This window comes from Aquarana catesbeiana, linkage group LG04, assembly GCF_042186555.1.
Source record: "Aquarana catesbeiana isolate 2022-GZ linkage group LG04, ASM4218655v1, whole genome shotgun sequence".
NCBI lineage: Eukaryota > Metazoa > Chordata > Amphibia > Anura > Ranidae > Aquarana > Aquarana catesbeiana.
Window position 1 is genome coordinate 401,839,670 of NC_133327.1, and position 72,089 is coordinate 401,911,758.

The following is a 72,089-nucleotide window of genomic DNA, read 5'->3' on the forward strand; positions in this document are numbered from 1 at the left end:
TTCCAAATGTCATTTTGCTGTCAGACTGTTCTAAACACAGGAAACATGCGCCCCTTTACAGGCATACTATAGACACCCCCCAGGTACAAAATTTAAAGGGATATTACACTTTTATTGTTTGACTTTAAGCATTAATAAAATCACTGTTCCTGAAAAAACGTCCGTTTTTAAAACTTTTTTTTGCATTGATCCATGTCCCCTGGGGCAGGACCCGGGTCCCCAAACACTTTTTATGACAATAACTTGCATATAAGCCTTTAAAATTAGCACTTTTGATTTCTCCCATAGACTTTTAAAGGGTGTTCCGCGGCATTCGAATTTGCCGCGAACACCCCAAATTGTTCGCTGTTCGGCGAACTTGCGAACAGCCAATGTTCGAGTAGAACATGAGTTCGACTCGAACTCGAAGCTCATCCCTAGCTGTCAGTTTCCAAATGGACCCTCAAAAGCTTTCTGCTGTCTTGCAATGGCCCCAATCGACCACTTTAACGGCTTCAGCCCTGGAAGATTTTTCCCCCTTCCTGACCAGAGCACTTTTTGCGATTCGGCACTGCGTCGCTTTAACTGATAATTGCCCGGTCATGAGACGTTGCACCCAAACAAAATTGACGTCCTTTTTTCCCACAAATAGAGATTTCTTTTGGTGGTATTTAATCACCTTTGTGGTTTTTATTTTTTGCGCTATAAACAAAAAAATAGTGACAATTTTGAAAAAAAGCAATATTTTTTACTTTTTGCTATAATAAATATCCCCCCAAAATATATAAAAAAAACTAATTTTTTCCTCAGTTTAGGCCAATATGTATTCTTCTACATATTTTTGGTAAAAAAAAATCGCAATAAGCGTATATTGATTGGTATGCGCAAAAGTTATGTGTGTACAAAATAGGGGATAGTTTTATGGCATTTTTTTTATTATTTTTTTTTATTAGTAATGGCAGCGATCTGCGCTTTTTATGGTGACTGCGACATTATGGCGGACACATCGGACACTTTTGACACTTTTTGGGGACCACTGACATTTATACAGTGATCAGTGCTATAAAAATGCACTGATTACTATATAAATGACACTGGCAGGGAAGGGGTTAACCACTAGGGGGCGATGAAGGGTTTAAGTGTGTCCTAGGGAGTGATTCTAACTGTGGGGGGATGGGCTTCAACTCACATGACAGCGATCACTGCTCCCAATGACAGGGAGCAGTGATCTCTGTCATGTCACAAGGCAGAATGGGGAAATTCCCCGTTCTGCGGCTCCGTGACACGATCGTCACGGTCACGCTTGCTAGCCCTGCCAATTAAAGGGAATGTACCGGTACGCCCATTTGCCCACTGCTCCCATTGTGCCGACGTATATCTGCGTGCAGAGGTTGGCAAGTGGTTAAGAGGGCTCCAAAGCTTTCTAGGGTTCGTAAATTACTACAGGGGCTTCATCAAAGGTTTTGCCTCCATTGCTGCCCCCCTTACTGCTATGACTAAGAAAGGTACAAATTGCAAGGTGTGGCCCTCAGAAGCGGAATCAGCTTTCCAGCAATTAAAAGACATGTTCACCAAGGTTCCAGTTCTTCAACATCCAAAACCTGATCTCCAGTAAATTGTTGAGGTTGATGCCTCCGAAGTAGGAGCAAGTGCCGTGCTGTCCCAGAGACAGCCTAAGTCCGGTAGAATCCATCCAGTAGCGTTTTTCTCTAGAAAGTTTTCTCCAATGGAGAAGAATTATGATGTTGGGAATCGAGAACTACTGGCCATCAAATTGGCACTGTCTGAATGGCAATTAGTCATAGCAGTAAGGGGGCAGCAATGGAGGCAAAACCTTTGATGAAGCCCCTGTAGTAATTTGCGAACCCTAGAAAGCTTTGGAGCCCTCTTAACCACTTGCCAACTGCTGCATGCAGATATACATCGGCACAATGGGAGCGGTGGGCAAATGGGCGTACCTGTACCTAAACGCCTTTAATTGGCAGGGCTAGCAAGCGTGACCGTGAATCCATGATCGTGGAATTTCCCCATTCTGCCTTGTGACATGACAGAGATCACTGCTCCCTGTCATTGGGAGCAGTGATCGCTGTCATGTGAGATGAAGCCCATCTTCTGGAAGGGGTTCCCAAGCCTTTTTCTATCCTGACTGACCATAAAAACCTGCTGTTTCTTCAGACTGCTAAACGTTTGAATTCACGTCAAGCTCGATGGGCTCTGTTTTTCTCCCATTTTAATTTTGTTCTTTCTTATGTCCCTGGGTATAAGAATAAGAAAGCCAATGCTCTTCCCAGGCAGTTCGCTACTTCTGAAGAAGATTGACCTACCGAGCAGTATATAATCCCACCTCATAAAATTGTCGCACAGATCTCTACGGCTCTTTCCCAACAGCTACAAGAAACCCAGAATCGTGTTCCTCAAGGCTTGAAGATACCACCAGGTCGCCTGTTCGTAGCCCCCAGCCTCAGAAAACCTCTGAGCACATGATGGTGTGTTATTCTGTCATCCTGGTGTCACCATAACTCTTAAGACCTTGCAGCGTCATGTCTGGTGGCCTCATATGAAAAAAGATGTTACTGACTATGTGGCTGCCTGTCCAACTTGTGCTGCTAATAAAGTATCCCACACATTGCCTACTGGACTGTTACAACCACTTCTTGCACCTCGCCAGCCTTGGACCCATTTGACTATGGACTTCATCACAGAGTTACAGAATTATTGCTTGAGTCGGGCACGTCTCCTATCAGTTAAAATTGCCCTCCACTCTCTGGATACATCCCGTATTCCACGTTTCTCTCCTCAAAAAGGCAATTTTCAATCGCTACTCCAGAACCCCACAGCTAATTCCTTCTGTTCTTGTTGATGGACAACATGAGTTTGACGACTCTAATATTCTGGATTCTAGGAGGCAGGGTCGTGGCCTATGGCATCTGGTTGATTGGAATGGATATCCTGTTACAGACCGTTCCTGGGTTCCAGCCAAAGATTTGCATGCCCCTGCTCTTATTCGAGACTTCCATACCTCCTTTCCCACCTTTCCCACTAAGCCCCACTAGGCCCCCTGGGGAGGGGGCCCTGTCAGGTACCTGAGTATCTTTGAACTGGGATGTTCCTGGTCCCACAGCTGCAGTCTTACCTATGGGCCACAGAGAAGCTCTGGAGTTATTGCAATGTTCTCCCAGCTTGATGCATTGCCTTGGACTCACTAGCCCCACCTGTTGCCAGCTATGGACAATGTACTATCAAGCAGCCCAATAAAAAGCAGCACTTCCTGTTACTCACTGACCGTTTGTTTGGACTTGCTCCCTGGGAGTATTGATAGTTCTGTGATTTTGGCTACAGTGTATTAAACCTCTGCCTGAATTCTTGACCATTATCCAGCCTGCTGATTTGGTACTTCACTGCCAGCTCGTGTATGACCTCCGCCTGCCTGACCATTCTTTGGAGTTCGATTTTGTACTGCTTTGCCTGATCTGTTGCCGACTTGACCTGCCTGACTACGTTTTTTCTGAACCCTCAGCATACAAGCTCCACTTTGCACACTACCTACCACAGGTATCTTACATGACCTCAATATCATTGAGCCAATCTGGGGAGATGTCAAACGTTCAGTTCATGCAAGACAGCCCAAGAATTTACAGGAACCGGAGGCTTTTTGCCAAGAGGAAGGGGCAGCTTTACCATCTGGCCGAAGGGCCTGGTATGGACTGGGGGCAGACCCACGCTGTTTATTTCCTTGATTTTTACCTATATTGCCGGGAGCCAGCAATACATTACAGCCGCGAGCAATTTTAAATTACATTTTTTCCTTTAGAAACGTCATTTTGATGCGGCACTGTAAAACACATCACACAGATGTGCCACTTTACAGGCAGACTAAGGGGACCCCCAGGCATGATATTTAAAGGAATATTTCATTTTTATTGTTTCACTTTAAGCATTATTAACCTCCCTGACGGTATTCCCGAGTGTGGCTCGGGGTGGATTTTCAGCACCAAAAGCGGTAACCCCGAGCCTCACTCGGGATCGCATAGCAGGATCCAGGTACAGCAAACTTACCTTGTCCCCAAGATCCTGCTATGTCCTCCCCGCTCTGTGTGCGAGAGTCCTCCGCCGGATCTATCACAGAGCCGAGCTCCGTTGCCTGCGAGCATTGCGACGCACAGGGACGGAGAACGGCGCCAAATTCAAAAAGTAAAAAATACAATACATATACAGTACACTGTAATCTTACAGATTACATTACTGTATCAATTTATTTTACACCCCTTTTGTCCCTAGTGGTTTGTCCAGTGCCCTGCATGCAGTTTTATAATATAAATACTGTTCTTTCTGCCTGGAAACTGGAGATTGTCCATAGCAACCAAAACCATCTTTACATCAAAAGTGGTTTTAGACCAGCTAGAAAACAGTGATAATAAATTAGAATCACTTGCAGAATTGAGCGATAGTGATTTGTGGGGAGATCTGTCATCAAACACTTAAAGTAGTGACAGTGACAATTCTGCAACTGAGCAAATTTCAGTGTTTTTGATTTGATTACATTATTGAATATTTTTTATTGTTATTGTATTATTATTTGTTATAATTATTTATAGTTATTTATTATATTATAATTTATGATTTCATGTTTCAAACTTTATCATACCCGGGATGTCTACTAGACTCTTGTTTAGACAGATTTAAATGAATTATACTTAAGAATTACAGGCCTACAATAAAAAACGCCAAATTTTCATGCAAAATAATTGTACCGCTTTTAGCAAAAAAATCTGAAATAATCATACTGCCAGGGAGGTTAAAAATCACTGCTCCTGAAAAAACGGTTGCCTTAAAAATGAGCACTTTTGATTTGTCATGTTCATGTCCCATAGACTTTAATAGGGTTCACATGTTCACACAAATTTTTTGCCTGTTTGCATGTTCTGGTGCGAACCGAACCGGGGGTTGTTCGGCCCATCCCTAATTAGGAATAATCCAACCCCTCCCCAGATTGGAATCTCTTATCTAACATTGTCCAAACACAAGGGAGGCATTGGATTTCCAGATAGCAAATACTGGGAGTGCCACCTTATTTGGGTGGTAGATTGGAGTTTACATGTGTCCCTGAAAAATTGGGTACCCTTGGAATGCTTGTTTCCCTTGACTTGACTCCCAAACAGTTCCCAAACACTTTGCCTTATATCTGCTTATTGGAGCCATCATCTCCAATTTCCATATGGCCTCTGCAGCATGTGCATCCTCAAAAGTACTGGGCCCCCTAACTCATTCTAGACAAAATCCAATCTCTCCCCTGGGCATGTCTCCATTCTTTCTCAAGCCCACTGGACTCAACTCGAAATGGTTGCTAGACTTCTTTTTTAGGAAGAGCCTCAACTGAGACAGTCTGGAAAAGAAATTGATCAGTCCCAAGCTGAACCACCCCCCCACTTGGCATTATCTTCTGGCTAGGCATTTTCTGAATCAACCATACCTTAAGCACAAATAAGGGTGAAAACTGACACTATTCAAGAGGCTTTTGCTTCCAGATGCTCAACAGTGGCACCTAGCCTTGCATACATGACTTCCAACTTTTTTGCTAACACAGATGCAGATTGCAAATTCCTAAACACTACAACTATAGAAATGTTCCCTGAATGTCTAAGACACCAGCTACAAACACCAAACAACATGGTACAAAACACCCTCCTCACACAAAATGTACCCAGGGGCGGACTGATAACTCATGGGGCCCCTGGGCAATAGGAGATTATGGGGCCCCCAGGCAATCAGAGATTATGGGGCCACACAGTATACACACACACAGCATACAATCACACAGTATACACATACATGTACACACAGTATACACAGACAGATGTAAAAAAAACGCAGATTTATACATACTATCCCTGGTTTTACTGAGGCTGGCAACCCTGATGGGGCCCCCTAGTGGCCCAGGGCCCTCGGGCAGTGCCCGAGTATCTCAATGGTCAGTCCGCCCCTGAATGTACCCAATGGTTTGAAGGACTGTTGGTGCTGTGCATAAGAGGAAGGGAAATTTCTATATCTGTGGTGTTAAGGGTACAAAAAATGATCGAAGCAGTGATTGCTTGTACTCTTGATTTCTTCCCTTCCTTTCTTCTCCATACATCCCTACCTAAGAAACATTATGTAAAGTGCTTGGCCATGCCTATGGTCAACATGGCTAGAATGTGTCTTCCCACACTTTGGAGAACAGCACAATTACCTACTCTGGGAGACTGGTTAATGGGACTAGAGATAAAAACAGCAACGGAAGAACTTTTTCTCTGCCCCGGATAGCCTTACCAAATATAATAAGACATGGGCATGCTGGACATACTACAAACCCACTTCATAATTCCTGAATGTATTGTGATAGCCCCATGTAACCAAATGCTGGTGGCCACACCTTGAGTGGCCACCTGAACCCTGGGTAAACTAAGGGAACTGTGAGGGGATAGCACCCCCAAAGAAAATGGATAGACACTTTCTATTGACTTTCCTTGGAGCTCCTCTGCCTCACTTTTGTTTATTTTCTGCCAACATTTTCCCCCTCACTCTTTTTTTTCCACCAAACTCATCTAGGTCTCATGCCTCTCTTCCCTCTAAGTCTTCTTGTCCCTATCTCCACAACCTCCTCTCCTTTCCTGATGTGAGTTCCCCTCCCAACTCTAATCTGATAGCCTTTGGTCCAGCTCTGAAACCCCCACTTGATACACACTGTTTGGGATACCACATGCAGGCATCCAACAGGGGTGATCAGATTAGTTGGCTGCACCCTAAGGAATCAGGTCTCAGATGAATAAATGAAAGTACTTTATTTAGACAATAACACACTTCCAATACCAACACCAATAAACATAAGCAAGTAAGTGAAAGTAAACGTAACCTACGGGGTACGGGGGTACATAACATAAACCCTAAACAATAACCTAACTAACAATATACTAATAAAGGGAACACACATGAGCATGACAGGACAGGGACAGGAGACAAGGGGAGCAGGAAGCCAGGTACTGGGAGCAGAAAGCAGGTTACAGGGAACAGGTCTCAGGATCAGGGTACAAACATCAGGAACGGAGACTCAGGCAGGTACACGGCTTGCAGAAAAATACGGATGTCCTGAACCTCAGTGAAGGGTGGGCTTAAATGCCCCTAGCAGTCCACATCAGGTGCCGCCTAATTCGCTGTATTCTGCTGGGAGCACCATAACTATGCCCTTTGGTTCCGAGAACAACAGTGCCACCAGCAGGTGACCCAAGTAATGATACAGGTCCTGACACACACAAGTACACGCCTATCAATTATCACACAGTAATGCCCCGTACACACGGTCGGATTTTCCGATGGAAAATGTCCGATCGGAGCGTGTTGTCGGAGATTCCGACCGTGTGTGGGCTCCATTGGACATTTTCCATCGGATTTTCCGACACACAAAGTTGGAGAGCAGGAGATAAAATTTTCCGACAACAAAATCCGATCGCGTCAATTCCAACCGTGTGTGGCCTGTTCCGACGCACAAAGTGCCACGCATGCTCAGAAGAAATTCCAAGACGGAACAGCTCGTTCTGGTAAACTTAGCGTTCACAATGGATACAGCACTTTCGTCACGCTGCAATGTTAAAAATGGTTTAATACAGCGCCCTCTCTTCTTCTTTATAATGTGACAAGAATTAAGTAGTTTTGCTGCTCATATTCACAAACACTTCTCACAAAGTTTTATTTTTGTTTTTTTATTGGGATTCCCTGAATATATTGTTATTAGTTGTCACATCTGACCCCAACACCATTGATATCTTTTATTATTTAATCTCAAGGAGATTGTTTGGTGTTGGTGTCCCTTGTTAATTTCACATTGTATAGTTGAAATGTACCTGAATCCTCACAAACAAACTGTCATTTTTGAAGTAAAATACATAGGAGAGTATAATTCAAAACAAAAATCCTTTATTAAGGGATCAGAACCAAACAAAGAGGAAGGCAACACTGGATCAACAAGAGAAATTAGCGAAGCCTTGGACCCCCACGGCAGACATCAATTCTTGAACATCAAAATTGGTGGCCTGAGGAGTCCATATGTAAGGGAGGGCAGTCTGGTCCAGAATTCGCAGAGATCCGGATAGCAGCAGATGACATGTGTGTCCCTAGGCTGTGGTACCACAAGAGGCTGCATCTTTTGGCCGACCAGACTGGATCCAGGGTCCTCACTTTCTGGTCTTCCTTTCACGCTTCCTTCCCGGCTGTGGCTGTGCAGTTGGAGATGTGGCAGGAGGAGGAGGAGGACCTGGAGGAGGACTGGGAGGACCTGGAGGAGAGGGAGGACGAGTAGTAGGACCTGCAGGAGGAGGAGGAGGACCATCGCAAAGGTGTGTCTGAGCTGTCATTTGGCCCCTCATACCTTTGTTAAGAGCCTCCAATATGAGCGCCTCACACATGAGTTGTTGTCCCTTCTCCATCCTCTGCATTTTAGAGGCAATGACGGCAGCAATGTCCTCCTCCACGGTGTGTGGTGCTCCCAGGACCTCTGTATCCCTCCAAAAGAGTCCTCTGGTAGCCTCCTCTAGGGCACTCCTCCTCCTGACACTTTCTCTTTCCAGGGGGAGTGGAGGGACCTGCAGATCAGCCAGCCGGCTCGGCCCGGCCACCTCCTGGCTGAGACTTACCTGTGTATGAAAAAGGGACATGGTTTTAGTTTTTGCTTCATCAATCACAATCATAAATTAGTACTCCCAACTAACATCTAGTTAACATCATTGATTGGACAAGCAGAAATATTTAGAGGAATGCTATACCTGGCTCAATCTGGGCTCCTCCACATGTGGCCTGGAAGGCCCAGGTTGGGCGTCAGAAGCCTCAGCCGGGGGGGAAGGAAGCGTGGAAGGAAGACTGGAGAGTGCTGGCCTGGGTTCAGTCTGGCCTGCCAGAAAATGCAGCCTGTCGTAGTACAACATCCTGGGGACATAGATGTCATCTGCTGCTCCGGATCTCTGTGAATCCAGGACTTTCTTGCGCTCCCTCAGATATGTGCTCCTCAGGCCACCAATTAAGATCTTTAAATAGGTGATGTCTGCCGTGGGGATCACCTGCTTCACAATTTCACACAATTGCTCCAGTGCTGCCTTCCTCTTTGCTTGGTTCTTGAAATGGGGGTGTTTAATCTCCCACAGACAGGGCAGCTCCCTTAACATATCTAGGAATACTGACATGAAGTCATTATCTTTCATTAGCATATCCATGTTCACTGCAAGACACAACACAAGACAAAGCCTAATGTCAGACAAAACTCTCCTAATCTTGTTACAATATAGGCTTCAACGTAGAAGCAGTATAGGCACAAGTTTGTCTCTTACCTTCGTTCTTACGATCGGCGCGTCCAATGCTCCTTCCTCCGCTCACAGATCGTACGTAATACGCACGCGTGTTACGCTTTATACACACTGCGCATGCGTGTAACTCCGCCCGCCCCTGACGTTCTTTCTAGTCTATTCCCCGCCCCTTTTCGTTCGGCGCAGTGGGGGAAGAGCACATGGCGGAGTCACAGCAGGTGCGTGCTAATTGCAGGAACGAGGAGGAGGAGGAGGAAAGCCCGGATCCGGACACATCCCGATCCAGAAGGAGACGTTTTAAGGCCACAAATATGTCCTTTGGGGAGATGTTGGAGATGGTCGACATCATGAAGAAGTCCGACTATGACGGAAAGTATGGGCCTTACCCCAACCTCAATATCAGAAAGGCCAAGATCATGGCGAAAGTGATCAAAAGTCTGCAGAAGAATTTCGGGGTACGAAGATCGAAAGATCAGCTCAGGAAGCGGTGGTCGGACCTGAAATTGAGAGAGCCAGAGCAGTACCGAAAGATCCGGAGAGTGCTGCAAAAAAGTAAGTAGTTGTGCTGTGTTCCTATTCTTTCTGTCTTTATTCCGTTCGTGCTGCTCCATATGCTTTTATTAATTGTAACGTTTAAAAGGGCAACTTTAATGTTCATGGGCCCATTATTCGTTCGTATCAAACATTTTTCTTTCGGCCTCTAAAACACCATTGTTTAGGCCATATGCATTTTCCCACATTTTTTGGGGGCCTACTTGGATGCCAAATAGTTGTTTGTGTAGATGGGTTTGTTACTAGAATGAAATGCCAACTATATTCTGTGTAAGGAGAGGACACTGAGCAGCTGTTTTCATATCTGGACACTGGAGCACTAGTGTGGGACACAAGAACACCATTTTTATTAGGGGGCCACACAGGTGCTCCAGTGTATACTATAGGGGGGTCTCCATCTGTGAAGCTTGTACTAAACAGGTAAAGTATTGCAGCTTGACAAAGGCCAATAAAAAAAATACATCTTTGAACTCGGCTAAAATAGACAATTGTACCCCACTTCCAAGCAATGTTTCCTATTTCTAGTTCTGCCATCAAATATCTGTGTGCTAATTATACCATTTTTGTTTTACATAGGGGAGAAAAGACTCAGAGGACACCCCTCATCCGAGGAGACCACAGACCCCCCACCTCTGGAAGAAGGGGAACTAACACCAACACAAGAAGAGCAGGAGGAAGAAGAAGATGTGGTGGAGATTGGCACCACAACAGGTGAGTGTCTGCGACCACAGGCTCAGGTAAAAGAGATGGATGGTGGCAGATTTTTGATACCTGTTTTTGTTTTCTTTCTCTCTTTTTAGGTGATCGTGAGGTTGTGGATCCAGAACGTTTCACATCAGAAAGTGCCCAGATCCTGATCGGGGAGATCATGGGGTGTAATGTAGAACTGCAAAACATACAGCAAAAAATCAATGATGTTATTAAAAAAAATAATAACATCATTGATGTTTTGGGGCGAATTTAAAACCCCACAAAATCACTTTTTGGATTGTGGTACAATCTTTTAAATATTTTTGCAATGTTTTGAAAAGCCAAATTTGGAGGATGCACACAGTGTGTCAACATGTGCTATCTGCCATCACGGGAGATCAATGGACGCGTTTTGGGAGTGCAACCCCTTCCTCAATTATAAAGTAGCATTGAGGAAGGGCTTGCTCCCCCAAAACACGTCCCTTGATCCCCCCTGATGGCAGATAGCACATGTTGACATTCGTAAATTGGTGTGCATCTTCCAAATTTGGCTTTTCCAGGGGTGATTTCCCCCATCTGAACGCTATATCAAACCCAGTTCCTAAATACTGATGTCTGATATAGCCTTCAGGTTTTACCTAATGTGAACTTTGTAAGTTTAAGTTTTTTGGCTTTCTTGTTGGTTTTACCCTGGCCTGTTTTATCTGAAATGGACATTTCGATTTTTGATAATGCTAATGCAAAAATTGTTATACAACAAACATGTTGGTTTGTTTTAAAAACCTTTGGTAAATGCACATGTGATTGTGCAGGTATAAAAAAGTTGCTTACTCAAGAATGTGTGGATTATTGTCTCAACACTACAATACAACACTTTTGGGGTGATGTAATTGCTGTTTTCTGCAAAAATGGGGGTTATTTCCTAAGGGCAAATCCTCTTTGCACTACAAGTGCAGTTTGAGTGCAGTTGCAAGTGCACTTGTAGTGAAATGTGTTTTTGCATTTAGGAAATAACAGACAACAGTGCTTTGTATAAGGTTACACAATCACGACATTTTCTGCACTCAACACATTTCTGTCAGGGTCAGCTAAAACAAACACAAGCAGTAAATGTCCACCAAGAATTTTTTTTTTTTTAATTATAAAAAGGCTTCACAGATTGTCTGGCATATTGATAGCCCCCCTACCCGCAAAGAACTCCAGGTAGCGTAACCGGACATCACGGGCACACAGGGAGGGCAAGCAAGGACGGCAACCTTCAAGCGCCGTCAGTGTGGTTTGATGTAGGATTCCGGCCTCAGGCCCAACTGAGCCAGCATAGTTGGCCGAATGTTTCCTTAAAAAGTTATGGAGAACACAGCACACCAGTATAATATGGTTCAGTTTATACTCCGCCATATGGATGGGTGTCAGAAATAGTCGGAACCGGCTGGCCAGGATTCCAAATGTGTTCTCCACCACTCTTCAGACTCTGGCCAGCCAGTAATTAAAAACCCTCTGTTCCGGGGTGAGGGTCCTCATTGGGAATGGCCGCATCAGGTGGTCCCCCAGCGCAAACGCTTCATCAGCAACAAACACAAATGGGAGTCCTTCCACATTGTCCTCTGGAGCTGGCAAGTCCAAGCTGCCATTCTGGAGACGCCTGTAGAACTCCGTCTGGGCAATGACTCCACCATCGGACATCCGGCCATTCTTCCCCATGTCCACATACAAGAAGTCGTAATTAGCCGACACCACCGCCAACATCACTATACTATTGAACCCCTTGTAATTATAATAGTACGACCCCGAGTTGGGTGGTGGGACGATGTGGACGTGTTTCCCATCAATTGCCCCTCCGCAGTTAGGAAAGTCCCACCGTTCGGCAAAGTGGGAGGCCACAGTCTGCCATTCCTGTGGCGTGGAAGGAAACTGTTGAGGAAAAAACAATAAACATTACTATTTTTAATCAGAAACATGGCAAGCAGATTATACACAAACATTATGGGGCAACCTCCAGATAGCATTTACTAAGGGGAATTTATCAAGGCCAAAGTATAAGGTACACCTATCATATTCCCCCTCCCCCCCTCCCATGGGGCCATTTCTAACATTATAGGGGGTGTGTGGAAATATTGGACAGGTAACCCTCTTCACTTCATTGAGAGATGAATGCCTAAATAATGGGTATTACTTTGAACAGACCCTCCTTAGTTACACTATTGGCAGACCACTGGACAGGTAAGAAGTGTCATAATACAAAGATATAAATACACATTGTACACATTTGAGGACATTTGGACATTCTGCTATTACCTATCAAGATAATAATAGGATACAAAAACTTTAAACAGTACCATTGGAAAGTATACAGGCAGGCCCTTGCACTACATGCTTTGGGGAATTCATCCATAAATCTGACCAGTAAAGAGGTGGGTATAGTGTGTATGGGTTTGGCAAAGTCAGCAGATAGATGATTGAGGATAGAGAATTGGGATCAGCTGACTTAGCAGTTGGGGGAGGGAGGGTTACAAAAATTTTTTGGGGGACACCACAAAAAAAAACTCTGGCACTCTGCCTGAATTTAAATCAAAAATAACATTTCCAAACATTTTAGGGGGTGTTTGGGGTAAAGCACTACTATGGAGCTGATAAAATACATTGTTAAGTGACTACATGGGGTGAATATAGGGCAGGAGACACCATGCTGGGGAGGTTAGTGAAGGGCAAATATGTATGAAGGACATAAAATAATAATTACATAAAAATCCAGCATGCATGAGAACAAAGGGGACATTCACAGAATATTACAAGCATGGTAATTAGGGAATGAGGAAAGAAATATAATATATTAGCAAACATTCAATACAATAAAATGTGATATAAAAGGATAAAAATCTTACCTTCATATACTCCTTCTGCAGGACCTGTATGATGGCAGAACAGGTCTCTGGGATAATGATCCCTAGAGCCTGGGGGGAGATGCCTGTCGAGAACTTCAAGTCCTGCAGGCTTCTCCCTGTGGCCAAATACCGCAGGGTAGCGACCAACCTCTGCTCCGGAGTGATGGCTTGCCTCATGCAGGTATCCTGCCTGTTGATATAGGGGGTCAGCGAAGCCAACAAACGGTGAAACACGGGGTCCGTCATCCTGAGAAAGTTCCTGAAATCATCAGGATTATTCTCATGGATCTCACGGAGCAAAGGCATATGAGAGAACTGGTCACGCTGAAGCAACCAATTCTTGGTCCATGAACTCCTCCCCACCCTGTTCATGGACTGGACTTGTGTCAAGGTCAGGACCCCAACACCAAGCCCCTGCACAGCACGAACTCTACGAGGAGTACGCATACGAAACATGGCTAGAAAACGGTCGGCTGCTCAGAACGAAGTAACAGAAAGCACTGAAGAACAGCAAGGCCTGTGAAGAGCGACCTGAAAAACAGCAACGAGCGGACAAGATCGCACAGAAAACTCCAATACGAACTGACTGCACGCACTGAAGAGCAGATACAAACCCACAAGCACAAATTGAACGGCAGAAAACGATCTGAAAGCCACGAGTCTGAAAAAGCGCGAATCGTCTCTCACCAAACGTTTACTAACACAAGATTAGCAAAAGGAGCCCAAAGGGTGCCGCGCTTGGTTCTGAACTGGCCTTTCTAGTCTCGTCGTACGTGGTGTACGTGACCGCGTGGTTGGCGATCGGAAATTCCGACAACTTTGTGCGACCGTGTGTAGCCAAAATAAGTTTGAGCCAACATCCGTCGGAAAAAATCCTAGGATTTTGTTGTCGGAATGTCCGAACAAAGTCCGACCGTGTGTACGCCACATAACAGTGATGGAAACCACTCCCCCACTCTACCCCCCATCCTTACATTTTTGTGGCCCAGTTAGACTATCTGGGAGTGGACTCAGGAAAGGTGATTGAGACCCCATGGGACCCATTCTATAGCTCAGGAATCCTTGAGGGAATATTCCAGTTGCGTGACTGGGGTTAAAATTAGTGAGCAAGGGGGGATATTTGTGAAGTGGAGCACTGGTGTCAGCTGACGCAATATTAAACCCCCAGCATTCCTAGTGGCAGGACACCCCGAGAACTCCACAATCTTCTGCCCTGAGGTGGCAACAGGACCCTGGATCCTGGGGGTCGGTGTTCTTTTCGAGAAGTGCCCACTATCGAATAGTGCCCGGGAAGAACTGCAAATGCGCTGTACGTAATAGCACAACAGCTAATTTTATGATCAGCTGTTGTGTCTGCGAGACGGCTCCTGCGCACAATAGCCGACTGAAGACATTTTTCAGTCAGATTGTGCCTCGCACTGCCGAGGAGTGTTCATGTAAGTGAGGGGTGGATTTTAACAAGAAGTGCGCAGATGTTTTTTTAATGATGGCCAGTGCTGCAAAGATGGGGGCAGAATTTTTAACGATGCCCAAACAAATCTGCTAAACAAATCTTTATCTGCTATTTTTCCTGGAGGGCCTATTTAGCTAGCTAAACGTTTAAAATTCTGCCCCATCTTTGCAGCAGTGGCCATCAATGGAAACATCCGCCCCTTCATGATAAATTTTGCCCCTCACCTACATGAACGTGCCTCTGACTGAAAAACGTCTTCAGTCGGCTATTGTGCACAGGCGCCATCTCGCTGTCACAACAGTTGATGGTAAAATCAGCCGTTGTGGTGTTACGTACGGCGCATGCGCAGTTCGTCCCGGGAACTAGGTGGGCGAGGTGATGGGTGAATCCCCCCTCCGCTCTGCTCCCCCGTGTGCGCGCTGGGCTGCAGCAGCATGCGGGGGGAGAGGAGACGGAGAGAGAAAGCTCCCAGGTGCTGCCGCTTCCACCCGCCTAGGATCGGCCCTGCCTGCAGGCCATTTGTAACCGATCCACAAGCCATAAATGGCCCGCAGGCCGGTACTTTGAGACCCCTGATTTAGGCCAATATATATTCTTCTACATTTTTTTGGTAAAGAAAATTGCAATAAGCGTATATTGATTGGATTGCGCAAAACTTATAGCGTCTGCAAACTATGGGAAAGATTTAAGGCATTTCTATGGCATTTTTATTATTATTATCTTTGTACTAGTAATGGGGATGATCTGCGATTTTTAGCGGTACTGTGACATTGCAACAGACAGATCGGAGACTTTTGACACTTTTTTGGGACCACTCGCATTTATACAACGATCAGTGCTATAAAAATGCACTGATTACTGTGTAAATGTCACTGGCAGGGAAGGGGTTAACACTAGGGGGCGATTAAGGGTTTCATTGTGTGTTCCCTTAGTGTGTTCTAACTGTATGGGGATAGGATTGACTAGGAGAGTAGACATATTGTTTTTCCTACTTAGTAAGAACAAACGATATGGCTCCTCTCCTCTGACAGCACAGGGATTTGTGTGTTTACACACACAAATCCCCGGGCTGACGCTCGTGCACGTGATTGTGCGTGGCCGGCGGATTGATTCCCCCGCTGCATGGTGCGTGCCCACCCTCTGGTGGCCCAAAAGGGAAGGACGTACCCATACGGGATTTCGGATTTCGCCATTCTGCCGCAGTATATCTACGTAACATGGTTGGGACCCGGTTAAAACATATCTCAATCCAAGAACTTTATAAAGTTTCTTTTATTATTTTTTTCAAGCTTTCTTTCTTTATTTTTACCTATCCTGTAGTTTTCAGCGATAGCTGGGAACAATGTAACTGGTAAGAAGGCAGCATAGACAGATATAACAGGAAGTAGTCAGCTAACAAGATTTCTTGCAGGATTACATTTTTTTAACTTATTGAACAAGTAACAAAACACTTTCAAATAGATATTTAACAGACCAAAAGGGACCAAATAGGGGACGTTCATTGTTTGGGTCTACATACACTTTAATGTTAGTTACGTAAAGCTACGTAACAATCAAATGTGTGGTTAAACATTAAGTGCTATCCAACGCCAACAAATTTTTAGTAAATGCCATCATTTTTGTTAAATGTGTTATGCCCCGTACACATGGTCGGATTTTCCGATGGAAAATGTCCGATCGGAGCGTGTTGTCGGAAATTCTGACCGTGTGTGGGCTCCATCGGACATTTTCCCTCGGATTTTCCGACACACAAAGTTGGAGAGCAGGAGATAAAATTTTACGACAACAAAATCCGTTGTCGGAAATTCCGATCGTGTGTACACAAATCCGATGGACAAAGTGCCACGCATGCTCAGAATAAATAAAGAGATGAAAGCTATTGGCCACTGCCCCGTTTATAGTCCCAATGTACGTGTTTTACGTCACCGCGTTTACAACGATTGGATTTTCCGACAACTTTGTGTGACCGTGTATATGCAAGACAAGTTTGAGCCAACATCCGTCGGAAAAAATCCTAGGATTTTGTTGTCGGAATGTCCGAACAAAGTCCGACCGTGTGTACGCCCTATTAGAGCACGAAAGGGCACAATAAACAGTACATCTGTTTAAAAGGCCAAAGCATAAAAAAAATATTAAGAGAAGCCTGGAATCCCGCACCGGGGCACTTTGAGACTGCGGCGCCAGACTTTGTTATGCACAGCCAATAAAGACGTTCCTGGTTTTCTTGGGTATTACTACAGGAGCTGGTTCTGCAATAACTGAGGCTTAATAGTTGTAATCCTAAACACATACTTTTCTGTACACAAGTTTGCTGTTAAACCACTGGCTGTAAGCTATTTACATTACACGACCAACAGTAATCCTGCTGCATATTTTAGGCTGCATCAATGCTTTTAATTCAGTACAAAACAATACATCTATGTCTATGCACCATTGTTAGGGTTTGCCATCTGAGCATCCATGGGACATAAAAGTAATTATATTTACAGCACATTTGACTTGATTTATTACCTTTAATTCAGCACAGCATACACACCATTATTAAGTATTTTAATGGTCTACAAACAATTGTATTTAATTATGCTAAATGAATGAACAAACAAATTAAATACATGTGTTTGGACAGCAATTTTTCAAGTGTTTAACAATTACAACATTCTGACATGCTTGCTAAAAAAAAGTGCCGTTGATGTTTTGGGCTAAAAAGTATACGTTTGTGAGTAGTGTGTCTATGACCATCGCCATCAGACAGCTATCAAATTCAGTTCAAACATTAAAATTAAATTGCAAACCAAATCTGGAGTTCAATAGTAGTTGTGACATTTATCATAAAATACAGGTTTCTGCCTAACTTTTTGCTCATGTAAGGTTGTCCATACTATGGGGATGATTTACTAAATTGGTAAAGGCAGTTTGTAGGCAGGTTGCCTACTGTAGTTAGCTAGCTAGCTTGAGCAGAGAGAAGGGATTAATGTTTTGACACCTTTTCTGGGCAAGTTTGTGAGCTTTTTGGGACCTGGCCTCCATTCCCATGGATTTAAAAATGGAAATGATTTGGGTCACCTGGAACGGGAACTATTGAAGAAGGCTGCTGCGACCTATGGTCCACCCCGGGAACACCAACTCATCAAGACACCATTATGATGGACACCTCCACTCTGGATCTGCCTATTATGGACTTCACCCATAAGGACTTTACTTGTGCAGGCATGCCGGGGCAGCCACAATTAGTTTTATTTAGGGAAAGGACATTTTACCATGTTGCATATGTTATGTTAAGTTTCCAGTAAAGTTATATTAGCCTGGTCTGAAGTTATTCAAAGAGGTGCATGTTGAGTTTTGGCATGTTTGAAGAACCTGGGTCTGTAAAAGCACTATAGGGTATGAGTAACTTCATTAAACAGGTTAACTCGGCACAGAAGAGGAGGTAGAGGAGTAGAGGAGGTAGCTGCCATAGGTAACTGAATGGAGGAATAGCTACAGCGTGGTACCTGGTTAGGTGACAGCTCCTCCGGTAATGAGGGAGTTGGTGCTCTGACTCCCTCTCTACCTGTCTGTCTCCTCTGGCCACCAGGAGCAGACTAGTGTTATGGAGATTTAGGACTTGATCACTAGGTATGGAAAGGAGGGAGTTAATGACATGCATGGGGCCCACTATGTGCTCAGTGTACAATAGAGGAAAAGCTGTCCCCTTCAGGCTGTATAAGGGGTTTGGCTCTATACCAGTGACGGCCCGTGTATAGGGGGCGCACGGGCACCGCCCCGTCTAATCTACATACAGGGTGCCGGATGCCTGGATTGCAATAGGGTTTTTTTTTTCTTTTTAGAAGAACAAGATTAGAGCCTGAGGTGCTAATTGGCTTCAAAAAAGGGTGTGACATTAGCAAATTAATATTCGCTAATGTCTTCCTGTCTCTCCTCCCTGACAATCAGGAAGTGGCTCCTGAGACCCCATTGACCGGGTGTGCTAAGATGCCATTGGCCAGGAGTCTAAAGACCTCATTGGCCGGGAGGAGAAGATGGAGCAGCGCCACGGAGGCTGGGACATGGAGGAGACAGAGGCGGAAGCCGCCGCGGGTGGGCAACTTCCAACATGTCAGTCCGGGGGCAGAGTGTGGAGTCAGCAAGCCCAGCACAGCACCCGGCTCTGGGGATGAGGAGCTGAACAGGAGAAGGAGGAGAGCCCAGAGCCTGCAGGCAGTGTCATCTGGAGATAGCAGCACAGGGTAAGTGAGTCGACGCAGAAGGGGGTGGGTATGGTGTGTGGGGGTCAGGCTGGAGGAGTGAGGAGCGTCCATGGTCAGGTCTGTCTGCCCCCCCCCGACCGATGGAGCACCAGCCGCCACTGCTCTATACTCTAAGACACTGCAGACACTAAAAGGCTTAATCTAGCTCCATGAAGCCCAGCTTACGAGCAGGGCCTGCCCATTCATGCACTATTTGCTTACATAATGTAAACCAGATTTAATGCCAACTTACCTTGACAGGCAGTATAACATTCAAAAAAACATGTGTAAGAAAAGTGAAAACTTTCAAAAAATAAAGTAATTTAAAGTACCCATACACAAGAAGGACTTAACATGTTTCACTCTAAAAAGAGCTTCTTCAAGGGTGCAGTATGCAATAAAAATATGGAAAACATGTGTTACCACATGGCAAAAGAACAAGGGCCAACTGGGAGTGAGGGGACAGAGGTACGCTGGACTGATGGAGTGGACAAAGGCTCTGCTTGTCCCTCTGAATGCAAACATATATCAGAACACGTATATAGTGACCCCAAACTCACTCATCCATGTCTTTATGAACCTTGCTTTGTGCACTGGTATGCAGTCATGTTGGAAGGGGCCATCCCCAAACTGTTCTCACAAAGTTAGGAGCATGAAATTGTCCAAAATGTCTTGTTATGCTGACACCTTAAGAGTTCCCTTCACTGGAACTAAGGGGCCAAGCCCAACCCCTGAAAAACAACCCCACATTATAATCCCCCCCTCCACCAAATGATTTGGACCTCTGCACATGCTTTGATAAAGGCTTCATAGCTGAAACGCGTTAGCATATATTCTGTACCTGTAGCATGTACCATGTAGTAAATAAATTACTTTTATTTAAGAGCACGCTGAGTTGCCAGCCTTTCCTGATTAACCGCTTCAGCCCCAGAAGATTTTACCCTCTTCCTGACCAGAGCGTTTTTTGCGATTCGACACTGCGTCGCTTTAACTGACAATTGCGCGGCCATGCGACATGGCTCCCAAACAAAATTGACGTCCTTTTTTTCCCACAAATAGAGCTTTCTTTTGGTGGTATTTGATCACCTCTGCGATTTTTATTTTTTGCGCTATAAACAAAATAAGAGCGACAATTTTGAAAAAAACGCATTATTTTTTTACATTTTGCTATAATAAATATCCCCTAAAAATATATAAAAAAATATTTTTTTTCCTCAGTTTAGGCCGATTGTATTCTTCTACATATTTTTTGGTAAAAAAAAATCGCAATAAGCGTTTATTAATTGGTTTGCGCAAACGTTATAACGTTTACTAAATAAGGGATAGTTTTATGGCATTTTTATTAATAATTTTTTTTTATTAGTAATGGCGGCAATCAGCGATTTTTATTGTGACTGTGAGACGACACCGGAGAGAGGGAGAAGAGGCCTGAGAGACCCTCGAAGTCGGTAGAAGACCCCCGAAGTTGGAAGAAGACCCCCTGAGCTGCCTAATAAATTACTTTTAAAACCTGTGTAGTGTGTTTTTTTAATTGACACTTTTTTCCCCAGGTGAATGGGTAGGGGTACGATGTACTCCATACTCATTCACATAGGGTGGGGGGCCGGGATCTGGGGGCCCCCTTATTACCCCCCATATTGACCCCCCATATTGAGGGCATGCGGCCTGGTATGGCTCAGGGGGCGCTCGCTCGTCCCCACCCCCTTTCCTGACCGGCTGAGCTGCATGCTCAGATAAGGGTCTGGTATGGATTTGGGGGGAACCCCCACGCCGTTTTTTTTCGGCATAGGGGGTTCCCCTTAAAATCCATACCAGACCTAAGAGCCTGGTATGCCCCCAGAGGGGAATAACCTCTTGCGCTCGCCGCAATAGGAAAATGTGTTTTTCCTATTGCAACCAGCGCGAGATGTACAGTATCCTGTCGCCGAGAACCAGCGCGATGGGTTCACGCTGGAAACATTCTCGCGGCCGCGTATTGTAGTTTGTGCAAAAGTCCGATGCTTTTGTGTACACACAATCGGACTTTGCTCCATCAGACTTTTGTTGCCGGAAAGTTTGTGCGTTCGCACAGCCAACAAAAGTCCGATGGAAACAGAAAAAGTTTGTCCGATGGAGCGTACACACGGTCGGATGTTGCTCCAAAAACAGCTAATTTGCATGTTTGTTGTCAAAAAGTCTGATCGTGTGTACGGGCCTTTACAATGACTGAGAGAAAACAAACTTTACGCTAGGATTGAGAAATACAGTTTTCATCAAAGCCGTATACCTTTCCTTGGATACATCATAAGTGCTGTCAGTTTCCAAATGGACCCTCAAAAACTTTCTGCTGTCTTGCAATGGCCCCAATCGACCACTTTAACGGCTTCAGCCCTGGAAGATTTTTCCCCCTTCCTGACCAGAGCACTTTTTGCGATTCGGCACTGCATCGCTTTAACTGATAATTGCGCGGTCATGAGACGTTGCACCCAAACAAAATTGACGTCCTTTTTTCCCACAAATAGAGATTTCTTTTGGTGGTATTTGATCACCTTTGTGGTTTTTATTTTTTGCGCTATAAACAAAAAAATTGTGACAATTTTGAAAAAAAGCAATATTTTTTACTTTTTGCTATAATAAATATCCCCTAAAAATATATAAAAAAATATTTTTTTTCCTCAGTTTAGGCCGATTGTATTCTTCTACATATTTTTGGTAAAAAAAAATCGCAATAAGCGTTTATTAATTGGTTTGCGCAAACGTTATAATGTTTACTAAATAAGGGATAGTTTTATGGCATTTTTATTAATAATTTTTTTTTTTTATTAGTAATGGCGGCAATCAGCGATTTTTATTGTGACTGTGACATTATGGCGGACATGTCGGACATTTTTGACACATTTTTGGGACCATTGTCATTTATACAGTGATCAGTGCGATTAAAAATGCACTGATTACTGTGTAAATGACACTGGCAGTGAAGGGGTTAACCACTAGGGGGCGGGGAGGGGTTAAGTATGTCCTAGGGGAGTGATTACTAACTGTAGGGGGAAGGGCTCTGTGTGTGAGGTCACTGATCTCTGCTCCAATGACAGGGAGCAGAGATCGAGTGACACTTGTCACTAGGCAGAACAGGGAGATGCTGTTTACAACGGCATCTCCCCGTTCGTCCTCTCCGTGAGGCGATCGCGGGTATCCCCGAGGCGATCGAGTCCGTGGGACCCGCGACCCGACTCACGGAGCTCCCGGCCAGCGCGCACGCAATGGCATGGCGGGGAATTCAAATGGACGTACAGGTACGCCCATTTGCCCAGCCGTGCCATTCTGCCGACGTACATCGGCGTGCACCGGTTGGGAACCAGTTAAGTGCACAAAGCAAGGTTCATAAAGACATGGAAGAGTGAGTTTGGGGTGGAGGAACTTGACTGGCCTGCACAAAGTCCTGAACTCCACCAGACAGAACACCTTTGGGATGAATTAGAGCGGAGACTGAGAGCCAGGCCTTCTCGTCCAACATCAGTGCCTGACCTCATAAATGCACTTCTGGAAGAATGGTCAAACATTCCCATTGACACACTCCTAAACCTTGTGGAAAGCCTTCCCAGAAGATTTGAAGCTGTTATAGCTGCAAAAGGGTGGGCCAACTCAATATTGAACCCCACAGACTAATGCCCCGTACACACGGTCGGACTTTCCGAAGGAAAATGTGCGATTGGAGCGTGTTGGCGGAAATTCCGACCGTGTGTGGGCTCCATCGGACTTTTTCCATCGGATTTTCGTACACACAAAGTTTGAGAGCAGGCTATAAAATTTTCAGACAACAAAATCCGATCGCGTCAATTCCGACCGTGTGTGGCCAATTCCGACACACAAAGTGCCACACATGCTCAGAAGAAATTCCGAGACGGAACTCCTGGTAAAATTAGCGTTCGGAATGGATATAGTACTTTCGTCAGGCTGCAATGTTTGAAATTGTTTAATGCAGCGCACCCTGTTCTTCTTTATAATGTTAGAAGAATAAGGTATTTTTGCTGCTCATATTCACACAGACTTCTCACAAACTTATTTATTTATTATTTCTGTTGATTTCATCAATATAATATTTGTATTTGTCACATCTGACTCAAATTCTTTTTTTTTTTTTTAGTTAGTATTTTTTTTCAAGCCTGATCTTTTTATTTTTATTTTTTACTCCAGAATAGTTTTGGGTGTGTTTTGTGTGTCAAGTTACCACAACACCATTATTATCTTGTATTATTTAGTCTCAAGGAGATTGTTTGTTGTTGGTGTCCCTTGTTAATTTCACATTGTATTTTTGAAATGTACCTGCCTCCTCACAAACAAACTGTCCTTTTTGAATGAAAACACACATAGGCGAGTATAATTGAAACAAAAAATCCTTTATTAAGGGATCAGAACCAAAAAAAAGGGAGGCAACGCTGGAGAAACAGCAGAAATTGGCGAAGCTTTTGGGCCCCAGGGCAGACATCAATTATTTACAGCCAAAATTGGTAGCCCAAGGAGTCCATATAAAAGGGAGTGCAGTCTGGTCTAGAAGCTCAAGAGATCCTGAACAGCAGCAGATGACATCTGTGTCCCCAGGCTGTGGTCATACAAGAGCCTGCATCTTTTGCCAGACCAGACTGAACCCAGGCCATCACTCTCTGGTATTCCTTCCACGCTTCCTTCCATGCTGTGTCTGTGGTGATGGAGGTGTGGCAGGAGGAGGAGGATGGTCCAACTCACACAGGTGTGTTTTGTGTGTGATTTCGCCCCTCACCCCCTTAGTTAAGGCTTTATAAAGAAGGTCCTCACACATGAGGCGTTGGCCCTCCTGCATGTCCTGCAATTTGGTGGCAGCCATGGAGGCAAAGGCCTCTTCACGAGTGGGGAAGGCTCTGAGGGACGCAGAAGCCTCCTGAATCAGCCTGAGTGCTGAATCTTGCACGTTACTCCTCTTCCTGGGTCTTTTGTTTGGAAGGCGGAGGGAAGGAACCTGCGATTCGGTCAGGCTCCTACTGGGCCCGGCCTTCTCCTGGTTGCCACTTAGCCCCACCTCCTCCTGGCTGCCACTAAAACCCCCGCCTCCTCCTGGCTGCCACATTCCACAGCCTCCTCCTGTGTGCCACATTCCACAGCCTCCTCCTGGCTGAGGTCTTCCTGTGTATAAAAAAGGGACATAGTTTTAGTTTTTTCTTCATCAGTCACACACACCTCATGACTGTTGCAAATTGAATGTTAACAAATATAACAGACTATCATTCTGACCCCAGCATTTTTCATTCTTGTCCCAATTTTTGGTGCCCACTACTGTGTATTGATATGTAAAACACTTTATTAAATCAGCAATTAGTGATCAATAATAACATCTAGTAAACACCATTTATTTATTGACCAGAAATCTGTAGAAGAATGCTGTACCTGGCTTCAGCTGGGCTCCTCCATTTCTTCCTGGCTGGAAGTCCCAGGTTGGACATCGGAAGCCTCAGCTGGGGTGGAAGATAGGATGGAAGGAAGAGTGGAAGAAAGAGTGGAGAGGGATTCCCTGACTTCAGTCTGGTCTGACAGAAATCGCAGTCTCTCACAGTACCAAAGCCTGGGGACATAAACGTCATCTGCTGCAGCTCCTGATCTCTGGGAATCTGTGACCTTCTTGTGCTCCCTTAGATAAGTGCTCCTCAGGCCACCAATTTTGGCTTTTAAATAGGGGATGGTTGCTGTGGGGACCACCGGCTTCACCAACTCCAGCAGTTTCTCCAGCGCTGCCTGCCTCTTTTGTTTATTATTGTATTAGGGGTGTTTGATCTGCCACAGACAGGGCAGCTCCCCGTATTTGTCTATGAACAGGGGGAGGAAGTTGTGATCATTGAAGCCATCTATTTTATCTGCAAGACACAAGACAAGACAAACCCTAATGTCAGGCAAAACTCTCCTAATCTTCTCCCAATATAGGCCTCAATCTAGAAGCAGTATAGGCCCAAGTTTAAATCTTACCTTGGTTATCACGATTGGCGCCTCCAATACTCCTTCCTCCGCTCACAGATCGTACGTAAGACGCACGCGTGTTACGCTTTATATACACTGCGCATGTGTGAAACTCCGCCCGCCCCTGGCGTTCTTTCTAGTCTATTCCCCGCTCCTTCTCGTTTGGCGCAGTGGGGGAAGAGCACATGGCGGAGACACAGCAGGGGCATGCTAATTACAGCAATGAGGAGGGGGAGGAGGAAAGCCCAGAGCAAGAAACGTCCCGATCCCATAGGAGACGATTTAAGGCCTCAAATATGTCCTTTGGGGAGATGTTGGAGATGGTCGACATACTGAAGAGGGCCGACTATGATGGGAAGTATGGACCTTACCCCAACCCCAATGTCAGAAAGGCCAAGATCATGGCGAAAGTTTTCAAGAGTCTGCAGAAGAATTTTGGGGTACGACGATCGAAAGATCAACTCAGGAAGCGGTGGTCGGACCTCAAATTAAGGGAGCATGAGCAGTACAGAAGGATCAGGAGAGTGCTGCAAAAAAGTAAGTAGTTGTCCTGTGTTACTATTCATTATTTTTCTAACGTTCGTGCCGCTCCATGTGCTTTTCTTTACTGTTGTACAGTTTAAAATGGCAACTTTCATGTTCATGGGCACATTATTCGTTCGTATGAAACATTGTTAGTTCGGCATAGAAAACACCATGTTTTGGACATATGCATTTGAATACATTTTTGCTAGCCTACTTCTCTTCAAATAATTTTGGTGTCTAGATGGGTTGTTAACTAGAATGAAATGCAAACTAGATTCTGTGTAAGGAGAGGACACTCATCAGATGTTTACATATCTGGACGCTGGAGCACTAGTGTGGGACACCAGAACACCCTTTTTATTAGGGGGCCCACACAGGTGCTCCAGTGTATACTATAGGGGTGTCTCCATCTGTGAAGCTTGTACAAAACAGGTAAGTATTCAAGCTTGGCAAAGGACAAAAATATTTCTTCATCTTGCAACGCTGCCAAAATAGACAATTGTACCCCACTTCCAACCAATGTTTCATATTCCTATTTCTGTCATAAAATATCTGTGTGCTAAGTATACCTTTTTTTTATTTACATAGGGGAGAAAAGACTCGGAGGATACCACTCATCCGAGGAGAACACAGACCCTCCACCTCATGAAGAAGTGGAAATCCACCAAAGCCAACAGGAGGAGGAGGAAGGAGACATGGTGGAAATAGTCACCACAACAGGTGAGTGTCTGCGACCACAGGCTCAGGTAAGAGATGGATGCCGGCATATTTATAATACATGGTGTATTTTTTTTCTATATTTTTAGGTGATCGTGATGTTGTGGATGAAAGTCATTTCACCAGTGAGAGTGCCCAGATCCTGATCGGGGAGATCATGGGGTGTAATAGGGACTTTGAAAACATCCAGAAAAACATCAACGATGTTAAAAATAAAATGAAGAAAATCATTGATGTTTTAGGGAGAGTTTAAAACCCCTTGAAATCCCTAATGTCGTTGGCTTTTTTTCCTACAAAATTTGTGGCACCTTTTTTTACATAGCGTCGAAAAGCCAAAATTTGAAGATGCACAGTGTGTCAACATATGCTATCTGCCATCACGGGAGATCAATGTAGGCGTTTTGGGGGTGCAACCCCTTCCTCAATAATAAAGTAGCTGAGAGGAAGGGGTTGCACCCCCAAAACACGTCCTTTGATCCCCCATGATGGCAGCTAGCACATGTTGACATTCGGCAATTTGTGTGCATCTTCAAAATTTGGCTTTTCCAGGGGTGACTTCACCCCATCTGAACGAAATATCAAACACAGTTTATAAATACTCATGTCTGATATTGCCTTCAATTTTGAACAAAGTTGAACTTTGTAAGTTCCAGATGTATGTATTTCTTGTTGGTTTGAAACATGCCTGTTTTACCTTAAATGGACATTTCTACTTTTATTAATGTGACCCAAAAAATTGTTGTACAACAAACATGTTGGTTTGTTTTAAAAACCTTTGATAAATGCACATGTGATTGTGCTGGTATTAAAAAGATTGATAATCAAGAATGTGTGGATTATTGTTTCAATACTCCAAAACTTTTGTTGTGGTAAAATTGGTGTTTTCTGTGACAATGGGGTTTTTTTTCTTAAGGGCAAATCCACTTTGCACTACAAGTGCAGTTTCAGTGCAGTCTCAAGTGCACTTGTAGTGCAAAGTGTCTTTGCCTTTAGTAAATAACACCCAACAGTGCTTTCTAATGTTACACAATCACTCCATTTTCAGGACTCCCCAAATTTATGTCAGGGTCAGCTAAAAGAAACACAAGCAGTAACTGTCAGCAAATATTTTAGTAGTTAAAATTATTTTTTTATTTAAAAAACGTCTCAGACATTGTCTGGCATATTGATGGCCCCCCTACCCACAAAGTATTCAAGGCAAGCCAGGACGGCCAGGGGGCAAGCCAGGACGGCCAGCTTCAAGCGCTGTCAGGGTTGGTTCATTTACATGAATTCCGGCCTCAGGCCCAACTGAGGCAGCAGAGTTGGCAGAATTACTCCTTAAAAAGTTGTGGAGAACACAGCAAGTCAGGATGATATGATTCAGTTTATACTCCGCCATGTGTATGGGTGTAAGAAGTAGGCGGAACCGGCTGGCCATGATTCCAAACATGTTCTCCACCACTCTTCTGGCTCTGGCCAGCCGGTAATTAAAAACCCTCTGGTCCGGGGTGAGGGTCCTCATAGGGAATGGCCGCATAAGATGGTCCCCCAGCGCAAACGCTTCATCCGCAACGAAGACGAATGGGAGTCCTTCCACATTGTCTTCTAGAGGTGGCAAGTCCAAGCTGCCATTCTGGAGACGCCTGTAGAACTCTGTCTGGGTGATGACTCCACCACCTGACATCCGGCCATTCTTCCACACGTCCACATACAGGAACTCATAAGTAGTCGATACCACCACCAACATCACAATACTATTGAACCCCTTATAGTTGTAATAGTATGACCCCGAGTTGGGTGGTGGGATGATGTGGACGTGTTTCCCATCAATTGCCCCTCCGCAGTTAGGAAAGTCCCACCGCTGGGCAAAGTGGGAGGCCACAGTCTGCCATTCCTGTGGGTTGGAAGGAAACTGTGGAGTCAAACAAGAAAAATAAATTAATCATTTTGCACATAAACATGGAAAGCAGATTAGACACAAACATTCTTGGCCAACATCAGTATAACATTTATTTTAGGGAGTATTTAAAGACAAAGGTATAAGGTCCACCTATCAGATTCCTCCTCCCACCCACTCTCATGGGCCATTTTTGAAATTTTATGGGGGGGAGAGGTTTTGGACAGATAACCCTCTCAACTTCATTGAGAGATGAATGCCTAAATAATGTGTATTACTTTGGTCAGCCCCTTCTTACTTTACACTATTGGCAGCCCACTGGACAGGTAAGAAGTGTCATAATACAAAGATATAAATACACACTGTACACTTTTTAGCACATTTTTACATTCTGCTATTACCTATCAAAATAATAATAGGATACAGAAACTTAAAAAAGTACCATTTGAAAGTATTCAGGCAGGCCCTTGCACTACATGCTTTGGGGAATTCATCCATAAATCTGACCACTAAAGAGGTGGGTATAGTATATATGGGTTTGGCAAAGTCAGCAGATAGAGGATTGGTATCAGCTGAGTTAGCAGTTGGGGGGAGGGAGGGTTCCAAAAGATTTTGGGAGACCAAAAAAAAAGCCTCTGGCACTCTGTCTGAATTTAAAGCACAAATCACAATTTTACACATTTTAGGGGGTGTTTAGGGTAAAGCACTACTATGGAGCTGACAAAATACATTGTTAAGTGACTACATGAGGTTAATATAGGGCCAGGAGAGCATGCTGGGGAGGTAAGTGAAGGCAAATATGCATGAAGGAAAAAAAAAATTACATAAAAATCCAGCATGCATGAGGACAAAGGGGACATTCACAGCATATTACAATCATGGTAATTAGGGAATGAGGAAAGAAATACAATACATTAGCAAACATTATATACAAGAAAATGTGATGTTAAAGGATAAAAAACTTACCTTAATATAGTCCTTCTGCAGGTGTGTAGGCAAGTCCGTTTCATCGGAACTCCGTCGGAACTCCGTCGGAACTCCGTCAGAACTCCGTCGAAAGTCCGTCGAAAAGTCCTTCGGAGTTCAGCCGTCAAAAAGTCTGCTTGTGTGTACACGGCATCAGGCTCAGTACACAAGGTACTCCTCTGAAGTGAGTGGAAGCTGAATGTCAAAAAAACATGACTATGGCATTAACTATGGCTTGTGGCCTGCTATCCCATTAACCCCACTCCTCACTAATGACCACACGACACTGAAATGGGGTAAATTGGCTATAGCAGCAGTTTTATTAACCAAATCTAAAATATAAAATAATTAACATAATAAATCTTTTTAATATATATCCAGTTTTATCACAAAAATGGAGCACAAGGTCCCAATAGGTATAACCTATAACTGTACCTGCTAGTCACTTCTCAGGCCTCCAGTCGTGGAACCCCCGACTCGGAGGCAACTAGCAGATACCCATATACTTACTGGGAGCCATACCTCAGATGGGTCCCTACACCATGCATTTTTGATGTGCCCATCTGATCCAAAAAATTACCTTGCGCCCCGCAAATTGCCTCAACCAACCCCCTTGGTTGCTGCATACACCCACCATATCCACTAAAATTGTAGGGCGGGTGGGAAGTTCCTTACCCTCTCTCCTCGTGTTCCTACTGTGCCTCCCCTTCCGTTCCATCTCACTTCCTCCCTGGCTCCTCCACCTCCACTGTGCACTGCCATCCCTGCTCACTGTACCCACCCCTCCTACCTACACCATGTACAAGCCCCATTAACCCCTGTGATGCCGGCCCTGTGCTGAATTAACTCTTTGGTAATGCTCCGGACCTTACTGTAATGACAATTTTCTAGGCTAATACAAGGGATAGTCAATCAAATGGCACAGGGAGGGGGGGTGGGCGCTGGGTACACCTGTGCCTGTGCCTTGTCAAAATCATGTGACAGGACATACTGATGCCAATCTTAAACAAACTGAAAACGGATATCTCCGGAGGGAGGGAAGGACAGAGTACTTGATTAACTAGTGACAGATCTCTAACCTTTCCCTGCAGAGGAGAGCTTGACTCCTGTGTTTCCAGGTTAAGTGTGTGGTTATGAATTACAGATTAGACACATTAATTAAGAGACATAAAGAATTAAAATTAAAATAGAGCACATTAATTCCAGAAATTGCATAAATAATTAATTAATTGATCCTATGGACATAATAAGAACAATTATAGACTATAATTGTTCTTATTATGTCTATAGACATAACCGGAAACACATGAGTCAAGCTCTACTCCAAGGGAAAGGTTAGAGATGTGTCACTAGTTAATCAAGTACTCGGCCCCTCCCTCCAGAGATATCCGGTTTCGGTCTGTTTAAGATTTGCGTCAGTATGTCCCGTCACATGACTTTGACAAGGTGTAGGCGCGCAATGCATGTCGTCAGTGTGATGGGACTTCACCCACCAGCTTGCCCTCCAAGTGCCCATACTCCAGTGACATCCGGCCTCGAGTGACATCACCGCTTATCCCGTACACGGACGGGACCTTCTCATCCATACAGCCTGTCTTACATCCTTCCTGGTTCTATCCATTGGCGCTGTGTTTCCCATAACAGCTCCCCCTGGCCACTGGGTTACTCAGTGGTTTAGGTCCACCTCCCTGGAACCAATACTGAGGCAAACATTAGACACATCTCAGACCTCCCCTGTTGGAATACAGTAAGCAGGCTCAGCCACTGTGGTTTCTTTTAACATCTGACACTTGGTTTGGGTGCAGCTTTTTAACCTGTTATTGATTAAACTTATGGTTTTATAGAAGTTGATGTGTCATCAGGTTATGTCGCCACCACATCTCATCTATTTAAATAACCTAACCTAATAATCTGGATCTAAGCACTCTTTGGATCCATTTCTTGCAGCTCTGTTTGTGTACTCTTTCCCAAGAGTTTATTCCTAGCAGCTATGATCCTTAAGACTGACATCTAAATAACATCCAAATTGATCCTTTTCAACAGGCGTCAAATCATCTTTTTGCAGCTTTTTTTACACTGTACAGATGCACCATTTCACTGACAGGTTGAAGGCATCCTTATTTAACTGAGTTTTGCTCCTGCCAAGCAGATTATTTAATTTTTTTTTGGTACATTTTCCCCAGGGCAGCGCCCAGCCAACCCCCATGCCATTTGATTGACTATCCTTTGTATTAGCCTAGAAAATGATCATTACTGGTTTTTAACATTCAGTTCCACTCACTTCAGAGGAGTACTGTGTGTACTGAGCCTAGGATCCAAGTTTATCTGGTTGAAGTTACACAAGAACTAGGATGATCTCACATGCAAACTCCAACTCGAGTGACTCAAAGCTTATATAGATCTTTCATTCCTTGGTCCCTGCAGCTTAAAAAAGTGTCAGGGGACAGAAGAAATGTTAAGCATGTATTACTGGATAGTGGAGGATGGCAATAAAGTGAATCTGTATGACTGTTCTGCATTCAAGTTCGACAACATACACATTAAAAGAAACTCTATATATACAGTATATATATATATATATATATATATATATATATATATATATATATATATATATTGTACAAGACGCCAAGGTTGGGTCCTCGACGGATGCTATATAGCACTGATATTTGGTTTTTGGTCCCTTTAAGGGAAGTGTGGTCGTATTCAGGGGGTCACCCAGCATGGGAGAGGAATTCCCAGGAATAGCCTTAGTCGGGAAAGGACTGACTCGTAGTTCTCTCTGTGTTAATAGAGAAATATTTGGGATCCGGAATTTCTGAGCCTTTTAAGTGATATTCTGGTGGGAAAGAGCCTCCACCCCTGTTGAGGATAAGCGGACTTTATTTTGTATTTTGTGCTTGTGTGCTGCTGAAAGCCTTATTTTGATTTTCTTGTTGAAAATAAAATCCTTTTTGTTTGAAGTTTAACGGCTTTGCACTTCGTCCTGTGGAGCTACAATCCCCCCAAACTTTACAACTGGTGTCTTGGATGCGGGCAGAAGTGCATTTGCAGCTGCAAAAGCCATTTAAAACTGAAAACTGACATTTAAAGAGACAGTGTACCTAGGGCATGTCTTGGGTGAAATTATCTCAGACACTACAAACAGCAGAGAGAAAAAACATGGAGGAGGTCATCAAGGCATTGGCGCAAGCCAACATTACCCAGCAGCAAGCCTCAGCAGAGGCAAACCGTCACCATGAGGAAGCGATGGCTCAGCAGCAGGCCCTGGCACAGGCTGTAGCTGTGCAACAGGAAAGCACACGGTTTCTAGCCGCTCAGTTTACTGCCCAGCAGGAGTCCATTCAAGCACAGGTGGCTGCCTTGCAGGAGGCAGTACAGCATCTGGCTCAGGGATGAGAGCAAGTGGCCTTCACCGCTGGCAACCAGGTATCCCTGAGAGCCAGCCATTTCTTGACACCCAGTGATGATGTAGAGGCAGTCTGCATGGCTGTCATCCCAGAAGGAAGCCTCTTCTAAAGATGATGCACAAGAAAGCCTGCAAAGTTTGCTGAAGACAAGCAGACTAAGGACATGGATTATTGGAACAATGTCCTGTGGTCTGATGAGACCAAGATAAACTTATTTGGTTCAGATGGTGTCAAGCGTGTGTGGCGACAACCAGGTAAGGAGTACAAAGACAAGTGTGTCTTGCCTACAGTCAAGCATAGTGGTGGGATTGTCATGGTCTGGGGCTGCATGAGTGCCGCCGGCACTGGGGAGCTACAGTTCATTGAGGGAGTCATGAATGCCAACATGTACTGTGACATACTGAAGCAGAGCTTGATCCCCTCCCTTCGGAGACTGGACCACAGGGCAGTATTCCAAAATGATAACGACCCAAAACACACCCCCAAGACGATCACTGCTTTGCTAAAGAAAGAAGCTGAGGGTAAAGGTGATGGACTGGCCAAGCATGTCTCCAGACCTAAACCCTATTGAGCATCTGTGGGGCATCCTCAAATGGAAGGTGGAGAAGCGCAAGGTCTCTAACATCCACCAGCTCTGTAATGTCGTCATGGAGGAGTGAGCAAGGACTCCAGTGGCAATCTGTGAAGCTCTAATGAACTCCATGCCCAAGAGGGTTAAGGCAGTTCTGGAAAATAATTAAGGATTAACATGTATCTAAATAACAGTGTAAAAGGGGATGATTAATGCGCTACCCAAAAAAAGAAGAAAAAAAACAGAAAAAAAGAGCTGCCACAAAACCATATGACAAAAAGGGAAAACAGATGTAAAAATAAATTGTAGCGCTAGAAACACACAAATAATAAATAGGATTCAAAGTACATATAGACGTAATGTCCCAGGAAAAGCAAATATGTGATCCAAGGGAGCAAAAAAGTCCACAATGAGAATGGATAATCCGTGTGTCAATTCTGTCTGCTTCTCAACCTTCAACTGGAATATCATCAATTTAAGCGAGTAGATAAAATACGCTTACCAGAGAGGTTGGATTCTACTGCCATAAGCATAGAATCAATGGAGCTTAATGCCACCCAGGGCGAAGTGGTGAAGTGTTGGAGGCAAAGGTAGAGCCTCTCCCAGGCCGGGACGTCCCCTCTCTACCAACAGGAACGAAGCCGAAAATGGATTCCAGAAAACGTGATGGTTTCTCAGTTCACCAGGGTATATGGAAAAAAGAGAAGAGATACTTCCACATAGTATAACTTCTGGGTGTTTTTATTCGTAAAAAACCACGATACATATATATAAAAAATTGTGATCACAAAGATAGAATAAAAAGCAGTGTATAGGGTCTGTAAAAAGCCGCCCTACGCGTTTCAGTCCAGTAGAATCCAACCTCTCTGGTAAGCGTATTTTATCTACTCGCTTAAATTGATGATATTCCAGTTGAAGGTTGAGAAGCAGACAGAATTGACACACGGATTATCCATTCTCATTGTGGACTTTTTTGCTCCCTTGGATCACATGTATCTAAATACCATTGGTCCTGTTAGTTTGGGTGGGTCTATTGTCATTTCTCATAATGTTTCTTTGGACCACTGACCACTTGGGTCAGTCTACTTATATATTCTGTGGCTGATTCAGGTGGTCAGTGGGCATTATGTCTGCTTCTTTTGACCCAAGCACATAATGAATGAGTTATTCCACCTGTACAGATGGTTGAATAGTTTTTTTAATGTTTCATACATATTAGGTGTTATTATAATGCTGTGTGTATTCATTGCCTATGATTGTTTTCAGGCATGTTGTTATGTATTTGTAATGTCTGTCTTTGACTTTCAGCATCGGAATTGCATGTTGAGTTTTGTGGCCAGATTTGCGGCCGACCAGCCATGGTCCTATATCCTGCATCTTTGATGAGGATTGGGCTGCGGCATTGTGGGGCCAGGTTGTGGTGATCTTCTCTTAGCCTACTCCTCCCACCGGAGCTCATTAGTGCCATCTCGCCCTTTGGGCTGCAGCTGTGCCTCTGGGTATACCGCGCATGTGCGGCTCCCACTGTGCACTGTGTGGAGGTTTCGCTAGGGGGAACCTTTCTCCTGTCTGTCCCATGATGGGACGCTCATTCCTCTGCTCTGGCTTTATGCCTGTCTCCTTTAACTGCGCATGCGCGGGTGGCTCCTTTGGTGTGCAGGCATCCTTTACCGGCCAGGTCAGGTGATGCGGAAGCCAACGCCACTTCTCCCCTGATTGGGACATACATATAAGGCTCACCACTGCGCCTTACACTGTGGCAGCTCTCTCCTCCATGCTCCTGCTGCTGGGTCTGACAATTGTCTGTTTAAACTCATCTCTAGATATGTACTGGCGTAGTAGTAATCTCTTGGCTGGTTGTTTTATATATATATGTTTATAAATATTTGTGCTTATCTTGTTTCTAGACTGTCTTTATGTGACCTTACTTGATGGAATACTGTTGGTGCATATTACCTTTCTCTGGGGAAGGCCTTTAATGTTAGTGCATAGCGCCACACTTATAACGTTTTTTTGAGTCCCCAATTATCTATCTAATTATGATTATATGGAACAGCATCCATTAATTTTTTTAATTAATTTTTCTCCTTTTCCCCTCCTTTCTCTCGACTTCCCTCCCTTTTCTATCCCCTTTTACTCCCCCCCCTTTCGCTCTCCTCCCTGCTTGAATAGCTTATTACTCATTTTCCGTGTGGATGTTGTGCTTTGCATTTTTCTATATACATATTTTTACACATTTATAGATGCCCATCTTTGACCTGTGCCTATGTTCATCTGTAACACTTACCTTCGGATACTGTGTCTCCTGATCCCAGTTCCATCCCCACCTGTACCTCATCTGATGTACTGCCTCAGGAATCTCCTCTCACAGTGTTGGGTCCTTCTCCTGAACCACGTGTGCCGATTCCCGAACGCTTCTCGGGGGCCGAAGAAAGTTTAGGGCCTTTAAAGATGCCTGCCTGCTATACCTGGCCCTGCAACCAAGGGCTTTTTCTCTTGAGAATATTAAAGTTGGTTTCATTATATCCTTACTGTTGGCCGACCCTCAGGCTTGGGCTTATGGACTATTAGAGCAGAAAAGCCCCATTACTGAATCCGTTGATTCTTTCTTCAGGGCTATGGCCCAGTTATACGATGACCCCCAATGTACAGCTACGGCTGGAAATGCTCTGCACACCCTACAGCAGGGTCAGCGTCCCACAGAGGATTACACAGTGGACTTCCGTACCTGAGCTACAGGCACTTGATGGAACCAAGCTGCTCTCCGATACCAATACCGTCTGGGTTTGTCTGAATCCCTCAAGGACGAGCTGGCCAGGGTTGCAATCCCAGATACCCTAGAGGGCCTTATCCAGCTAACCATACAACTGGATAGGCGCCTACGTGAACGTCGCACTGAAAGATCCCAGAATCTTCATTCAACCCAAGAACAGCCTGAAACTCCCTTTTTCCTGGTTTCTGGTCCTCCCAGTTTCCCTGAATCCAAAGCCAGGCCCAAACGGATTAGTATGTTCAGTCCTGCTCTGTCACCTGAAGAAAGGCTCTACTGCCGACAGGCGAATTGCTGCTTTTACTGTGGAGACAGAGGCCATTTCTTGCAAGATTGCTACCTCAGGCCAAGGAGACCATCCTACCTGCCTCCTGCCCTCTGTCAAGTATCAGGACTTATCTCATCTCACCCCATTCTCCCTGTCTCCTTATCAGTGGCTAAAGAAGAGATCCGGCTTTCAGCCATCATTGACTCCGGGGCCTGTAGCTGCTTCTTAGACCTAACCCTGGCCAAGAGACTTGGAATTCCCCTTGTTACTAAGAAGCAACAGTTAACAGTTCATTTGGCTGATGGGTCTCTACCCAGTTCTGGACTGATTACCCATGAAACCCTGTCAATTTTCATGACAACCAAGTCCTACCATAAGGAACTAATACGCTTTGATGTGTTGTGCTCTCCCCTGTTCCCAGTCATTTTGGGTGTCCCATGGCTTTGAGGACACAACCCCAGCATTGACTGGCTCAAGAATGAAGTTTCGTTTTCATCTGCCTATTGTCAGCAGCATTGCTTTGTCCCTAGTTCTATGGACTTCACCAGCTGCCTATCCATACAACCAGTTTCTTGTGCCAATCCTCATGTACCCCTTGTCCATCAAGAATTCCTGGACGTGTTCAATAAGAAAGGGGCAGACTCCCTTCCACTACACCGTCCCCACGACTGCCCTATTGAGTTGCTTCCAGGCTCCGAAATTCCCTTTGGCCGTATTTTCCCTTTATCAGAGACTGAACTTGAAGCATTACGATCCTATATCGATGAGAACCTGGAAAAAGGATTTATTCATCCCTCTTCATCCCCTGCCAGTGCCGGCATCTTTTTCGTCGAGAAAAAGGATAAGACACTAAGACCTTGCATAGACTACTGAGAGTTAAATAAGATTACCATCAAAAATCGTTACCCTCTCCCCCACATCCTGGAACTTTTCCAGCGTTTCCGTTCTGCCCGAGTCCTTTCCAAACTGGATTTACCAGGTGCTTACAATCTGGTGGGCATCCGTGAGGGGGATGAGTGGAAAACGGCATTCCGAACTCGTTTCGGACATATCGAGTACCTGGTAATGCCGTTCGGACTCTGCAATGCTCCAGCCACGTTCCAGCACCTCGTGAACGATATTTTTCGAGACCATCTTGACAACTTCCTCATAGTATATCTGGATGACATCCTTTGTTTCTCAGCCACCCTGGAGATCCATCGAGTGCACATGAAAAAGGTACTAACTATTCTAAGAACGCATGGACTGTACGTGAAAGCTGAAAAATGCGACTTTGAAAAAGAAACTATCCACTTTTTGGGTCTGGTCATTTCTACTAAAGGAGTGGCCATGGATCCCCAGAAAGTCAAAGCGATCTTGGATTGGCCTGCCCCCTCAGACAAAAAGGGCATCCAAAGATTTACCGGTTTTTCAAACTTCTATAGAAGGTTTACTAAGAACTTTTAAGCCATTATATATCCTATTACCCAACTAACCCATTTGCATTCCAGGTTCCAGTGGACCCCAGAGGCTCAAGCAGCCTTTGACAGACTTAAGACAGTATTTGTCTCAGCACCCGTCCTGCAGCATCCTGATCCCACATTACCCTACGTATTAGAAGTCGATGCATCTGAAGTGGCCACAGGAGCTATCCTTTCTCAACGACAAGGCCCTAAATCATTATTACATCCCGTAGCTTTTTACTCTCGGAAAATGATGCAACCGGAGAGGAATTATGATATTGGAGATCGGGAGCTTTTGGCCATTAAAACAGCCTTGGAGGAATGGAGGTATTTACTTGAAGGTGCAGCACATCCCATCATGATTTTCACAGATCACAAAAACCTAGAATACCTTAGGACTGCCAGATGTTTAAGACCGCGCCAAGCTCGGTGGGCGCTATTCTTTTCAAGGTTTAATTTTCATATCTCTTATCGTCCTGGATCAAAGAATGGAAAGGCGGATGCTCTGTCTCCTGATACTCCTGAAGAAACCACTCCCGGTACAATTCTGTCTTCTCAGAACTTTCTTCTGATTCAGCCTGACCTAAGAGCATCTATTGTTCAAGCCTCTCTCCAGTGTATGGAACCAGGACCATCAGCTGGCCGGGCATTTCGGGGTCTGGAAGACTATTGATCTCACCCAACGTTACCTATAGTGGCCTTCTCTAAGATCTGACTGCAAAAAATATGTTAATTCCTGTCAGGTATGCCAACGTAACAAGGGTCCCAAAACCAGGTCTTGGGGTCTGTTAAGACCCTTACCAGTCCCAGAGCAGCCTTGGAAGAATATCTCTATGGACTTCATAGTTGATCTTCCTCCATCAGAGAATTTCACTACAATCTTGGTAGTAGTGGACAGACTTTCAAAAATGGCCCACTTCTTACCCATGCTCGGTACACCTTCTTCGATGGATACTGCAAAAATCTTTATCAAGGAGATCGTTAGACTACATGGACTTCCTGACAATATAGTATCCGATAGAGGGGTACAATTCACCTCCGGCTTCTGGAAAAACCTCTGCAAAATCTTCTCAATTGAGTCATGCCTCTCCTCTGCTTATCATCCCCAGAGTAATGGCCAGACGGAGAGGACAAACCAAACCCTGGAGCAGTATCTACAATGCTTCTCCTCCTTCTCCCAAGATGATTGGGCCTCTTTATTGCCTTGTGCCGAGTTTGCCTATAACAACACCATTCACACAGCCACCAAGCAGTCACCCTTTTGGGCAAACTACTTCCACCCATCCTTTCTACCCAACACCATTCCTGAATCTCCGGTACCAGCTGTCCAGGATAGAATAATTTTTCTCCAAACTAACTACCAAGTTCTCCAAAGAATCATGCGAAAAGCTCAGGAAGACTTCAAAAGACACTATGATAGAAGGAAGAAGGAGAATCCCATCTACAAGGTGGGTGACAAGGTATGGCTGTCTTCTGTTAATCTCAAACTTTCTTGTCCTTCCAAGAAGCTTGGTCCAAGCTTTGTGGGTCAGTTCGAAATCAAGAGGGAAATGAACCCTGTGGCCTTTGAACTCTCTTTGCCAGCATCCTACAAGATCCATCCGGTATTTCATGTCTCCCTACTGAAACCAGTGGTGCCAAGTCTCCTCCACCAGTCACCATAGGTAATGACACTGAATATGAAGTCGAAGCCATCCTGGACTGCCGGAAAAGAGGTAGACAGACTCAATTTCTTGTTAAATGGAAGGGGTATCCTTCAGAGGAAAATTCTTGGGAACCGTTGGCTAATATTCATGCTCCGAGACTTTTTGTTTCAATCGTTTTTATTGAATTTTTTTAAAGAAGAAGAAGATTACAAATAAACATTGTCATAATAAACAACATAGTTACATCCATCTTATTAACAATGCAGTCTGGGTAATATAACATACCATAGGTACCTATTGTACATGTGATATAGTAGATCTTAGGATATGTAACTGCTACAAATGTTTAGCTTATCAGGAAGTATAATACTTAAGGTATAAGTATGAAACATGGAGGCGGAACCCTCCGGGGCACCCCATTGGGGTCTAACTGTGCCCTCAGAAGGATCCCTCCCCTGTGCTGTCATCCTGTACAAATTCCAATAGTCTTAAAGATGATAGTAATCAAGTTATTAAATTTAACCTACTATTGAGTACTCTAGGCATGAATGAGAGAGAAAAAGAAAAGAAAAAAAAAGATTAAGGAAAGGAATAAAGGAAGGAATTCCATGGAGACCAATTTTCTTCAAATTTATGTAAGTTTCCATCTCTGTATGCTAGAATTTGTTCGTATTCTACTATCGTGTCCAGTTTGATTTTGATGTCTTTCAAAGTGGGAACATCTACAGATTTCCATCTGCACATTATTTCCGTTCTTGCTGCCAGTAATATATGCGTTGCTATGCATCTATATCTGGGTTGGTATTGGTCCATATTGATGCTAAGGATAGCTTGTTCTATATTCGGATATACCCTACTTCTAGTTAGTTTTGATAGCAATTTATATATTGCCCGCCAAAAATTTCTGAGAACAGGACATGACCATAGCATATGTGCCAGGGTCCCCACCTGCCCACATCCTCTCCAACACAGGTTTGAGTTCCCTTTGGAGAATTTTGCTGTTATGTAAGGGGTGTAGTACCACCTCAACGTAAGTTTCTGCAATAGTTTTTCATAGTTGGAACACCTTGAGAATTTGCGATTGGTGTTAATCGCATTTTTCCATTGGAGATCTGTAAATTCTTTACCAATTTCTTTTTCCCATTTAGTTAATGGATTGTTTTTGCTAAATGCATCTTTGGATTGTAATGAGTTGTATATCAATGTGATACCTTTCGTTTTGGGTTTTTTTTGACTGGAGGTAAGACCACACTTTCTCTATAATTGATATGTGGGTGGTTTTCGTTGTTTGGAAGTAGGAGGAGATTTGGGTATAAGTCAGCAATTCTGAATTTGGGATTTTAAATTTCTGCTGTAATGTTGTGAATGGCAGCAATCTATCACCACAAGTGATGTCCATTAAGTTTAGTATGTTATTGCTTGTCCAGTTGTTAAGTCTTATATTGGGTATTGTCCACTGTAGAGTTTCCAGAGGGATGGGAATGCTTGTTAATGGGTAAAATTCATTCCCTTTTATCATGAGTTCTTCCCAGGATTGTACTGTTGCCTGTATTGTGTTATTGTATTATGTTTAGATGCTTTGGCAGCTATCAAAAATGACAGTGGTGATAGTTTATCTAACCATGATAGTTCTAATTGGCACCAGGGTTTTATGATGGGATTAGTAAACCAATTTTTAAGTTGGTCTAGGACCATGCTCCCAGACTTTTACAGAATTTCCGTAACAAGCACCCTGAAAAATGGTCTAGGTTAGGCATCCGGAGGCTGCCCCTTGGGGGGGCACTGTCAGGGACATGGCCGTCCTAGTACTGGCAATGTTGCCCAGACCCTCCATGGATGCCCACGGAGGATCCTGAGATGTGCACGAGTGTACGCCGCGCATCAGCATGCATTGGCGCACCCCGGCGCGCACCGGTGCACACGCACTCCCAATACGGCGCGCATCAGCGTACATCGGCGCACATCGGCGTACACGCGCAATATGGCACATTCGCAACAGCACGCAAGTGGCGTGACTGACGCTGGCGCCAGTGGCCCTATTTAAGCCAGCCTGTGACCACAGGACGTTGCTGGATTATCTTCTCAGCTTCCTTGTGTACTTGACCTTGCTTCCTGATCTGTGGATACCCATTGTGACCCGGCTTGCCTTGACCTTGCTTCCTGATCTCCTGGTTTGACCCTTGGCCTGCTTCTGGACTCCGCTTCTGCATCCTGATCTCCCGGCTTGACCTTCGGCTTGTACCTAGACCCTGCCTGTGCATGACCTCTGTTCGCCCCTGTACTCTCTCTGGACTGATTTATCCGTGTATGACCCCTGGCCTGTCTCCTGGTTTCTCCTTTTACCTGGACACTGTAAGTTCAGCTTTGCCAGCATTGACCATCCTTTCGTGGCTGAGCTCCTTGGACTGTAGACAAGCACCTGGCCAACCGTGCTTCTTTGGGCACCGCGCTTCCTGTTCCCAATCCAGGAACGTGCTGCACTTAGCCGCAAGAGGAGCCCTCTTAGCATCTCGATCTCCATACCCGCATTTGACAGAGGGACTGTGTATGTGACTGCCGACTGAGAGCCGAGTAAACAGATGACGGCTCAGTGCTTTCCTGTGAGGAGAGATGGTGAGCTGCATTCATGGGGGAGATGGGTGCAGATCAGGCTGCACATGGGCACAGATCAGGCTGCACTGAAGCTGCAGATGGGCACAGAGTAGCATTGAGGCTGTAGATGGGCACTAATCAGGCTGCATTGATGCTCATTGACCATTATTTTGCTTCAAAGTGGTTTATTTTAAAAAAAAGTTTTTTCCCTGAAACTTCCCTCTTAAATTGGAGTGCGTGTAATACGCCGATAAATACGGTAATTCCAACTTCAAGTCAATATTCGATGTGAAAAGTATAAGTATAAATAAATAATCTTCCAGTCCATAAAAAAATGTATCTGTGTAAACAAAAATCTTCAATGTCCGTGGACGTGCAATAAAGGTGCAGTAATCAGGAATAAATACACTTCAGTTCCTAATGTGTAGTCACAATCTCCTCCACCATCATCCATAGTCCACCACAAGTGTGCCCCAGCCTCTCACCTCAAGAAAAGACCCCAATGGGTCTAATGGCGCTTCAGGTAGATACAATCCGATTCCAAATCTTCTTCTTGGAGTTTCAGATACGGTTGTGGTATATGATAATAGCAATGGATAGGAACAAACAATCAGAGAAGTCAGCATTGATCTAATCAAGAACTTCCGGTCTCAGCCGCGACCGGAAGTAAAAAGTTACCCAACTCTTTTCCGACGCGTTGCATCACAGATCACGTGACTTTCTCCAGGGTTTGGAGTTGCGTAGTCATGGCCGGAATTATATACATTTATTATTGTCATGGCAACTTCAGTTTTAGATGCATAGTAATCATGGCAATAATTTAAATGAAGAACAACTTATCACACAGATCCAAACATTAAAAAATATTATAAATTATCAATGTAAAATTAAAGGGGTTGTAAACACTCAAGGTTTTCAAGTTCCTAATGTGTAGTCACAATCTTCTCCACCATCATCCGTAATCCACCACAAGTGTGCCCCAGCCTCTCGCCTCAAGAAAAGACCCCAATGGGTCAAATGGTGCTTAAAGTAAATACAATCCAATTCCAAATTTTCTCCTTGGAGTGTCAGATAAGGTTGCGGTATATGGTATTAGCGATGGGTAGGAACAGACAATGTTCTCTCTTTAAGTAAATATATCCTCCTTAGACTCCTCCACTCTCCTCATTTACAAATCATACAAGATAAAGGAAATCTCCATGGTGTAGTATTTCAATAAAATACTGGTAAGAGGCTGGGGCACACTTGTGGTGTATTACAGATGATGGTGGAGGAGATTGTGACTACACATTAAGAAATGAAGTTTATTTATTCTTGATTACTGCACTTTTATTGCACGTCCCGCGGACATTGAAGATTTTTGTTTGCACATGCATTATTTTGCATATATACATTTTTTATTGACTTGAAGTTTATTTATTGCACATGCACTTTTCACATTGAATATTGGAATTATGTTTGATTGATGTATACATTATTATTCACCTATATTGAGTTAGCGCCACATATATATGATCATTAATATTATTTAAAATACTGCCCTCTTGAGCCTTATTTACCCCCTTGATATGTTTAAAAGTTTTGATCACATCCCTCCTTTCCCTTCTTTCCTCCAGATTGTAACATGTTTTGTTCCTGAAGTCTTTTTTAATCCCTCAGACCTTTCACCATTTTTGTTACCTGTTTTTGGACTTGTTCTGTTCCTATCCATATTTTTTTGTTAAAGAGGTCTCCAGAATTGGGCACACTATACTAAATGAGATCTAACTAAAGATCAATGTAGAGGAATCAGGGCCTCCTTTCCCCTGCTGGTGATCACTCTAGTGATGCATCCTAGAATTCTATTCACTTTTGCCACTACCTAGCCACACTGTTTGCTCATTTTGCATTCATCTGAAATAAGTGATCCTAAATCATTTTCCCCTGTGGTGCTGCCCAACACTGTAGTGTTGTACTTTGTCAAGGGATTATTTTTCCATAGGTGCATTATTTTACATTTAGAAACATTGAACTGCAGTTTCCACTGCTTTGACCAATCTTCCAGTAAAGCCAAATCATGTTCCATGTTACAGACAAACGTTAGGTGGTACTGCGCTACAGAATCCACAAACACAATTGACAAGAAGATAAAATAGGATATAAAATAGAATAGGCAAATCAATGCCTTATGCCCCGTACACACGGTCGGACATTGATCGGACATTCCGACAACAAAATCCAAGGATTTTTTCCGACGGATGTTGGCTCAAACTTGTTTTGCGTACACACGGTCGCACAAAGTTGTCGGAATTTCTGATCGCCAACCATGCGGTCACGTACACAACATACGATGAGACTAGAAAAGGCCAGTTTAGAACCAAGCGCGGCACCCTTTGGGCTCCTTTTGCTAATCTTGTGTTAGTAAAAGTTTGGTGAGAGACGATTCGCACTTTTTCAGACTCGTGGCTTTCAGATCGTTTTCTGCGGTTCAGTTTGTGCTTGTGGGTTTGTATCTGCTCTTCAGTGCGTGCAAGCAAGCTATGCGTGACTGTGTCATTGTGTTCTTGTTCGTTCGTTACTGTTTTTCAGGTCGCTCTTCACAGGCCTTGCTGTTCTTCAGTGCGTTCTGTTACTTCGTCCTGAGCAGCCGACCGTTTTCTAGCCATGTTGCGTATACGTACTCCTCGTAGAGTTCGTGCTGTGCGGGGGCTTGGTGTTGGGGTCCTGACCTTGACACAAGTCCAGTCCATGAACAGGTTGGGGAGGAGTTCATGGACCAAGAATTGGTTGCTTCAGCATGACCTGTTCTCTCATATGCCTTTGCTCCATGAGATCCGTGAGAATAATCCTGATGATTTCAGGAACTTTCTCAGGATGACGGACCCCGTATTTCACCGTTTGTTGGCTTCGCTGACCCCCTATATCAGCAGGCAGGATACCTGCATGAGGCAAGCCATCACTCCGGAGCAGAGGCTCGTCGCTACCCTGCGGTACTTGGCGACGGGGAGAAGCCTGCAGGACCTCAAGTTCTCGACAGGCATCTCCCCCCAGGCTCTGGGGATCATTATCCCAGAGATCTGTTCTGCCATCATACAGATCCTGCAGAAGGAGTATATGAAGGTAAGATTTTTATCCTTTAATCTCACATTTTATTGTATTTAATGTTTGATAATATATTGTATTTCTCTCCTCATTCCCTAATTACCATGATTGGAATATGCTGTGAATGTCCCCTTTGTTTTCATGCATGCTGGATTTTTATGTAATTATTTTTTTAGTCCTTCATACATATTTGCCTTCACTAACCTCCACAGCATGTTCTCCTGGCCCTACATTCACCTCATGTAGTCACTTAACAATGTATTTTATCAGCTCCATAGTAGTGCTTTACCCCAAACACCCCCTAAAATGTTTAGAAATCTGATTTGTGCTTTAAATTCAGGCAGAGTGGCAGAGGCTTTTTTTTTGTGGTGTCCCCAAATCATTTTTAACCCTCCCTCCCCCAACTGCTAAGTCAGCTGATCCCAATTCTCTGTCTATCCTCAATCTATCTGCTGACTTTGCCAAACCCATACACACTATACCCATCTCTTTTGTGCTCAGATTTATGGATGAATTACCCAAAGCATGTAGTGCAAGGGCCTACCTGTATACTTTCAAATGGTACTGTTTAAAGTTTTTGTATCCTATTATTATCTTGATAGGTAATAGCAGCCTTTAGTGCTACATCCCCTGGTGCACTGTTATGCCTTCACAGTATGAGCCACTGTGCAGCTCTCTGGGATCCTGCTGGGCAATCTTTAGAACCGTTTTTGCTGACTTTCACCCGAAGTGTCACATGAAGAAGAGAGGAATGCCCATAGCAAAATATTGTTTAAAAAAGGCTTTATAATATAAAGAATAGGAGATATACTCACATTTACACAGTTCAAAACATGCAAATATCGAAACCAGAGACCGGAAGTGACGCAATGACGCTCCGTCATTGCACAGTGGCTCATACTGTGAAGGCATAATACCCCTGGGGGGGTAATGTCATGTGTAATGTGTCATCACATTACCAATACGGATAATATGACCTGGCACTGCTGTCACTTGAAAAGATAATCTGCACCAATATTTGATGAAGCACTGGACACTGCGTTCTGAGCACAAGTCACTTTATTTATTGAATGGAATGATTGCTATTGGACACCGTTTTTGTTTTCTGAGCACATGTCACTTTATTCATTGAAAGGACTGATTGCCAATTGAATTATTGGTTGAAGTATTGCATTATTGCCATTGAATTATTGGTTGAAGTACAGCAGGGGCGTTGCTAGGGGGTGGCTTTTGGGGCTATAGCCCCGAATCTGAAGCCAATAGCCCCAAGTCTCTACAGGGGTCCCCAAGGGGAGGGGAGGCTCTCTGGGGACCCTTATGTAAGTGGGGGGCTCTCTGGGGACCCTGATGTAAGGGAGAGGCTCTCTGGGGACCCTGATTTTAAGGCCTAGGCTCTCTTGGGACCCAGATTTAGGGGGGGAGGCTCTCTGGGGACCCTAATATAAGGGGGCCTCTCTGGGAACCCTGATGTAAGTGGGGGGGGCCTCTGGGTACCCTGATGGAAGGGGGAGGCTCTCTGAGGACTCTAATGTAAGGAGGAGGCTCTCTGGGGACCCTGATGTAAGGGGGGGCTCTCTGGGGACCCTGATGTAAGCGGGGGGCTCTCTGGGGATATATATACACCCACACGTATAATACTGTATATACATGTGTATGCCCGCCCAAGCGTATGACTTTCTTTACTACGCTGCTATGGGCTCTAGCCCCAGATCTTTTGTAGACCTAGCAACGCCCCTGAAGTACAGTATTATTTTGTTTTTGTTTTTGGGATGTTACTGTGGTGAAATACAGAGAAGTATATTTATACTAACTCTATTTCTATATTCACATTTTTTATATATTTACACATTTTTATTTTCTATATCTGTTTTCTTGCTTCTGGGTTTTGATACAGGGGGTAATCACATTGATCACCTGTGGAATAGAGAACTCTCACTCTCTATAATCCTAGTTTACTGTACAGAACAGGTTTGGTCTACACACACCAGAGGGTGTAATACACTAGTTGGTGGTTTTACCTATATGATTTTCATTTTTTTATTCATTCCATGTATGTTTTTTTCTTCTGGTCTTGATACAGAGGGTCAATTTTATTAATCACATAGAGAATTGAGAGTTTCTATTCTTTATAATTTTAGCTTACTGCACAGAATAGGTGATTTTACACCAGAGGGTGTAACACGGTGATCAGCCTTATTTATTTGCAGTTCAGCACTTACTTTATATACCCTGCAATTTTGAGCAGAGGGGGTGACACTTTTTATTTGAGTAGGACAGTTTTTGGTCCTTATACCACAGGGAGTATAACACATTATTGACATGCACCAGAGGATGTAACACTAAGGGCTGTATTGCACCAGGGGCAAGGCGCAGACATCATGGCTCTGTCCTGAGTGGCTCTGTTACAAGTGATGCACAGTTTCACTGACGCAGTTATCAATTCTGATCATGTCTTCTCTGCTCTTTTACAGGTAATTGTCTCCTATCCATCTGCACATCCCTACTGAACTGACTTTGCTGACTTTGCTGTGAAATATTTTTGGTAATTGTCTCCTATCCATCTGCACATCCCTACTGAACTGACTTTGCTGACTTTGCTGTGAAATATTTTTCGTAATTGTCTCCTATCCATCTGCACATCCCTACTGAACTGACTTTGCTGTGAAATATTTTTGGTAATTGTCTCCTATTCATCTGCACATCCCTACTGAACTGACTTTGCTGACTTTGCTGTGAAATATGTTTGGTAATTGTCTCCTATCCATCTGCACATCCCTACTGAACTGCCTTTGCTGACTTTGCTGTGAAATATTTTTGGTAATTGTCTCCTGCTGCCATATCTTTAAACTTCCATATTTACTGCTAGCTCTATAACAAACACACTGCAATAGCAATATTACTGGTGATTGATTCTCAACTCCATGTGGCTTGAGTGATTAAGAGAGTTAATTAGCTTTACAACCCTAGCCTGTGTCTGTATCTGGTCATCTCCTCCCCATATTCAGGTGTCTCACATCAGACCCAATAATGACCAACTGAGAAATGCATCCCAGCTTAGTCTCCCTATAAATTTATGGCAGCTTATGGGGTGGCGCAGACAGGGGCAAGGCGCAGACATCATGGCTCTGTCACGAGTGATGCGCAGTTTCACCGATGCAGTTTAACGAAAACAGGATAACTAAAGCTGCATGAACAAAAACTCTGCTCCACTCTGCAAGACGACAAGCAAACCAGCTTTGACATTTATTTTATATTAGGTTCATTTCCCACTCTCTATCCACTAACATGCTCTTTATTCTCTTCCTTCTCACATTGGTGTCTTCTATCCTCAAATTATCTTTACTCTACCCCTCCTCTCTTCCCTGCAGCATGCACATATCACCCTCACTCCTACCCTCTCCCTACTATGGCACCCATCATCTCCTGCATTTGCTGCACCCACATGCTGACATAAACACCAGGGCCACTAGACACGTGCACTCATGCACATCCCACTCCCACCTTGCCTTCCTCGCCCTCCTCCTTCTCCTAGTCTCAGGTGACATTTCTCCTAATCCTGGTCCGCCATTTTCCAAATGCAAGCCACATATCCAATACCCCTCCCCATTTGGAACGCCCGCTCCATCTGTAACAAGCTAACATCTGTACATGACCTCTTCATCTCTCATGGCTTGAACATACTCGCCATAACAGAAACCTGGCTTCAAAATTTTGACTCAGCTTCTCCTGCTGCCCTCTCCCATGGTGGTCTCCGTTGGACTCACTGCCCCAGACCCAACAGACAGAAAGGAGGTGGAGTTGGCTTCCTTCTATCCCCACAAAGCACCTTCCAAGTCCTTCCTGTCCCTCCCTCTCTATCCCTCTCTTCTTTCGAGATGCACTGTATTCCTCTGTTTTCTCCCATTTCTCTGAGGATTGCAGCAATTTATCGGCCTCCAGGACCGGTATCGCGCTTTCTTGATGACTTTGCTGCCTGGCTACCCTACTTTCTCTCCTCTGAAATACCCACCATTATTCTTGGTGACTTTAACATTCCTGTCAATGTTAACAGCCCAACTACAGCTAAACTTCTCAATTTAACCTCATCTTTTGACTTAACCCAATGGACACATACTTCCACTCATTCCAATGGTAATACCCTTGACCTTGTATTCTCCCATCTCTGCAACCCTGGCAACCTCACCAACACCCCCTTTCCTCTACTGATCACAACCTCATTACTTTCACTGTATCCTTGCTTCCAACCACCGATCCCTCCAAGCAGCAAACAATTACTTGTAGAAACCTTCGCCACTTTAACCCTTCTCTTCTTTATTCTGCTACTGACCACCTATATGACATAATCTCTCCCCTGTCCTGTCCTGACCTGGCCACCTCTGTCTACAACAGTTCACTCTCATCATCACTAGATGCACTTGCTCCTCTAATCACACGCAGAATCAGGCCCCGACCGTTACAACCCTGGCAAACTGACAACACTAGAAATCTCAAGAGACATTGCCGTGCTCTTGAACGACTGTGGCGTAAAACCAAATGCCTGCAAGACTTCACCCTATATAAATCTGCCCTTCTAAAATACAACTCATGCCTCCATGCTGCCAAACAAGCCTACTTTGTCTCTCTTATTAATATCTTGTCATCCAGTCCCCGTCGGCTATTCTCAACCTTTAACTCTCTGCTTCGTCCACCACCCCCTCTACCCACTAACTCACTCACTGCCCAAGAGATTGCCAATCACTTCAAAGACAAGATCGATGCAATTCGTGAGGACATCTCCACTGTGCGTACGTCTTCCCCACCCAACATACCTTGCCTAGCAGCACTTTCAACACTCTCCTCTTTTGAATTGGCTACTACGGAAGAGGTTACAAAAATTTTCTCGGATGCCCACCTAACCAATTGTCCTTTGGATCCTGTTCCCTCACAACTACTACGGTCACCCTCTTCTTCTATCCTATGCTCCCTCACCCACATCTTCAATCTCTCCCTCTCTAGTGGCATCTTCCCCTCCCCTCTAAAACATGCGCAGATCACTCCCATTCTTAAAAAGCCCTCACTGGACCCCACCGACCTGAACAACTTAAGACCCATCTCATTGCTCCCATTCACCTCTAAACTTCTAGAATGCTTATAGGGCGTACACACACGGTCGGACTTTGTTCGGACATTCCGACAACAAAATCCTAGGATTTTTTCTGACGGATGTTGGCTCAAACTTATTTTGTCTACACACGGTCGCACAAAGTTGTCGGAATTTCCGATTGCCAACCACGCGGTCACGTACACCATGTACAACGAGACTAGAAAAGGCCAGTTCAGAACCAAGCGCGGCACCTTTTGGGCTCCTTTTGCTAATCTCGTGTTAGTAAAAGTTTGGTGAGAGACGATTCGCGCTTTTTCAGACTCGTGGCTTTCAGATCGTTTTCTGCCGTTCAGTTTGCAGTTTGTGCTTGTGGGTTTGTATCTGCTCTTCAGTGCGTGCAAGCAAGTTCCGCGTGACTTAGTCATTGTAATCTTGTTCGTTCGTTACTGTTTTTCAGGTCGCTCTTCACAGGCCTTGCTGTTCTTCAGTGCGTTCTGTTACTTCGTTCTGAGCAGCCGACCGTTTTCTAGCCATGTTTCGTATGCGTACTCCTCGTAGAGTTCGTGCTGTGCGGGGGCTTGGTGTTGGGGTCCTGACCTTGACACAAGTCCAGTCCATGAACAGGGTGGGGAGGAGTTCATGGACCAAGAATTGGTTGCTTCAGCGTGACCAGTTCTCTCATATGCCTTTGCTCCGTGAGATCCGTGAGAATAATCCTGATGATTTCAGGAACTTTCTTCGGTTGACGGACCCCGTGTTTCACCGTTTGTTGGCTTCGCTGACCCCCTATATCAGCAGGCAGGATACCTGCATGAGGCAAGCCATCACTCTGGAGCAGAGGTTGGTCGCTACCCTGCGGTATTTGGCCACAGGGAGAAGCCTGCAGGACTTGAAGTTCTTGACAGGCATCTCCCCCCAGGCTCTGGGGATCATTATCCCAGAGACCTGTTCTGCCATCATCCAGGTCCTGCAGAAGGAGTATATGAAGGTAAGATTTTTATCCTTTAATATGACATTTTATTGTATTGAATGTTTGCTAATATATTGTATTTCTTTCCTCATTCCCTAATTACCATGATTGTAATATGCTGTGAATGTCCACTTTGTTCTCATGCATGCTGGATTTTTATGTAATTATTATTTTAGGTCCTTCATACATATTTGCCCTTCAATAACCTCCCCAGCATGGTGTCCCCTGGCCCTATATTCACCTCATGTAGTCACTTAACAATGTATTTTATCAGCTCCATAGTAGTGCTTTACCCCAAACACCCCCTAAAATGTTTGGAAATGTTATTTTTGTTTTAAATTTAGGCAGAGTGCCAGAGGTTTTTTTTTTGTGGTGTCCCCAAATAATTTTTAATAACCCTCCCTCCCCCAACTGCTAAGTCAGCTGATCCCAATTCTCTATCCTCAATCATCTATCTGCTGACTTTGCCAAACCCATACACACTATACCCATCTCTTTAGTGCTCAGATGTATGGGAGAATTCCCCAAAGCATGTAGTGCAAGGGCCTGCCTGTATACTTTCCAATGGTACTGTTTAAAGTTTTTGTATCCTATTATTATCTTGATAGGTAATAGCAGAATGTCCAAATGTCCTCAAATGTGTACAATGTGTATTTATATCTTTGTATTATGACACTTCTTACCTGTCCAGTGGTCTGCCAATAGTGTAACTAAGGAGGGTCTGTTCAAAGTAATACCCATTATTTAGGCATTCATCTCTCAATGAAGTGAAGAGGGTTACCTGTCCATGATTTCCGCACACCCCCTATAATGTTAGAAATGGCCCATGAGAGGGGGGGAGGGGGAATATGATAGGTGTACCTTATACTTTGTCCTTGTTAAATTCCCCTTAGTAAATGCTATCTGGAGGTTGCCCCATAATGTTTGTGTATAATCTGCTTGCCATGTTTCAGAGTAAAAATAGTAATGTTTATTGTTTTTTCCTCAACAGTTTCCTTCCACGCCACAGGAATGGCAGACTGTGGCCTCCCACTTTGCCCAGCGGTGGGACTTTCCTAACTGCGGAGGGGCAATTGATGGGAAACACGTCCACATCGTCCCACCACCCAACTCGGGGTCGTACTATTATAATTACAAGGGGTTTAATAGTATAGTGATGTTGGCGGTGGTGTCGGCTAATTACGACTTCTTGTATGTGGACGTGGGGAAGAATGGCCGGATGTCCGATGGTGGAGTCATCGCCCAGACGGAGTTCTACAGGCGTCTCCAGAATGGCAGCTTGGACTTGCCAGCTCCAGAGGACAATGTGGAAGGACTCCCATTTGTGTTCGTTGCTGATGAAGCGTTTGCGCTGGGGGACCACCTGATGCGGCCATTCCCAATGAGGACCCTCACCCCGAAACAGAGGGTTTTTAATTACCGGCTGGCCAGAGCCCGAAGAGTGGTGGAGAACACATTTGGAATCCTGGCCAGCCGGTTCCGACTATTTCTGACACCCATCCATATGGCGGAGTATAAACTGAACCATATTATACTGGCATGCTGTGTTCTCCATAACTTTTTAAGGAAACATTCGGCCAACTATGCTGGCTCAGTTGGGCCTGAGGCCGGAATCCTACATCAAACCACACTGACGGCGCTTGTAAGTGGCCTTCCTGGCTTGCCCTCCCTGAGTGCCCGTGATGTCCGGTTACGCTACCTGGAGTTCTTTGCGGGTAGGGGGGCTATCAATATGCCAGACAATCTGTGAAGCCTTTTTATAATAAAAAAAAAAGAAATTCTTGGTGGACATTTACTGCCTGTGTTTGTTTTAGCTGACCCTGACAGAAATGTGTTGAGTCCAGAAAATGTCGTGATTGTGTAACCTTATACAAACCACTGTTGGCTGTTATTTCCTAAATGCAAAAACACATTTCACTACAAGTGCACTTGCAACTGCACTGAAACTGCACTTGTAGTGCAAAGAGGATTTGCCCTTAGGAAATAACCCCCATTTTTGCTGAAAACAGCAATTACATCACCCCAAAAGTGTTGTATTGTAGTGTTGAGACAATAATCCACACATTCTTGAGTAAGCAACTTTTTTATACCTGCACAATCACATGTGCATTTACCAAAGGTTTTTAAAACAAACCAACATGTTTGTTGTATAACAATTTTTGCAGTAGCATTATCAAAAATCGAAATGTCCATTTCAGATAAAACAGGCCTGTGTAAAACCAACAAGAAAGACAAAAAACTTGAACTTACAAAGTTCACATTAGGTAAAACCTGAAGGCTATATCAGACATCAGTATTTAGGAACTGGGTTTGATATAGCGTTCAGATGAGGGGAAATCACCCCTGGAAAAGCCAAATTTGGAAGATGCACACCAATTTACGAATGTCAACATGTGCTATCTGCCATCAGGGGGATCAAGGGACGTGTTTTGGGGGAGCAAGCCCTTCCTCAACGCTACTTTATAATTGAGGAAGGGGTTGCACCCCCAAAACGCGTCCATTGATCTCCCGTGATGGCAGATAGCACATGTTGACACACTGTGTGCATCCTCCAAATTTGGCTTTTCAAAACATTGCAAAAAGTTTTAAAAGATTGGACCACAATCCAAAAAGTGATTTTGTGGGGTTTTAAATTCGCCCCAAAACATCAATGATGTTATTATTTTTTTTAATCACATCATTGATTTTTTGCTGTATGTTTTGCAGTTCTACATTACACCCCATGATCTCCCCGATCAGGATCTGGGCACTTTCTGATGTGAAACGTTCTGGATCCCTCACATCACGATCACCTAAAAAGAGAGAAAGAAAACAAAAACAGGTATCAAAAATCTGCCACCATCCATCTCTTTTACCTGAGCCTGTGGTTGCAGACACTCACCTGTTGTGGTGCCAATCTCCACCACATCTTCTTCTTCCTCCTGCTCTTCTTGGGTTGGTGTTAGTTCCCCTTCTTCCAGAGGTGGGGGGTCTGTGGTCTCCTTGGATGAGGGGTGTCCTCCGAGTCTTTTCTCCCCTATGTAAAACAAAAATGATATAATTAGCACACAGATATTTGATGGCAGAACTAGAAATAGGAAACATTGCTTGGAAATGGGGTACAATTGTCTATTTTGGCAGAGTTCCAAGATGTATTTTTTTTAATGCCCTTTGTCAAGCTGCAATACTTTACCTGTTTGGTACAAGCTTCACAGATGTAGCCCCCCCTATAGTATACACTGGAGCACCTGTGTGGCCCCCTAATAAAAATGGTGTTCTGGGGTCCCACACTAGTGCTCCAGTGTCCAGATGTGAAAACAGCTGCTCAGTGTCCTCTCCTTACACAGAATCTAGTTTTCATTTCATTCTAGTAACAAACCCATCTACACAAACAAATATTTGGCATCCAAGTAGGCCCAAAAAAAAGTGGAAAAATGCATATGGCCTAAACAATGGTGTTTTAGAGGCCGAAAGAAAAATGTTTGATACGAACGAATAATGGGCCCATGAACATTAAAGTTGCCCTTTTAAACGTTACAATTAATAAAAGCATATGGAGCAGCACGAACGGAATAAAGACAGAAAGAATAGGAACACAGCACAACTACTTACTTTTTTGCAGCACTCTCCGGATCTTTCGGTACTGCTCTGGCTCTCTCAATTTCAGGTCCGACCACCGCTTCCTGAGCTGATCTTTCGATCGTCGTACCCCGAAATTCTTCTGCAGACTTTTGATCACTTTCGCCATGATCTTGGCCTTTCTGATATTGGGGTTGGGGTGAGGCCCATACTTTCCGTCATAGTCGGACTTCTTCATGATGTCGACCATCTCCAACATCTCCCCAAAGGACATATTTGTGGCCTTAAAACGTCTCCTTCTGGATCGGGACGTGTCCGGATCCGGGCTTTCCTCCTCCTCCTCCTCCTCCTCATTCCTGCAATTAGCACGCACCTGCTGTGACTCCGCCATGTGCTCTTCCTCCACTGCGCCGAACGAAAAGGGGCGGGGAATAGACTAGAAAGAACGTCAGGGGCGGGCGGAGTTACACGCATGCGCAGTGTGTATAAAGCGTAACACGCGTGCGTATTACGTACGATCTGTGAGCGGAGGAAGGAGCATTGGACGCGCCGATCGTAAGAACGAAGGTAAGAGACAAACTTGTGCCTATACTGCTTCTACATTGAAGCCTATATTGTAACAAGATTAGGAGAGTTTTGTCTGACATTAGGCTTTGTCTTGTGTTGTGTCTTGCAGTGAACATGGATATGCTACTGAAAGACAATGACTTCATGTCAGTATTCCTAGATATGTTAAGGGAGCTGCCCTGTCTGTGGGAGATTAAACACCCCCATTTCAAGAACCCAGCAAAGAGGAAGGCAGCACTGGAGCAATTGTGTGAAATTGTGAAGCAGGTGATCCCCACGGCAGACATCACCTATTTAAAGATCTTAATTGGTGGCCTGAGGAGTACATATCTAAGGGAGTGCAAGAAAGTCCTGGATTCACAGAGATACGGAGCAGCAGATGACATCTATGTCCCCAGGATGTTGTACTACGACAGGCTGCATTTTCTGGCAGGCCAGACTGAACCCAGGCCAGCACTCTCCAGTCTTCCTTCCACGCTTCCTTCCCCCCCCCGGCTGAGGCTTCTGACGCCCAACCTGGGCCTTCCAGGCAGCAACATATGGAGGAGCCCAGATTGAGCCAGGTATAGCATTCCTCGAAATATTTCTGCTTGTCCAATCAATGATGTTAACTAGATGTTAGTTGGGAGTACTAATTTAGGATTATGATTGATGAAGCAAAAACTAAAACCATGTCCCTTTTTCATACACAGGGAAGTCTCAGCCAGGAGGTGGCCGGGCCGAGCCGGCTGGCTGATCTGCAGGTCCCTCCACCCCCCCTGGAAAGAGAAAGTGGCAGTAGGAGGAGTGCCCTAGAGGAGGCTACCAGAGGACTCTTTTGGAGGGCTACAGAGGTCCTGGGAGCACGACAGACTGTGGAGGAGGACATTGCTGCCATCATTGCCTCTAAAATGCAGAGGATGGAGGAGGGCCAACAAGTCATGTGTGAGGCGCTCATATCGGAGGCTCTTAAGAAAGGTATGTGGGGTCAAATTACACCTCAGACACACCTTTGCAATGGTCCTCCTCCTCCTGCAGGTCCTCCTCCTCATCCTCCCTCTCCTCCAGGTCCTCCCAGTCCTCCTCCAGGTCCTACTCCTCCTCCTGCCACATCTCCAACAGCACAGCCACAGCCGGGAAGGAAGCGTGAAAGGAAGACCAGAAAGTGAGGACCCTGGATCCAGTCTGGTCAGCCAAAAAATGCAGCCTCTTGTGGTACCACAGCCTGGGGACACACATGTCATCTGCTGCTTTCCAGATCTCTGCGAATTCTGGACCAGACTGCCCTCCCTTACATATGGACTCCTCAGGCCACCAATTTTGATGTTCAAGAATTGATGTCTGCCGTGGGGGTCCAAGGCTTCACTAATTTCTCCTGTTGATCCAGTGTTGCCTTCCTCTTTGTTTGGTTCTGATCCCTTAATAATAGATTTTTGTTTTGAATTATACTCTCCTATGTGTTTTACTTCAAAAATTACAGTTTGTTTGTGAGGATTCAGGTACATTTCAAATATACAATGTGAAATGAACAAGGGACACCAACAACAAACAATCTCCTTGAGATTAAATAATAAAAGATATCAATGGTGTTGGGGTAACTTGACACACAAAACACACCCAAAAATATTCTGGAGTAAAAATTAAAATAACATTGAACAAAGATCAGCCTTTGAAAAAATCCAAACATTAAATAAAAAAAAAGGCTTAAAATCCCCAAAAAAATTAAATTAAAAAAAAAAAAATTCAGTCAGATGTGACAACTAATAACAATATATTCAGGGAATCCCAATAAAAAAACAAAAATAAAACTTTGTGAGAAGTGTGTGTGAATATGAGCAGCAAAACTACTTCATTCTTGTCACACTATAAAGAAGAGAGTGCGCTGTATTAAACCATTTTTAACATTGCAGCGTGACGAAAGTGCTGTATCCATTGCGAACGCTAAGTTTACCACAACGAGCTGTTCCGTCTTGGAATTTCTTCTGAGCATGCGTGGCACTTTGTGCGTCGGAACAGGCCACACACGGTCGGAATTGACACGATCGGGTTTTGTTGTCGGAAAATTTTATCTCCTGCTCTCCAACTTTGTGTGTTGGAAAATCCGATGGAAAATGTCCGATGGAGCCCACACACGGTCGGAATTTCCGACAACACGCTCCGATCGGACATTTTCCATCGGAAAATCCGACCGTGTGTACGGGGCATTAGTCTACAACCGTCTTAGCTCCTACCTCAATGAAAATAACCTTCTTGACCCCTTACAGTCTGGCTTTCGCTCGCAGCACTCCACGGAAACTGCCTTACTAAAACTCACTAACGATTTACTAACTGCTAAAACCAACAGCCAGTACTCCATACTCCTACTACTTGACCTCTCTGCGGCCTTTGATACTGTTGACCACCCGCTCCTTCTCAATAAGCTACATTCCCTTGGCCTCCGAGATTCTGCTCTATCCTGGTTCTCTGCCTATTTATCACAGCTCTCCTTCAGTGTCACCTACAACTCTGTCTCCTCCTCTCCACCGCCCCTTTCTGTGGGGGTCCCCCAAGGCTCGGTTCTTGGACCCCTTCTCTTCTCTATCTACACCTCCTCCCTCGGTCACTTAATAACTGCCCATGGCTTCCAATACCACTTATACGCTGATGACACCCAAATCTATCTGTCTACTCCTCACCTCACTCCTTCAGTCTCCTCTCGCATTATTAACTTACTAACTGACATATCAGCATGGATGTCGCACCACTTCCTTAAACTAAATCTCTCTAAAACTGAGCTATTAATATTCCCCCCCGCCCATGCACCCCTCCATGACTTTTCCATCAAAATCAACAATGCAACCATCAGTCCCTCCCCTCACGCCAGGGTACTAGGTGTAATCCTAGACTCTGACTTGTCATTTCAGCCTCAAATCCAATCGTTGTCAAAAGTTTGTAGAATTCACCTCCGTAACATCTCTAAAATTCGCCCCTTTTTAACAAATGAAACCACCAAGCTCCTCATTCACTAACTTATTATCTCTCGCCTTGACTATTGCAACTCCCTTCTCATTGGCTTACCTCTCCATAGGCTATCCCCTCTTCAGTCTATAATGAATGCTGCTGCCAGACTTATCCACCTTACCAACCGCTCAGTGTCTGCCAACCCTCTACTCCAATCCCTACACTGGCTCCATATCACCCAGCGAATTAATTTCAAAATACTAACCACAACATACAAAGCCATTCACAACTCTGCCCCGAGCTACATCACTAATCTTGTCTCCAAATATCATCCAAATCGACCTCACAGCTCCTCTCAAGACCTCCTGCTTTCAAGCTCTCTCATCTCCTCCTCCCATGCTCGTCTCCAGGATTTCTCCAGAGCCTCTCCCATCCTCTGGAACTCGCTACCTCTATCTGTCCGGCTATCCCCTACTCTTGCTACCTTCAGGCGATCCCTGAAAACTCATCTCTTCAGGAAAGCCTATCACGTCTCCAACTAATCTCCTACCACTTCCACCAGCTCGTTCCACACAGTTACAACCTTTTGTACCACCTGCCCCACCCTATTAGATTGTAAGCTCTTCTGAGCAGGACCCTCTTAATTCTCTTGTATTTTATTGTATTATACCTGTATTGTCTCCCTTTTATATTGTAAAGCGCTGCGTAAACTGTTGGCGCTATATAAATCCTGAATAATAATAATATGGCAGATCGTTATATCTATTCAAAGTTTTGCATTTATATTAATTAGGCCAATATCTTTCTATTCCCACCTTTATTGAGGTATACCATCAGGTCCTAATCCTTAGTATTTTCCTATATATCTTTGACTAGACCGTAGGAGAAACAGCGCCATGCCTACACCTTTTCCAACATATCCATGTTACAGACAACTCCAGGAATATCAACCCTATTGCACACCTTTGTTTCATCAGCAAAAACAAATGCCTTACCCACCAACCCTTTACTTATTTCACTGACATATAGATGAAATAGAACAGGACCTAGTAGAGCCTTGTGGTACACCACTAGTGACTGGTCTCTGTTCCAAATAAACCCATGTACAACCACACTCTGGTATCTATCCTTTACCCAACTGCAAATCCCTTGAACCCACAAGAATTAAGTCCTAGCTTGTACAACTTTTTTATTAGATTGTTATGTGGAACAGCATCAAATGCCTTGCTGAAATCAAGATAGGCTATGTCCACAGCACCAGTCTGGTCTAAAACATTAGTAATATAGCCAAATAAAACAATCAGATTAGTCTGACATAATATCCCCTCACTAAAGCGATGATGCTTTGGGTCCAGTAAGTTGTGCGTTTTAGGTGATCATTGATCCATTCCATTAACTTGACCAGTGGAGGAATTACCAGGGTCGCAACAGTCGCACTTGCGACGGGGCCCAGCATTCCGCCACTGTCGGGGGGGGGGCCCAGCGGGGTTGCTATTCACGGCTCCCCTCTCCTGTGTGTTCCGCGGGCAGTCAAGTGTGATGCTAAGGGGCTCACATTTCCCGCGGAGCACACATGAGAGGGGAGGGGGGAGAAGGGGGAGCAGTGAGATCAGCTGTATGTCCTCTCTCATCACCTGCCAGAGAGGACGGGCAAATAGAACATTAATGCCGGTGTCTTTGTGCTACTGTTCCATGACAGACACCGATCTCCGCTCAGAGCTGTGCTGTCCTGAGAAGGCAGATGGCACTGATAGAAATTAATAGCATTCACTGAAGAGCACTGATAGAAGGCACTGATGAGCACTGATAGAAGGCCCTGATTAGCACTGATAGGAGGCACTGATGGGCACTGATGGAAGGCACTGATGAGCACTGATAAAAGGCACTGATGAGCACTGATAGAAGGCAATGATGAGCACTGATAGAAGGCCCTGATGAGCACTGATAGAAGGCACTGATAAGCACTGATAAAAAGCACTGATGAGCACTGATAGAAGGCACCGATGAGCATTGATAGAAGGCCCTGATGAGCACTGATAGGAGGCACTGATGAGCACTGGTAGGGGGCACTGATTGGCACTGATAGAAGGCACTGATGAGCACTGATAGAAGGCACTGATGAGCACTGATAGAAGGCACTGATGCGCACTGATAGAAGGCACTGATGAGCACTGATAGGAGGCACTGATGAGCACTGATAGAAGGCACTGATGAGCACTGATAAAAGGCACTGATGAGCACTGATAGAAGGCACTGATGAGCACTGATAGAAGGCACTGATGGGCACTGATAGAAGGCACTGATGAGCACTGATAAAAGGCACTGGTGAGCACTGATAGAATGCACTGATAGAAGGCACTGATGGGCACTGATAGAAGGCACTGGTGAGCACTGATAGGAGGCACTGATGGGCACTGATAGAAGGCACTGATGAGCACTGATAAAAGGCACTGATGAGCACTGATAGAAGGCACTGATGAGCAGTGATAAAAGGCACTGATGGGCACTGATAGAAGGCACTGATGAGCACTAATAAAAGGCACTGGTGAGCACTGATAGAAGGCACTGATGGGCACTGATAGAAGGCACTGATGGGCACTGATAGAAGGCACTGATGAGCACTGATAGTAGGCACTGATGGGCACTGATAGAAGGCACTGATGAGCACTGATAAAAGGCACTGGTGAGCATTGATAGAAGGCACTGATGGGCACTGATAGAAGGCACTGATGGGCACTGATAGAAGGCACTGATGAGCACTGATAGGAGGCACTGATGGGCACTGATAGAAGGCACTGATGAGCACTGATAGAAGGCACTGATGAGCACTGATAGAAGGCACTGATGAGCACTGATAGAAGGCACTAATGGGCACTGATAGAAGGCACTGATGAGCACTAATAAAAGGCACTGGTGAGCACTGATAGAAGGCACTGATGGGCACTGATAGAAGGCACTGATGGGCACTGGTAGAAGGCACTGATGAGCACTGATAGTAGGCACTGATGGGCACTGATAGAAGGCACTGATGGGAACTGATAGAAGGCACTGATGAGCACTGATAGAAGGCACTGATAGAAGGCACTGATGAGCACTGATAGAAGGAACTGATGGGCACTGATAGAAGGCACTGATGAGCACTGATAGAAGGCACTGATGGGCACTGATGGGCACTGATAGAAGGCACTAATGGGCACTGATAGGAGGCATTTATGGGCACTGATAGGAGGCACTAATGGGCACTGATAGGAGGAATTTATAGGCACCGATGAGCACTGATGAGAGGCACTGATGGGCATTAATAGAAGGCACTAATGGGCACTGATAGGGCGCATTTATGGGCACTGATAGGAGGCACTGATGGGCACTGATAGGAGGCACTAATGTGCACTGATAGGCTGCACTGATAGGAGCCACTGATAAAAGGCACTGATAGAAGGCACTGATAGGAGGCACTAATGGTCACTGATAGAAGGCACTGATGGGCACTGATAGGAGGCACTAATGGGCACTGATAGGAGGCATTTATGGTTACTGATAGGAGGCACTGATGGGCACTGATAGGAGGCACTAATGTGCACTGATAGGCTGCACTGATAGGTGGCATTAATGGGCACTGATAGGTGGTACTAATGGGCACTGAGGAACACTGATAGGCAGAACTCAGGCAGTATTGATAGGCTTTGATGGGCAGAATTGAAGAGTACTGATAGGTGGCACTAATGAACGCTGTTAGGCGGCATTGATGAGCACTGATAGGCAGCATTGATGGGCACTGATAGATGGCACTGATGATTGGGGCACTGATTATCAGTGTAAACAATTTACTGACATTCTTGACAGTTAATGGCAGCCCTTTCCTAACACAGACATAGTGTGGGAGAAAAGGGCTGTGGATAACCGGCAAGTTTGTTTACATGTGATCAGCTGATCACATGGTAAAGGGCCGCTGTGATTGCGCTGGATGCCCGTCCCAGGAGTCATGCGGGAAGCACGGTTTTGGGAGGATGTCCATGGACACAACCCAAAATTGAAAGCCTGGGGCTCGGATGGAAGGGGGGCAGGGGGGCCCATCATGGTTTCTTGCACCGGGGCCCTGAAGGTTCTAGTTACAACTCTGAACTTGACTACAACCAATGTTAAACCCACTGACCTTTAATTGCCAGCTTCTACTTTGCTCCCCTTCTATTCAAACACATTTATATCATTCTATCCAGCTATCCAATCACAATGTATTTGTGCAAATTCTCTAAATTTTTCTCCCACAGCCCAAATTTCTCTTAAAGGCCATAAGCCTTCTCTGATAGAAATAGGGGAACTAGACAAGGGTTCCCTTTGTCACCTTTGCTCCTTGTTATTGCCATGGAGCCTTTAGTGTTTGCTTTTTGTGCGCTATACGTTTTATAATGTACATTACCTCCTCTGTTAGGATGCTACCTAATTTGTTTAAACATTTTCGTCCATCTCAGACCTGACGGTCAATTCAACCAAATCTTTAGCTTTAAATATCAATCTTATTTGCAGATTGTCCCTATTAAGCACATTTTTAAAGATCTGAGCAGGTGGTTGCTATCCCTCTGCTCGGGGTTTAGGAGGATACCCTCTGTGAAAATGAATGTTTTACCTTAACTCCTTTGTTCAGGACCTTACCTAATTCTATTCCCCATTCAGAATTACTCAGGGAACAGTCTAAAATACTTCAGTATATATGGGAGAAGTTAGTGGTGCCCAACCTGTATACCTATTACAAGGCAGCCTAAATAGTTCAACTGGCATGTACCACGGGAAAAAGACTACTTCCTCAATTGGTGTCATTGAGGAGCTACCATGCTGCCCAACTTCCATTCATTTTTTAATGTGGATTTAGTATTATGCCTGTTCCTATTATTTTCTCTTTCAGTGTGGGACAGGCATAGGAGCAGATAAGCATTGGGTCCCCCCCCCCATCCACACACACACCCGCAGCACCTGGCTATTGGGAACCCAAAGTTTCCACTAGGCCGTAACTCACCACTTTTTTGATGGTGAACCAATAAAGGTCTGCGTCTTATATAATATAATATAATATACTACAGTTAAGATGTGGTGGCTGCATACGTTTTCTTTTCTTTGGCTTTTTTTCCTCTGTTTTCACGTGGTGATCTAGCCAGTAACACACCCCCAGGATTAGTGAGACACAGCTCTGCAGAAATGAGCACTGGAGGCACAGCAGACAGAAGCATTTTCAGTCTAGTGGGAGAGTAGTGTTAAATCTTTATAACACTTTATAACATTTACAGCAAACAGTTTATTTCCCTTTTGGAAACTAATTGCGTAAATAATTAAAAGCTGATCATTTTAATCACCCCTGCCAGGGTTAGGTGGTTTTTCTTATCCATGTAAAATTATACATTCTGCTGGAGAGCTTGTGCTTTTGAAAAACAACAGACTTTCTGGCTGGATCACCAGATGAAAAATAGAAGAAAGAAAACCTAAAAAAATAACTAATACAGACATCACATCTACTTTTAGGCACATCTACTCATAAATTTCAATATACCGTATGCTACAAGAGAAACTTGATCTTGGTAGCTTCCTAGAACTTAAAGAATGGCAGAAAAGGGTGGTTAACTTGTCCAAGATCGCTATAAATACATCTGTGATTGAAGTTAATTGCAAGACATGTATTGCTGAGTGGACCCCACAGGCCATTCTATTATGTATAAGAGGGTGTGTACCATGGGGACTTGGGGACTATGTACGATGTATGGTGATTAGGGATGAGCTTCCAGTTCGATTTGAACTCATGTTCGACTCGAACATCAGATGTTCGCCAGTTCGCCGAACAGCGAACAATTTGGGGTGTTTGCGGCAAATTCGAAAGCCGCAGAACACCCTTTAAAAGTCTATGGGAGAAATCAAAAGTGCTCATTTTAAAGGCTTATATGCATGGTATTGTCATAAAAAGTGTTTGGGGACCTGGGTCCTGCCCCAGGGGACATGGATCAATGCAAAAAAAAGTTTTAAAAATGGCTGTTTTTTCGTGAGCAATGATTTTAATAATGCTTAAAGTGAAACAATAAAAGTGTAATATTCCTTTCAATTTCATACCTGGGGGGTGTCTATAGTATACCTGTAAAGGAGCACATGTTTCTCGTGTTTAGAACAGTCTGACAGCAAAATTACATTTCAAAGGAAAAAAGTCATTTAAAACTACTTGCGGCTATTAATGATTTGTCGGTCTCACAATACACATAAAAGTTTATTGATAAAAACAGCATGGGATTTCCCCACAGGGGAACCTCGAACCAAAATTTAAAAAAAAATGGCGTGGGGGTCCCCCTAAATTCCATACCAGGCCCTACAGGTCTGGTATGGATATTAAGGGGAACTCCGGTCAAAAATTAAAAAAAAAATGGTGTGGGGGTCCCCCTCAAAATCCATACCAGACCTTTCAGGTCTGGTATGGATTTTAAGGGGAACCCCGTGCCAATTTTTTTTTTAAAAATGGTGTGGGGTCCCCCCAAAAAGCCATACCAGACCCTTATCCGAGAACGCAAGGCCGCAGGCCGCAGGAAAAGAGGGGGGACGAGAGAGCGGCCCCCTCCTGAACCGTACCAGGCCACATGCCCTCAAAATTTGGAGGGTGCTTAGGGGTAGCGGCCCCCCAAAGCACCTTGCCCCCATGTTGATGAGGACAAGGGCCTCATCCCCACTGACGTCATGGGGAATGCCACAGGGAAGTCCCCGTAAAGTCCCCGTTCGTCAGAGGGGGGCAGGGTCACCGGGTGGCCCCTCCCTCCGTTATTTAATAACCGTCAGAAGACGAGAAGCGCCACACAACGGGAGCCTCCCATCATGGATGCGGAGCGGCCCGAGAAGAAGAAGGGAAGACGACACCGCAGAGGAAGATGCCGGACGAGAACACCAGAGGAAGAACCAGAAGAACCAGAAGAAGAAGAAGATGGAGGAAGGAACCGAAGGAAGATAGAAGAAAGAAGATAGAAGAAAGAAGATGGAAAAAAGAAGACTTTAAATAAAGGAATTGTCAAAAACTGTCTCTTGTCATTTTTAACATCTTTGACAGTTTTTTTGTGAAATGGTAGGGGTACTTTTGTACCCCCTTACCATTTCACACAGGGAGGCCGGGATCTGGGGGTCCCCTTGTTAAAGGGGGCTTCCAGATTCCGATAAGCCCCCGGCCCACAGACCTCCACAACCACCGGGCAAGGTTGTGGGGATGAGGCCCTTGTCCCCATCAACATGGGGACAAGGTGCTTTGGGGGGCTACCCCAAAGCACCCTCCCAATGTTGAGGGCATGTGGCCTGCTACAATTCAGGAGGGGGGCACTCTCCCGTACCCCCCTCTTTTCCTGCGGCCTGCCAGGTTGCGTGCTCGGATAAGGGTCTGGTATGGATTTTTGGGGGGGACCCCACGCCATTTTTTTTTAAATTTTGGCGTGGGGTTCCCCTTAAAATCCATACCAGACCTGAAAGGTCTGGTATAGATTTTGAGGGGGAACCCCACGCCATTTTTTAAAAAAATTTTGGCCAGGGTTCCCCTTAATATCCATACCAGACCTGAAGGGCCTGGTATGGAATTTAGGGGGACCCCCCACTCCATTTTTTTTTTTAATTTTGGTTCGGGGTTTCCCAGTTTTATCAATGAACTTTTATGTGTATTGTCGAATTGACAATTCATTAATAGCCGCGAGTAGTTTTAAATGACTTTTTTTCCTTTGAAATGGACAACTACAGCGGAGTACTGGAAAAAAAAACAACACTACAGTTGGACTATGTCAAACATATTTTAAATTAGGTGATGGTTAATTAAAAACTCACATGTACTCCTCAACACACTCAAAAATACATTTGAGAAAACTTGAGATGCAGAGATGTATTGTATTCCCTGCATTGCTGAGGCTCAGGAAGAATAACTGGACTTTCTTTTTTGCCTCTAGTATTTCTCTTTTCCTGGCTTATTTTACTTAAAGTATTATATGACATGTTATTTTATTGTCCTAGACCTAGATAGTTGTTATCTATGATTTGATGTGATATACTTCTATGTATTTTCTTGTGCCTTAAAAAATGATATGACTGTGTTTTGCAGAAGATAATAATGATCTGCATAATGCAAATGATAATGTGAAATACAACGGTAACATGTACTTCTGTCTCAATAATAATTCATGCCAGTTCTTCTATACTGTGAAACCAATACTAGACAATTTCAGTAAATATTTGAAAAAAATTGAAAGATAGAATGTACTTGTGCAATTTCTAGTGAATTCAAGGAAAACTATAATGCATATGACTCACTTAGCTTTCTTTACCTTGACATGATTGAAACATTATAAAAGTAAAGTAAAATGAACAGTGAGGGATCTACCGCAGGGAAATTCTGCTTCGGATTAGCAAATTTAATAGTGCCAGGACACACATCACTTCCAAAAATTAAACAACTTCACAAACAGTGTACAAGGGGATATTCAACATTATATGCATCAATGAAGTATACCTCAACCAAAATAAATATATAACCATCTCCTGTTCCATCTTCATTATTGAAAGCAATAATTTCATAGCATGCCTGAAGATTTAAAGGTCAACAGTCCACGTTTCTCTACCAATGCATGTGGTTCTCAAAAACTATAAAGGTCCAGCCTACTTATTTTAAGTAAAACAAGATGCTTGTTGCTTATTGCTGGCAAATAGAGACTGACTATCTATGCCGTCAAGGAATGTATGTAAGAGTGCTTTACAAGAACATTTATATCCCTTACATAAGTGTTCAACTCAATACCAACCACCTAACCTTGGAGAATTTCTCAGGCATTCAGCTTGGATATTAGCTCAGGGATCCAAAAGGATAAAGATATCTATGGGCAAAGGCACAACAGCTTATGCACTGCCAAACATCCATTGGTGCCAAGGGATAAACCATGAGATTATTTTAAACAAACGTCAATGTTCATTAAACCACAGTTTAACAAGTGATTTATTCGAACATGAAAAACGTTTCAGCTAGTTCAGTTTATTCAGTCTGGGTGGCTTTTTAGAGAGCATGTGTAGACTTTTAAGAAGTGGTTTCTAATCTAATATACTTAGTAAAATTCCATGTACCTAAAGATGTGGAATGAAAACTTGCCTAACCAGGAAATTTAGACTGAAAAAGAAAAGTGAAAAGTAAAGTTTACTTGGAGGTGAACAGACATCTTTCTGTAAAATAAAGTAAAAAAAAAAAAAAAAGAATACACTTATTTTTTTTTTTTTTTCATTTGTAAAGAATATTTGTTTTTTTTTTTTATTTGTAAAGAATATTTCTTTTTTTCTCTTTCCTGGAGAGCAATGGAATAGGTCGTGGATTGTGTGAGCTTCGCTTGCTATCCTAACTGTTAAGTCATGGAAATATTTGCTTGTTCTGCCTCCACCAGGTCACGGGCTTCAGTTAGAACATATCTCCGCCCAAGAGAACCACAGAGACCACTAACCAACTTGCTAAATTCTGTCGGCAAGACAAAGACCAGCAGGCCGAAGATGGCACTGGCGCCTCCTCTGACTCGGAGCACCACGCGGCTGATACTGCCAAAGTACTAGAGCCTATAGCTGCCTTACAGAGCACTCTCACGGGATGCGTTCTCTGTCATGTTTGCAGTAAAACAGGCACACCGTATCCCGGCAAGATCCCCCCTTCTGGGAGCCCCCCTGTACATTTATTGCAAAATTCCTCAACTGCCGGGATAGGGATAAAATCCTACACCTTACTAGAGAAAAGGGCAACATCCCTATTGGAAATGTGGCAGTTTTGTATTTTTCCAATGAGGTACAGCGACGGAGATCCCAGTTTCAAGATGTCAAACACGCATGAGCACTCTGCATCTTAAGTACGCCATGTTGTTCCCTGCCAGGCTGCTTGTGGAGGAAGATGGTTGGGTACAGTTCTTCGAGGACCTGGATATGGCCTCTGCGTGGTTGGATCAACACGCCTGTCCTGCTTAGCTGCCTGGTCGCTCTAGGTCTCAGGATTGCCTGACTGCCTGTCATTTTTCTTCCCTGAGTTGGAGTTCGAGGAGTGTTCATATGCAACTTACCCATAGCAGAAACTTTGGTGCCTCAACTGGACATTGACTCGTATCCTTTCCAATACTCACCCATTTGGAATATAAACTTGAACTGTTTTGGTGCTTTATCTCCCTTAATATATGCTGCGTCCATAGGAGACCCTGATGCCAGGTGATTTCTGATCACTTACCCTGTATTGTTGCAAGTGGCCCCCATGGAAGGAATTTAGTGGGGGGCTGTTCTCCCTTCATTACCTCACCACACACTGATCAGTGGAAAAGTCGCCTCCATACTAATGTTTTTTCTCTTTTTCCCTACTATGTGGTTTAGAGTCCAGTAACTGTTTGCAACTTTTGACTCACGCTCCTGTATCTCAAGTTCTATAACTCCAGCAAGCTCCTCTTTCTGGAGGACCACTCAACTGTTTTGTTTCAGGGACTATATGCTCTCACCGGTATGTATTATATTTCTTGGTACAATTCATATTTTCAATGATTTATGTCTGCAACTGTGCTGCTGCTCTGCTGTTCCGACTGGTAGAATATCCTTCTATATGGTACTCTCATGTCCAGTGACCTCTCCTAAATTCCTTACAGGGAATTTCTGGGGTGTGCATAACAAAATGAAGCTTACAGCAGCCCTCACATTCCTTAAGTCACATAAAGCTGACATAATATTCTTGGTCGAGACCCATGTTACGGGACACTTACAGGCTGCCTTAAAGCGCCCCTGGATAGGATGGGCTTATCATAGTACATAGACACATCTGTCCAGAGAGGTATCTATCCTTTTTGATAAATCCGCTTCTTTAGAAAATATATCCTTACAGTCGGAGGGCAGATATCTGTTCCTGCAAGCTACACTGGGTGGGATTCCCCTTTTAATATTGGCCTGTTACGTTCCCTCTCTATACAGTTAGGAAGTTGTTATGGAGGGACTAGCTTTCATGGCTCACTACCCAACAGTCCCAGCTGTGTGGATGGGTGATTTTAACATGACTATGATCCCTGCTCTGGATTGTGCTGCACAAATTGAGGCGCACACTGCTGTACCACAATATACCCATTTATACCGCACACTGACTGACTTTGCATTGGTTAATGTTTGGACATAACCCCACCACTAGAGCCCCACCTGTAATTCAACTAGCCACAATACTATAACTGGAATAGACTTAATTTTGGTCTCTAAGGCCCTTCTATCCAAAGTGACAGGGACAGGCTTTGCCCCAAGAGCCTTATCTGACCATTCCCCCTGCTGGATGACAGCTTCATTGCTAGTGTCGTCCCCCACCCCCGTGTGGAGACTTCATCCCTATCGGCTGTCAATCTTGCCAGATCAGAATACTATAATCTAGGTAATTTCAGTTCTTCTTTGATAATAACCAAGGTTCCTCTACGTGTGATATAGAGTGGGACTCATTTAAATTACATGCGCGCATGATCATATCCACACGGATAAATAGACTCAAGCGTTCCTCTAATCTTATACTTCAGATGTCATCAAAGACGAATTACAAGAACTAGAACAGACATTCAATAGACACCCTTCCCCTTAAAATCTTGACAGAGTTAAACTACAAGCCCATACGGTCACACAGTTATATACTGAAAAGGCCAGACAGCGACTTTTCTTTTGCAAGCAAAAGGTTTTTGAGCATGGTGAGCATAGCTGACCAGGGACCCTCTTTACAAGTGGCACTGGATATTATAGAGAACTTGGGGAATTTACACATTAACTGGGATAAATCCCAAATCTTTCCCCTAGATCTCCTATACATCCTCCTTTACCTTTATCTAGAGTATCAACAATTAAATATCTGGGGGTGGTAGTTATAAGGTGTGTTAGGGACTATATTCCTCTTAATATGGAACCTTTATTTACCTTGGTTAAGGCTAAAACACAAACCTGGGCTAGATTACCCTGGGCGTAAAGTGTCGTATAAGTTTAATCAAGATGATACTCCTCCCTAAGATCCCTAAGATCTTAAATATGATGTGGCATGCCCCTCTCTATATACTTCTAAAATTCTTTAAGAAGATGGAATCTATTCTAAATTCATTTGTATGGGGACATAGTGGACACAAATTAGCTTGGCCTCTTCTTAAAAATCCTACGACCCTAGGAGGAACCGCTCTCCCTGACCTAAACGACTATTACCTAGACTCTCAACTGTCTCATTTTTATTATTTTAATACAATCGAGCTACAATGTTACCGATCTATGGTTTGCAATGGCTCCAGCTACCCAGCCCATACTCCTATTCAAGCCATTCTACGAGGGGGCAAAACAAATCAACGATCTTCTCGGTATAATGATGGGATGCTTACGCATCATCAACGTATATGGGAATTAACCTTGAAAAAACACATCGCTCAAATTCACTCCCACACCCCTTTATGGTTTAACAATCACATGCCGGAATTGCTCACCATCCTGGACCCCAAAATTTGAGCCACATATGGCATAGTCTACCTATACCAAGTCATGACCACTTCAGGACCTAAAACATTCCAGTCACTTAAAGATGAATTTTCCCTTCCAAACCATCTACTTTTTAGATAACTACAGCTTTGCCATGCTGTACAAACCCAGTTCACGAATCTCAATGTCTCCCTGGATACCCCCCCTGTCCTGGGTATTATTTTGGGTACGGAACCTTCTAAGCTTATCTCTATTCTGTACTCTACTATTAGACTTCCCACTGTCATGGCATTGGCTCATAAAGCTAAGTCTGTGTGGGAACTTGATGTCGGGGCTATTGATGACTCAGATTGGGAGGAAATCCTGGTGGGTACCAAAACAGCATCTCCTAAAATGTCAGAAAGACTAACACAATTATACATTATACATAGAACTTACCTGGCACCACAAAGGCTGGCTCGTTTTCAACCAACACATAGTCCACTATGTCCCCTGTGTGCCTCAGCTCCTGGCATGTTTTATTACCTGCTATGGAATTGTCCAAATATGCAAACGTACTGGATTCAGGTCGTCCACTTCCTGCATGATAAGATGGGCTCTCCTGTTGTTGTAGACACAAAACTATGCCTACTGGGCTTATTGCCACATGTAGACGTAGACAAATTACTGACCACTTTTTTGTATGAGACCCTCTTCTGAGCATGGAAGGCAGTGGCCCGGAATTGGATGCAGGCACTACCCCCAACAATCCACATATGGAAAAAGGATGTTAATGACACTCTCCCATTTAAGAAACTGATTTATACCCATAGAGGTTGTCTGCTTAAATATTCCAGAGTGTGGGATAGGTGGTTAGGTGATGGCGAGACCTGTACTTAAATGCTGTATGTAAATATGCTGGGAACATTACCCCCTAGTGATTTACCGCTGGGTAACTATTAGACCTATTCCCTTTATCATGAGCTATAACCTGTTCAGCCAAAACCATGTATTGCTGTATTAATAGGTTGTTACCTCTTTGTGTTCAAGATCATCGTGTTTTTGACATATGTTTCAAAGCATGTTGTAATATGTGCATTTCTTTTCAATAAAGTTGGTTTTTCCAATAAAAAAAAAAATGGCTAAGGCACAGAGTTTTAGCACACACCAGAGCTTCCCCAGAGCACCCCGTGGGGAGTAATGAATTTACACTGGTCCTAATTGCTGTCCTAGCTGTAACCCACTGGGCAATACATCCGAACTCCACAACATGGAATTTGGGTGGATGGGGGCCAGCCACAGCTTCTCAATTTGTGTCCATCGGTTATAAGCGTGGCGGGTGCACCAAGAGGCTACAGGGCGCAACTGGGCTGCCAGATAATACTTGGCTATATTGGGGACGCAAGACCACCTTGGTTGCAGGGAGCATATAAGACTGATCTAGCAATCTGGTGCCTCTTATAATTTCAGAAAAATGTTATCAGATCGCCCTGAAGGTTCTTAAAATGCGAAGCTGGGATGGGGATGGGCAGTGTCTCAAAGAGGTAGAGAAGTTTAGGTAGAATCGTTATCTTTATGGACGCAAGGCAGCCAAAAAGAGATAGCTTTA